Source organism: Crocodylus siamensis, chromosome 2, assembly GCF_052110815.1.
Source record: "Crocodylus siamensis isolate JL-2025a chromosome 2, ASM5211081v1, whole genome shotgun sequence".
Lineage (NCBI taxonomy): Eukaryota > Metazoa > Chordata > Crocodylia > Crocodylidae > Crocodylus > Crocodylus siamensis.
Genome location: NC_143396.1, coordinates 171980713 through 172031541, shown reverse-complemented (window position 1 = coordinate 172031541; position 50829 = coordinate 171980713). Strand labels below are relative to the sequence as shown.

The following is a 50829-nucleotide window of genomic DNA, read 5'->3' as shown; positions in this document are numbered from 1 at the left end:
GTGTTGCATTGTTCCTGTCATATCTGGTATGCTGGGGCCCACCCTGGTTGTGGCCTTTTTGGCATTATTGTAACATAAATATTAACCATAAGGTACAAAATGCAAACCATTTCAGGACGATGTTGAAGCCTAAGTGCTTTGCATGGGATGCCTTGAGGCCAGCAGGGAAGGCGCTCCATAACTACACAGATGATGTTTCTTCAGTCATTCTCCCCTCCGCTTATAGCTTTCCACAGCTGAGCTGTTTTTTTTCTTTTTTTTCCTGTTATCGTATTACCACCTGCAAAGAATACAGCTTAAGCTATGTGCAGCAGCCCTCATTCTAAGGAGGAGGGGAATATTGGTTTTAACATTACACTGGCTTCTTCCAAACTGAGGATTTCAGGTCTTCCTTACCTCAGATTGTCTATGACATTTGCAGCCTCTGCATCATCTTGCCTGTACTCATATCTCAGTTCAGGCCAGAGGAGTGATGACAGTCTTTTATATCGCATGTTATATCTGTTTGATTGGATATAATTTGACTCCTTGGAACATGTCATGTGTTGCTTCTCTTAGTGACGCTTGTCACTTGTAAAGTCTTTGGCAAGTATGCTGTCCAGAGGAATCTTGTGAGGAAGTTAGAGGCCCGTCTGCAATACAAAGAAACTTCCCTTGCTTTAGTCATCTTTCCATAAGCTGATAAATGAAATCAGCCCTACTTCCCTAATGATATTTCTACATGCCACCTTATGACATGGACGTGGGAGCAGACAGGGTGAAAGGGAATTTCTAGGCAGTGCTCGGGGCAGGGACAAAAGCCTCCTGGAGCAGCTGCTACCACTGCAATTCTGCTTACCAGTGATTTGTATAATGAGTAGGATGTGGTTTTTCCTGACAGCAGCTGCATATTAAACAGGGCTGACTCAGCTTGCAGCCTGGGTTGACCACAGCTCTGTGCCAGTCCTCACCTCACTAAAAGTTTCCTTGTAATTATAGACATTAACCTTGCTTTTTACCACCTAGCTGTCCATCTACTGGGGAACTGCAAGAAAATTAGGGTTTACCAGCCACCATGACCAGACAAGAAGCTGATTATACAAAAGCAAAGTGATAGTCCAACAGAAGGAAGAACAGACCTTGCCTCCTGATAAGAAAACTGAAGCCAGCCAACATGTTAATAATCTTGCATGCATAATGAAAGAAGGGAAACTCAGAGTCAAAAACCCCATGAACCTCTCATTTTGGAGACCTTCAGTTATATTTTGTTCAGACTACAATTTCAGTGTGTCTGCTATGCGTTGAATCAATTCTTTGGGCAATTACAAGCTATTACAAACTACGTGAAAATCCTAGCATGGTTGCAAGTCACTGCTTGGGATGTATCTAGGGATAGAAGAGCAGGGTGTGCACAAAGGTCTTGTTCTAAAAGTATGTTAAAGTAAAAAAAAAAAAAAAAAGACAGAGGAATTTAAGAGAGTTCCTAGCATGCTGTGACTGTCTGCATCCAATCTCATCAGCTTTTTTTCTAAAGGCCACCATTCACTGCACTTTAGCAGTAGCTGTTCCTGGGATCCAACTCTTTGTTCTACAGAAGTCAGTAACGAAACCTCTGTTGATTTCAGTAGGGATAGGATTATGGGGACCTCCTTTCAGAAAGGAATGCAAATTGTACTACAGCAATACAGAGCAAGGACTCTTTCCTGATTGTATATTGTAAACTTTCCTAGTTTAGTCACTTCGTCCATGGACGGTTCAGTTATGCCTTCATGGGGCAAGGAACAGAGTGGATCACCTGGCTGTTATGAGAATTTAAATGCCAGAAGTAAAAAGTCATGGCCTAGGTTTTAAAAAAATGACTCAGGATTTGGGGAAGCCTCTATTTTGGGTTGCTTAACCTGAGACATTTTTCAGGTTGCTCAGAGAAGAGGTGCATAACGTGTTTTGAATATCAGGGTTTTTATGATATTTCAAACAGCAAGCATAAGTTGAGACACCCCAAATCACTAATCACTTTTTAAAATTAGTATTGGTGTTTTTACTTGGTTAGTTAAGGGTTTTTGCTTGTTTTTTGTGGGGTTTCTTTTTTTTTTTTTTTTTTGGTGAGGGGATGGTTTGGTTGCAGAGATATTTTGGTGGAGGGCCTAACAGAAATCCCAAGGATGAAAATTATGTCTCCAGTGTCAGTTGTGTACACCTGTCCCTCTGTAAAAATACAGTGCCATGGCTGTTTATGCACAAAATGCTTGAATGAACAACAGCCTCGCTTTCCCTTGGGCATTGTTAAATATTTCTGTGGGTGGGTCTACACATGCAATTAATGCACACAAATAAACTCTGGAGCTTATTGCTCCAGAGTTTTTTGCTCCCGTGTGTGCAGTTTGAACGTGTATCTGCATATTGCTCCAGAGTTTATTCATGTGCAGCACATGGAGCCCAGTAGGAGCAGCCCAAGCTGGCAGGGGACCCTGGGGGTCAAAGTGCCAGCTCATGACTGCTCTGACCAGGCTCCACAGACAGCAGAGGGGCTGACCGAGGCATGAGGATGCTTCAATATAGGGGTTGCCTGCTGGCTAGCCCCACCCTGAAGTACCCTGTGCCCCAGCCAGCCAGGGCAACATCCACATGTGTGCTGCTGCACATAAACCCTCTGCAGCAGGGTAGTACTTGTAAAATGTAAGTACTACCCTGCTGTGGAGTTTATTAGTTTCATGCACCCTAATAGGGGTGCACATGTAGATACCAAGAGATTTACTGTGCAGTTAATTAGTGATCTGCACAGTAATGTAAATGTGCCGTGTGATGCTGCAAAAAAGAGTTTGGCCAACAGAGAATCAGAAACCAGCCTGAACTGCTGCCTCCTCTACAGTAAATTTGAGGAAAATCCCTCCAGCTCTCTTTTCTTCCACACCCAGAAAATAACCAAACCACTGAGTATATGTAATTGTCACATTTTGTCTCATGAAATGGGTTAAGAAAGAGAACCGTACCGGGGAGTTCTCTGGCAGTTGCTATAAGAAACACTTCCTGCTACAGAGAACTTGTCTCATGGCTTTATAATTGTGATGTATAACCTAAGCTGTGGTTCTCAACTTTTTTGGACTCAAGGCACCCCCCAGAAAATGCCAACTCGTAGTTTTCATTATTTTTTGACTATGGAAACTCAGAACGCTAGAAAGATCACAACAGGTCAGAATATATTTAACTCTACAGATTCCTATAGTATTTACCCGAATCCAAATGAATTTGAATTTAAAACATCCCCCCAGTTGTTAGATTTTATTCATGGAAAGTGATGAGTTGTTTATCATTTTCCATGTACAGAATCTAAATACTGGGGATCAACTTAAACTCATCCCTCCCCCCAGCACTGCAGTGGGAGACAAGCTGCCAGATGTCCACCCCTTGTCCCCACTGTCTGCTGCCCTTGCCCCTTCCCCACTGTACTTGTGCCTGCCCTCTTGTCACTTTTTCCCCCCTGCCCCTTGCCTCCACAATGCTGCCACCCCTGCTGCTTGGCCCCTGCCTCCCTACTGCCAGCTGCCCCATCTCTTGCCCCTACTGTGCCTGTCCCTGCCTCCTGCTCCCTATCTTTGGTACCTGCCCCCAACTGGCCACTTGCCCCGCTCTTTGCTGCTTACCTGCTGCAGTGGCTCTGGCTCCAGGGCAGTCAGTGGCAATGGCCCTGGACCTGGCTCAGCCCAGCCAGGCAGAAGTAATAGTGGCAGCTCCAAACCCAGCTGGGTCAGGGCCAGAGCTGAAGGTAAGTGCTGAGGGAGGTGGCAAGTGGCCAGGGCGGGATAGATGGCTGGGCAGGCAAGCTGCATGCTGTGTCTCCCTTGCATGCCCCTACTCCCATCATGTGCCCCCCTTCCCTCCCACTGCATGATTTCCCCTGGACTCTCCCTGCTGTTTACCTCCACCCCTGCCACACAAGCCACCCTGGCTCAGGGCAGACAGCTGCTGAGGCAGTGGTTTGCCCTAACCTGGCTACAGAGCCAGGGCTACAGCAGCCACCTGCCCCAGCCTGGTGCCTAAATTGAAGATTAGGCTTTTTTCTCCATGGGCCACATCCACATAAGTACGGATATTTCTTTCCCTGGGTACAAGTAGCAGCAGCACAGCTTGTGCCACTGTAAGCTGGGCATGGGGAATGCCCATGCCACATGCCCTCTGGCTCACAGCAGGTTTCCCTGGGTGGGGTAGGGAAGGATGAGGCCAGCAACTGTGCTGACCCCAGCAGTCTTACCTGGGGTTCTGGGGGCCTTGGAGCTGCAGCTGTGGTGCTCTTGCCGCTGGGATCCTGGCCAGCAGCCGGAGTGTTAATTAGTCAACTGCACAATAATGTAGATGTGCCCTGTGTGATGCTGCAAAAACCAGTCTAGCCCACAGAGGATCAGAAACTAGCCTGAATTGCTGCCTCCTCTACAGTAAATTTCAGGAAAATCCCTCCAGCTCTCTTTTCTTCTACACTTGGAAAATAACCAGACCACTGAGTATATGTAATTGCCTCATTTTGTCTCACGAAATGAGTTCAGGTGGCGAGAACAAGACAGCTTAAAATAAATTTGTTCAAGGTCACTTTGAGTGCATTTAGTGGCTGTACACCAGTTAGATCCGGTTTAGGACAAAGCATAGCTGAAATAAGCATAGCTGAAATAAGTGATTCAAAATAGGCATTTCTACCTACCGACAAGCAGGGTACCCTTTATTATTATATCAAACAGTTCATATTAATTAGGAAATAACCTATGAGTTAGATTTCTGTATTCGTTAAGCTTATTTAGCAAGATTTTTTAAGTTGGTTCAGGTAAATTGAGTATATAAATCCAAGTTCACTTTAGAATTTTGCTCTTCATCCTTGAACTCTGGTTCTTGCTGAAGTCCCCATCTGCAGGAAATTATTGCTTCTTTAAAACTTAGTCTTTGAAACCTGGGTAAGAAGTCCCTTTTTTTTAAAAGGTTGGCCACCGGTTGGAGGCTTTAGGACTTAGTGAATCTGATTTCTATCAAACATAGATTCATAGATTGTAAGGCCAGAAGGGACCTCAGAAGAGCATCAAGTCCAGCCCCCTGCACCAAGCAGGAAAGACAACTGGAGTCAGGTGACCCCAGCAAGGTCCAGTCTCCTCTTAAAGATTTCTAGGATAGGTGATTGTACCACCTCTGGAGGAAGCTTATTCCAGTCTGGACACCCTGACTGTGAAGTTTTTCCTAATGTTGAGCCTGAATCAATCTTCTAGGAGTTTATGGCCATTACTCATGGTTTTCCCCTCAGGTGCCCTGGTGAACAGTTGTTCACCAAGCCCTTGGTGTAGTCTCTTGATATAGCACTAAGCTGCTACCAAGTCCCCTCTCGGCCTTCTCTTTTTCAGGCTGAAGAGTCCTAGGTCCCTCAGCCTTTCCTCATTTGGCTTGCCATGCAAATCTCTGATCATACAGGTGGCCCTTCTCTGGACTCTCTCAAGCTTTACCACATCCTTGTTAAAGTGCGTTGCTCAGAACTGGATGCAGTACTTCAGCTGCAGTCTCACCCGTGCTGAGTAGAGCAGAAGAATCACCTCCTTGGTTTTGCTGGTGATGCATCAATTGATGCATGCCAGAGTATTGTTTGCCCTGCTGGCTACAGCGCACACTGCTGGCTCATATTCATACTGTGGTCTATTATTACCCCCAGGTCCCTTTCTTTTGTGGTGCGGGTCAGTTGTTCATTCCCAGATGGAGCACTTTGCATTTCTCAACCTTGAACTTCATCTGGTTCCGACCTGCCCAACTTGCTAGCCTGTGTCTAGGTCCACCTGTATCTGTAGCCTATCTTCAAGCATGACCATGCTTCCCCATAACTTGGTGTCATCGCAAACTGGGCCAGCGAGCTGTTTACTCCCACATCCAAATCATTGATAAAGATGTTGAAAAGTACTGACCCCTGTGGGACTGCCAGTACTGCTTGCCCTTCTCACCAGGACAACGCAGATCTGTTCACTTTCTGGGCCCTACCCTGCAACCAGCGTCATACCCACCTAAGTGTCTCACAGTTATGCCCACAATCCACCAGGTTTGTCAGGAGAACATTGTGGGGTACCAGATCAAAGGCTTTTTGGAAGTCAAGGTACACAGTGATAACCTCCTCTCTCTTATTCAGGTGGCAAGTTATCTGATTGTAAAAAGAGATGAGGTTGGTAAGGCAAGACATGCCCACAACAGAGCCATGCTTGTTGTCCTACAGAATCTTACCTTCTGCAAGCCAATCCCACATAGACTCTTCAGTGAATTTTTCCAGGATTTTCCCTGGAATAGAAGTTCAGCTAACTGGCCTATAGTTACCCAGGTTTTCTCTACTTCCAAAGTAGTAATTCAGGAGTTCACTTTTCTCCTGAGTGCCAGTAATCAGCTGTCCTGAGTTGTTGAGCAATGGCCCTACACTCTGATTTGTTTTCCTCCTGTTCCCTATGTACCTAAAGAAGGACTTCTTGTTGTCCTTGATTCCCATTGCTAATTTAAGTTCAGTCACTACCTTAGCCTTTCTCATTTGTTCCCTATAAGTATGTGCCATTGTTGTATAGTTCTCCAAGCTTCCATTGCTTGCACGCCTCTTTATTCTTTCTTAGGAGGACTGAGATTTCCCTATTTAGACAAGAGGGCTTCCTAGCCCTGCTGGTACCTTTCCATCACATGGGGATGGACTTCCTTTGTGCTTCAGAGATCATGTCGTTAAGAAACGACCACTCTTCATGCACTCCTTTCATCTTCAGTCCCTGGTCCCACAGTGGTACCCCTACTACTAGACATGAAGAAGTCTCCAATTTGTTTAGGTAGGCATTTTATTTATAATCATTTGCTTGATATGCTTCATCTGTACTGTTTGGTCATTTATATGTTTTCTGTATTTCATTGTTAAACTTGCTATTCAAATTTAATTACATTTATTTTTTGAGTACTTAATTTTAGTGAGACAGGCTCCTCAAACTTACCTTGGTTTGCAGAACACCTCGTGGGAGGGTGGGAGTCAATATATTAGAGCTATTTTTCTTCATTCAGTGGAACTGATATTTAGACGGAAGGGTATTTATTCTTTAGGCTGGTGTGTAGCTATCAACTCCATGGATAAGCTTCTTTCCAAAGAATATGCCTTCTACCCATGGGGTGGCCGCATTTAGAAACAAACAATCCCTACCACCCATAGGTTTAATGATACATTATCTGTAACAGCTGATCTGCAATGCTGTTGCATTGACTGTTAAGATACAATCATAATGATAAACTATAATTACAGCAATAAATATACATAGACTGGAAGACTGCTTGGCTCAACAGCTAAGTAATGAAATATTGGGGCCCATGTCCTATTCCACTTTAGACAGGTATGTAGCATTTCTGCAGCTAACTTTAATTGTGCAAGCACAATTTTGAGCCATTTGTGCAGATACTTAAGTCCTACTCCCTGCTGTGCATGCTCAGGATGCCTTTCAACCCTCACATTCTCAAGTGGCCCTGTTCCAACGGGGTAGATGTGTAAATTCTCAGCAAGTTTCAGAAATAGCATACTTAGTGGGTGATGCTGCTGGAAAAAGAGAACCTTTCTATCTTTTAACTCAGTAGGGGGGGGCCAACCTTTTTTCACAGGTGCACCACAAATTAGCCAAACATCCTCCTCAAGTGTTACTCTGATCCCTTCTCCCTACTTGATCTGTTGTTCTGCTTGCTGCTCCCTGCCGTATCTGCCACCATGCTGCCTGTCCCCTCCCCAGTCTCTATGTCATATACAGGGTTTGTCTGTACCATTTGTGGCACCTACAGTGCAGGTTGGTCACTGCATTAGCCCAATAACCTGCCATTTAGGCCACTTGCCAAGAGAACGGAGACCCAGGTTCTAGGCCTGCTCACCCTCACTGAAGATTTGCATCTGCGTCTCCTGCTTTCCAGCAAGTTGCTCTAACCATCAGATCATGGGTTAGTTAGACACTGCCAAGTGTATTCTCCAGCCCTCTTGTTGAAGTTGGCAGACAAGGCAGCCAAGAGGGAAAATACCCAGGAAAAGAGCAAGTTAGAGCAGTGGTCTCAACCTTTTTAGACTCATGGCACTTCTCAGAAAATGCTAGCTCTTAGTTTTCACTTGTTTCTTGACTACAGAAAAATAGTAGATCGATTTTTCTTTTGCAAAGACCACAAAAGGACAGAATGCTTTTAACACTATGGTTTCCTATTTGAAATCTCTGGATTTACGATGTGAATCAAGTTTGCATGGTGAACAGTGGTAACATTGTGTGGCACTCTGTGGCACTCCTGAAAGGATCTCAAGTCACCTCAGGATGCCGTGGCACCCTGGTTGAGAATCACTGAGTTAGAGGGAGTGTAACTTAGTGAGATGAACTCTTTTAACCTATCTTTAATGGCATTTCTATATGTGCTTGTAATAACAATTGGAAAGACAGCAGTGGAATAGCTTCTGCCCTGCTGAGGGAAAGGAACAGGGACCAAGGCCAGTATCCAGGACCCCCTCCCTTCCAGGGCACTGCCCTTATCACTGAACCACACTGTCTAGCTTGCTTTCCTCCCATATCCTATTGCTTGCCTGTCCACAGGGCCAATTTCAAGAGGAGAACTAGAGGATAGGTTGGACAATGTCTCTGGTGAGGGAGGCCTAGGACCGTGGACCTCATTCCCTGAGGAAGTGCTCTAGCTACTGGGTTTTTGGATTGAAATGTGGGAAAGGTCCTTCTCAATCTTTTTTTGTGACTTACACCTCTTCCTAAGGAAGGAGTAAAGTTTAAAATGCACACCAGTTATTCAAAATGCCACTTAAGCTACGTCCACACGAGCAGGAGTGTGCATTTGCAGCAGCACAAATAGTGGCACAAATTTGTGCCACTAGTTTGTGCCATAGTGCACACCCCTGCCTATGCACTTTGCAGTGACACACATTGGCTGGCAGGCAGCCCCCACACAGAGGCACCCTGTGCCCCAGCCAGCTGTTGAGTGGCATGTGGAGATGGGGAAGCCAGCAGCTCTGGGCTGCCTTTTCCCATCTTTGTGGGCTCGAGACCCACACTAGGACACAGTGTGTGTCAAGACAGGGGAGAAGGCAACCCAGGGCTGCCTGCTCCACTTCTACATGCCTCAATGTGGGGGCTCTGCTGCAGACCTTCTCACACTGAGGCACTGTCCCAGCCAGCTGTGGAGCAGTTGGCTGAGGTGCAGTGTTCTTCAAGACAGGGGAGCAGGCAGTCCTGGGCTCACTGCTCCCCCATCTCCACGTTTGTCCTGGCACATACTATTCTGACATTTTCTTGTTTGGTTGGGGGGGGTTAGCAATTTTTGCCCCAGCACTGCATATTAGCAGCACTGCACAGTTTAATGCGCAAACTTCTTTGTGGCATCACAAATGTGCCTGCACATCTAGATCTGGCTTTATAGGCTAACTTAAGTGCATAAATGCTTTTTCCCCATCCTAAGGTGGAGTTGGATTTTGACCTTTGTGTTTTACAGAGCTGCTGTGTCATCCTGTTTGGATCTTCTGCAGGGTAGTAATGAATATCTGTTTCCAGCTGTGGGTCATTCAGTGATCTGTGCAAAATGTGGAGGTCTCTATTAATTTCCTGATAGATGTACATGGGAGAAGCAGGCATAAGTTTAAACCTACTGTTTATTCTTCAAAGAAATTCTCAAAACAAAAGCCTATATTTTAAAAGCTGTTTTTTATTGTTAACATTTGTCCTTTTCAGTTAAAGTTACGTTGCCTTTTAATGAAACTGTAAATGATAACAATGTGTTGTAGAAGGAGTTAGTAATAGGAAAAAGTTGATAAGTTTTATCTTGGTGTAGGTGGGAAAGCAGGCATGGGGGTTGTTGACTTTAGCTGTTTTCTTCTCTATCTTTCCAGCATTTGAGGAAAACATTACTTAAACGGACAGAGTGAGCTTAATTTGCACTAAACAATGTTTTTTGGGGATGGGGGAGGGGGATTTTTCTTGTGTTTAAATAACTGTGGCAGTATGAAGATGAAAAATATATTAAAAAAAAAATGAACTTTTTACAGAGGATAATGACATGATACCACAGCAACTGCAGTGTATAGTCAGCTAAGAAAAAACACTTAAAATCTGATTAAATGCAATGCTTGCAACTTTGGCAACTCTACAGGTCAATTTAAAAAACATGGAACATCATCTAGCACTAAATGTCACTGTAAGTTAATAAGAAGCTTTCAAATGCGGAATGTTGAGGTCAACATGGAAATTATACTAATTTGATGAATTTGCTACCCTGAAGCTATATAAGTCAAGGAAACACCACTATCGTATGATTAATGTGATGGTTATAGAAGACCACATCTCTAATCAATTATGGAATAAAATCTTTTTTTTTTTCCTTGAGAACTCCAAATTGAAAAAAATAAGTGGTATATGTGAAAAATGTACATATGTAGTAATCTATGCTGGGTGTTTAGTATCAAATCTCCATGCAAAAATGTCTTGAGAGACAAGTTAATGTTACCGAGCTAATTTAAAAAATATATATTTTTATTTCCAAAATATTTTTCTTTGCAGTCTTTATGATACAGTCTTTAGTTGTACAGAAAATTAAAAACCTTTTTACATGAGATTTTGGCTGGTTTTGGTGTCTCTGTGTTGGGGGGCATTTTGGGGAATCTGTAGTGAAAAGTTAGCTGATAGTCCCATTCCCTTTTAAACACAATTCCCTTGTAACTTCCTCGCAATAATAATATTTTGTTTTGCAAATGAAGATTCCAGCAACTAGAAACCCTATTTGTCCAGCTGTGTAAACCTGGATTTCCCCTAATGTGGAAAGCTGGCATGTTGAATAAATGGCTAAAGAAATTGCATAATATGCTTCTCTAAAAAAAAAATCTACACATGAGATCAGCATGGGGTACAGCTTTCATCAGGATCTCATTTATAGGAAACACAATTCCCTAGATGTTTTTCATAAATGACTTTCAAATGGATATCAAGATTAGTTTCAAGTTTCCACAGTCACATGACTGAAGTGCGAGCCAAGTTGGGGTTTACTTTTCTGTTTACTTGGTGTCTGTGAACTGAACTGCCTTGGTTGTTATTGAGCAGATTGAATTTATTTTTTCAACTGGAACTACAAAACTTTGCAAAACTTCGGGCTTTTTCTGTAACACTGTCTCTGTATGTCATAAGCACAATGTTTGAGGACAGTGTAGGTTTCTACCCCTGACTAGATGTATTGCTCCAATCTCAGACTTTATACATTATTTGAGCCAGCTTGTGGATTAGAAAACTATTTTAGAGACAGAAAAAAAAATCATAACTGAAAGGAGAATTGAAGTAGCTGTGGGTGTGTCACATTTCATAAAGAAGTGGTTTTGATGGGGATAACTTTATCAGAACCAGAATGAATCCAGCCTCAGCTCTTGCTCGGCAAGCTTCCCCAGACTTGCCACGTTCTGAGAGACAGTAACCCCTTTGCAGCCCTGTTATCTAAGAAAGCATGACCCCGAACAGGGGGTGAAGTGCATCTTTTGTAACATTCATTTGTCCTCTTGTTCTGTTAGCGATCTGAGATATCTAACATTTATGTATAGCTTGCAATTATTCACTGAATATTCTTAACAATGTCTTACCTTCAAAATGGGCCCATATTGTATTCTGGCATGGGTCCCCAAGCTGCAGTGAGTTCTGCTCAGCCACTTGGATCCATCCCAGTGGAACTACAGGAGTTGGGCCATACTGAGTTTTGGACCTGTGCCATATGTGAAATACTACATTGCTCCCTGCTACATTGGATAAGCCTACGCTTTAGATCCAGTTTTCATGTTTATAAGTTCAACATTCAAATTCTGTTAGTATTCTCCAATATTTAATTACAGTTCACTCCTTCAGTCAACTTTCCTGCCCCCAAATTCTTTACAGCCATATTTGAAAAGACTAAGCACAAAATAAAATTAAAAAGGCACAATCAAATTGAATTGAATCACATTACAAAATTGACTTAATATACATGGACACTTTTTAACAGTATTTTCCTAAGCCCTGGCTTATGCATTCACGATATAGCTGTTTGCACACTTTTTGCTGTCTTAACTTGCTTAATTTTGTTCTGAGCCAAAAGGGTGGGGCTCCCTTTTTACATAACCTTACATTCCAGGATCCCAAACCTGTACACAAGTACTTTGTGCATGTCCTTTTACAGCAGTGACATAACTGGGAAGGGCAGGGAGGCCCTGGCTTGGGGAATAGAAGTAATGGCCCCTGGCACTGACTTGTGGGTGGGGGGAACAGTTACTGCCAGGAGCTATGAGTTCCAGATCGTGATCCCAGTAGCGAACAGAAGTTGTTGGTTCTCCTTTGCCCCAGACACCCTATTTCATCCCTATGCTGTTTTGCTAGTTTTCCTTACTTCTTGAAGAGACAAGCAGCCTGAGGTGTTTATAGAAAGGCAACAGCAACTTTGTACCGGATACCAGTAAATCTTGATCTTGCTTAGTCTTAGGACATCATAACACTTTGCATTCTCAAGCACAAATTATCAGAGGACTTCAAAGTGTTTAGCGCACACAAAATCCCTCCAGCCCTGATTTGAGGAATGTAAGTATTATTGTCCCTAAAACTCCTGATACCCTGGCCTGTGATCTAACCACTGAATTACACTCCCTCCTGTGCATAATGGCTGAACTGTATATAACATGGGAGCTGGTTCCATTTTTTTCCATGGGCTCTTGTCCAACGGTAAACAGGGACTGCCTTCAACAATCTGGAGCATGCGTAGGCAGATAATACATTTATTTCTGCCCACGGGCAGTATGAAGAATTATTCTATCTCAGGGCAACAATTCAGTCAACAGTAATAGCAACAGCAGCAGCTCAGAGCCTATATGGATACAAATCTAGGGTGCACTGGCTTCACATTAGCAGGGTTGCTGTGTTATTGTGAGGTTTTTATAAGTAAAGGGGTTGTTACTGATTGCCTAGAAGGAGTAAGTTTGGACTGTAGTGTTCTTTTCTTTGAGCACTGACTAAAGCCCAACAAAACCATGCCAAGAATGAAAAAAAAATATATGGAAACTGTAATTGTGAGCAGTTTCATGTATATAACTATGAACAGTAATCAACTGGAAGAGAAAATAATTAAACCCCTGGAAACAATAGTCTTGGACAGTGGTTTTCAACCATTTTTCATCAGCTTTGCTTTCATTTCATTTGCCTAAACTATTTTGAATGGAGGTACAGATCCCTTTGGAGATTTTGAACGGAGGTGCAGACCCCTTAGAATTGTCAGTGTGGGTATTCGCTTACTTTTGATTGATCATAGTCATCTTTCGCAGACCCCTTAGATATAGTCTGCGGACTGCCAGGGGTCCATGGACCACAGGTTGAAAACCCCTGGTCCAGGAAATTATTGTACAAAGCACCATCAAGACTTCAGGAAATGTTTATGAAGCATGGATACACAGGAAATATGAAATACAGATCAGGTGGTTTATAGCAGGACTGTACTTTTATAGCCAGAAGTTTTAAGGAAAAGAAAGTGAAGTTAATGTGACACAGACCACCATTTCTAAAACAAAACTGGGCAAACCCAAATGAAAAATACAATCCTACACAAGCATGGGAGAATAATTCTAAAGGCATAGCCAAAAGAAGAATCTTAAGTACTTCAAGCTGAACTTCTACTGAAACTATGAACATGAAATTGTCACACATGATGAATTCTGGATAAAGGACACTATTGTAAAACCAGACACTAATGTTGGAAATGTGCAGCATACTCCACTATGGTCACATGGATATAAAGCATAAGGGCAGGGCCTGAAATGTCTGGTTCTAGGTAGGCATGAACACTATAATAGAAAGTAAAATATATGAGTGTGCAACTTACAACCTGCATAAGCAGAGTTCGAAAGAGCCAATTTATTTATTTAGCTAATGCAAATCTGGGTATCCCAATAGCCTTCGCTAAAAGAGCTGATGAAACTACATGGAATCAGAACGCGTGGTAGAGGTGATATCTTTTAAAAAATATTTAATTGCAAGCTTTCGGCAATTAAGGATTTTTTTTTTTTGCAAAAATCTGGTTGGTCTAATAAAAGGTATCACCTTTACCACGAGTTCTGATTCCTTTTGCCTCCAGACCCACATGGTTACAACCTGGATACCTGATAAATGAAACTGCATGACACTCCTTAGCCCAAGGACTATTTGAATCAAATGTAAAGATTACCTTTCATTAGTGAACTACAATTCAATTGTTTTTAAACAGAGGTGTTGCACAATACTTCAAGTAACAAGGCAAGAATGTGTTGTAAACACTAAGAGGTGCCAAAAAGTAAATAAAATGACTCACAGTTTACCAGTGATTGAGATGGCATTTCTTGCCTACACAAGGGGTTAGCAGAAATCAGTTCAAATAGCACAGAACTTGATTAAGAATGAAATCTTTGCAGGCTGAGTATTGTTAGAATATACTACAACACAATTTGAAATGATCTGTCACAGTCGCCAATGTTCAGGCTTATCAGGGACAGAGAAACAATAACCAGCATCCAGCAAGCTTCTTGAGTCAAGCATAGTAAGTCGGAAGTAATTGCAAAAAGGAGCAATATACCAGAAAACTAGAACATGAAGAATACTAAGAAAAGAATGGCAAAGAGCCATCTTATTTATAAGTTGGGGGAATGTAAGGTGTGTGGGGAAGCATGGCCAGCAACTGCCAAAGCAACTGATCATGTTATTATCTCCTACCTACGTCTCATGGTCAGTCCTAGAGGAGGGTCTGAAGACAAATACATACCACCGAAGTTTACAATCACTGACAATACCAAATAAGCAAAGCTGTCAACTCTTGTCCTTTTGTCTGGATTCCTGTGATATTTGGTGTATTTCTTGAAGTCCTAGCTTCTAAAATCACAGGTTTATGTGGTGACCTCAGCTTTCAATTGAAAGAGGAAGCTCCTAGCCTTCATGGTTAGGTTTGTGACCCAAGTGCATGCAAACAGCTCAGTAACCAGGCAACAATTCAAAGAACACAATGTTTATTTATCAAAGAAAAAAGAAAAGAAAATCATGGTTTTTGAATTCTTGGGGTTTAGTAGTCCTGAATGAGACAAAATATTCATCTTCACAAAGGGTGCAAATTTTCTACCTTTTTATCTAAGTTTTCATCCTTGACTTCCTATTTTATTTTTAAATGGCCATGTTAATTTTTTATTCTTATTTTAACTTCATTCATGCTTTTATTTGCATTCAATTTCAATTAAAAGGGTATGTACTCCATTAGCTGTGGAGACAATGGATGCTGATACCTCTCATGTATATAACCCTAATGCAGATCAGTGATTAAAGCCAGGAATATGTTCTGTTTCTTACTAGGCTTCTTTAGTGTCATGTCTTCCTACATCATTGCCCTGCTACAACTTGCTGTTCACTTCTTCAAGTAGTCATAAAATGAAATTCTAGGCCCTAATGCTAATCCTAGTAACAACTTGGATGAGTTGCAGTATCTTAAAATTACATTTGTTCCTGCTGTTTGTAAGACTTACCAGGAACTTTGCCCTTTACATGATGGTTACTCATTTTCCTGTAAATAGCACCCAGGTCAATAGGTTTTTCACACTGTTCTTTTCCAGTTTAAAATAGTTCACTCTAGTTGTGTGATCTCCATGAAATCTCTGCCTATTGTGATATCAAACCTGAATAGGCGATCATTGTTACCCAATAATGTAACATTCATTTCCTTTGTAAGTCCTCTCATCTTCAAAACAAGCTGCTTGAAAAATGACTGATAAGTGGGTTGTGATTATGAAGAAACTTTTTTTTCTAGAATACCTTGTTAGGTAGTTGGGTTGTTTAATATTGGAGTAATTAAAGCCACTTAGTTTTAATTCTCCTTGAACAACAGTAACACTAACTTAATTTCTTTCAGGTCCTTTAGGCAAAATTGTGTTGTTTACTACTCTGGGACTAATGATATTATGGGAGTGGTAAAGAGGTAAATAAGGGCTGCATTTGCCTATATTTTACCATCTGGAAGTTTTGGGTCATTCTGGCTTTTTGGATTGTTTTTTACGCAAGGAAATTCAGTTGTGAAACCAGCAACCTCACTTGCGATACCAATGCCCCTCTGCTTCACAGAAGGAAACCAGATCTGAGCACTGACAGACCCCATTTCAGGATAAAGCACTACCATGTTTCCTTATTTCTATTTGTAGCCAGCCCTCCATAAAGCCAGGGAGAGCCACAGAAGCCACAATGGCAAGCAACTCTTTACTCAAAGCGTTTGCAGAGCTCTGTGTGATCTTCCGCAGGGGAGACACTGCAGAATGGCTTGTCCCAGAGCGCCACGGGCATGGGTGCGCCCTCTGCCACAACATGCTGCCATGAAAGTGAAAAGTCTCGGTGAGGTGGTTACGATCCTGTCCTAAATTGTGCACGTGTAGCTGCTCTTTTTAGTGGACTAATTAAGAACAACTCCACTCTGGTTTCCTAGGCCCTACATCACATTGAAAGCTGAATGGAGACCCCCAAAGGCTCAGGGGCAGTGGGTTTGGTACAGGAGGAGACCTGCCTTGGCGTGTCCACAGCCAGGGTGATCATGCTGGGGGTGGGGGGGTTACACGCACCAGTAGCATGATTGTGTATGTATATGTGCATGTGTGTGCGGGTACAAACGGCATGGGACAGTAGCATGGTTGTGTGTGTATTACAAGGGACCCTGGCCAGCAGCATAGTTGTGTATGTGCATGTGTGTGGGGTACACGTGGCACGGGACAGTGGCATGGTTGTGTTTGTATTTATGGGTGTGGGATATAAGGGACTTGGGCCCTCAGCATACTTATGCATGTGTGTATGTGCATCGCAAGGGACCCTGGCCGGTGGCATGGTTGTGTATGTAGATGTGTGCGTGGGGTACAAGGGACCCAGGCCAGCAACATGGTTGTGCATGTGGGTGTTACAAGGGACTCCCGCCAGTGGCATGGTTTTGTATGTGTATGTGTATGTGTATGTGTATGTGTGTGGGGGGGGGTAAAATGGACATGAGCCAGTGGCATGGTGTTGTGTGTGTGCGTGTGTGGCAGAGGGGCGTATAAGGGACCCAGCCCAGCTACATGATTGTGCATGTGCGTTGCAAGGGACCGTGACCAGCTGCATGGTTGTGCGCATGTGCAAGCGTGTGACGTACAACGAACCTGGGCCTACTGCACGGTTGTGCACATGGTTGCGCTTGTGCGGTGCACCGGTCGCGGGCCAGCAGCCTGGGTGTGGGCGTGCGCGCCTGGCGGAGGGAGGGGCAGCGCCGCCCCGCCCCGCCCCTCAGGGGCAACCGCCGCCTAGCGTCCGGGCAGGGAGGGGCGGGGCAAACAGCAGCGCGCGGCCGCCTGCTGAGTCACACCGTGACAGCCCACCGCGACTTAACAGGCAACACACTACCCTCACACCCCGCGCCGGGGTAGAGGGCGCGGCCACTGACGTAACCCACGCGCCGAGGCCCCACCCACGTTGTGACGCACCGCGGCCTATAAAAGCGGCTGCCGCAGGGGGCTGCGCTCAGAAGGCATAGCCAGTTTGCGCCGCTTGTAGCTCAATCCAGGGCAGCATCGCGCCAGCCCAGCGGGGGCGGTTCCTGCTTCAACAGTGTTTGGACGGAACCAGCCGCCGCTTCTGCCCGCTCCGACCCTCCTCGCCGTAGCCGCAGCCCCGCCACTGCCATCGCCATGGCCACATCACCCTCTCAGGTGCGGCAGAACTACCACCAGGACTGCGAGGCAGCCGTCAACCGGCAGATCAACCTGGAGCTCTACGCCTCCTACGTGTACCTCAGCATGGTGAGCGCCCATCCTCGCCCTCGGGCTGTATCAAACCCCTCCGCGAGTGGGGGGGGGGGCATACCATCTCAGTACCGCGGCTGCGACGGCACATACTACCTCAGTGCTGGTGGGGGGGAGGACCAAGTCGGAGGCTGGGGTGGGGCGGGGGTTGTACCAAGTCGGTGCCCGGAGGGGGGGCGGGAATGGTGGCGCAGTTGGTGCTGCCCGGCATGCGGGGCCTTGCAGGGGCTGTTATCGCGAGGCCCAGCTGCACCTGGCACCCGATAGCGGGCGGCGCCGCCCACCTCCCTCGTCCCTGGGGCAGCCCGCAGCTGTGCCTGTTGTGGCTGCTGCTGGGTACTGGGGGCACAGCCCTGCTTCTCCCCGGGTGGTGGGTCCCTTGCACTTAGTGCAGCACTTCCCCTGGGGCTGGTGGGCACCAACTGCAGTGTTCCAGCTGGGCTCTGGCTTATGGGTAACAAGGCCCGGGCGGTGCTTGGAGTCCTGGTGTGGAAGAGCAGGGGTGCATCCTTGTGCCAGCTGCAGGTATCAGGGCTTGTTCAGAGCGGGATTCTCTGCTACGGCCCCTCCCCTAAGCTCCTGACTTACCAAGCATGTTCCCTGCGGTGCAGCCATGCGTAGTGCCTTGGTTGGCAGACATCTCTCCCAGCATGTGCAGGGGCGTGCCTTGTATTTAGCCTTCTAAAGCTAGACTCAACAAAGCAACACTGGCCCCAGAACTGTCAAAATCACCTGCTTCACCAGTGTTTGGAGTAGCATTGCTCTCTGGACTAGACAACTAGTCTGATCATTGATGTTGTGTGGGTGGGTAAGATGGGAAGCATGAACTGTCTCCCTGCTGCAGTTGGTCTTCCAGTGTCTTATTGGGAGAGGCTGAGGCATCCTTGGCTTGTTTAGTCTGGAGAAGACTGAGAGGGGATTGAGTAGCCTCAGACTACTTGCAGGGAGGTTGAAGCTAAACCAGTAGTTCTCAACTTCCCCTCCCCCCCCAAATTTGTGACCCCCTAAAAAAAAATGCAATGGTGGTACAGGCCCCTTTTGAACTGTAAGTGTGGGTATTTGTATGCTTTTGATTGATCATAATCATTTTTTTGCAGCTCCCTTAGACAAGTTTGCAAACCCCCAGGTGTCCATGGATCATGGAGCTGAAAACCACTGAGCTAGACTGTTCCCAGTGGAGACTGTTGCTCCCTGTTCCATCATCTGCCACAAGTTGCATCAAGGGAAGTTTAGGTTAGATATTAGGAAAAGCTTTCTCACCAGGAGGGCAGTAAAGCACTAGCAGTAAAGCACTACAACAGGCTACCCAGAGAGGTTGTGGACTCTCCATCCTTGGAGACTTTTAAAACCCGGCTAGACAAAGCCTTGGCTGGGATGATCTAGTTGAGGATGGTCCTGCTTTGAGAAGGGGTTGGACTAGATGTGACCTTCTGTGGTCCCATCCAACCCTAGTTTTCTATGATTCTATAATTTGTGAAGTGTTGCTCAGGTGAAGAATACCCTTTTCAATCTTGGAAATCTAAGCTATGATTATGTCTAGACTTTGGTCACAGCATGAGAGAGAGGCATAGCGAGCTACTTAATATCTAGTATTGAGTAGTAGAATAGCTGAGCTTGTGGTGGGGGCTGTCCCACCAATCTTGAGAGGATAGTTAATAGCCATTGTCAGTTGGTTAAATGGCAAACTACTGCAAGCTCTCCTACCAGTAAACTCTCGCCATCATGCCAGCTGCTTCTCTGTTGGTCTAGCTACTGTATAGTGAGGGCAATACTGAGAATATCTGGGTTTGTAGCAGTTGCTCCTTATAGCTGTAAGACTTGTCCGTCAAAGTCTTGACTATAATATCTTAATTTTGTTTTCAGTCTTACTATTTTGACCGTGATGATGTGGCTCTGAAAAACTTTGCCAAGTATTTCCTGCACCAGTCACACGAAGAGCGCGGACACGCTGAGAAACTAATGAAACTGCAGAATCAGCGGGGTGGTCGCATCTTCCTGCATGACATCAAGGTGAGCAGCATTGCAAATGCACCTCAAGGACACAGAGGTTGGCTGCAGGTCCAGTGTACTCTGTCTTTTAAAGCTAGGCCCAGGCTGGAAGGGGAGGAGTTTCTAAGTCGGTGCAGACTGTCATGACAGTAAGTGAGGGACTGGTGAACAATACTGACCTGATGGCTGCTCTAGTGCTGGTATGCATTGTAAAGAAAGGATGAGATGTTTAGTGCAACTCCAGCTCTACATACACAAGCAGCTGTCTAAATCTTTCTGCCAGTTTGTTTTGTGATGTTTACACAGGGGCATTCCCTCAGCCCGGCTTGAACATCACATCACTGCGACACAAAGCACATTTTAGATCCATGGTTACCATGGAAATTATGATGGTGGTTCTAATGGCATGCTGTGCCTTCACCACAGGATCCCGTAGGAGTAGATGAGCTGGTACTGAACAGACCGTCAACCACTATAGATAATCAACCTGAGCCATGTGTTGTGATGCTAACACGCTGCAATGTTCTTGTCATTTTTGCTTTGACATTAGATACTTCCACAATAAGGAAGAACTTGGAACAAGAGAATACTGCTAGAAAAAGCAGGTGGATAGTTTTCTATCCATCTTATTTTCATGCATTTCCCTTTAGTCCCTTCTCCCTGCCCTGTATTTTTTCCACCACAGTGGGAACCAACCTTCTTAGACAGGCAGGGTGTGGGACATATCTACTGTATTCCATTTTGATCCCATTCCTTTGTCTTATCTGCTGCTTTCTGCTTCTTGACTTATCTGCCACTGTGCTGCCAGTGCCCCTCCCCAATATGCAGTGTACTACACAGAAGCTGTTTATGCCACTTGTGGCATACACGCTACGGCTAGACCATCCCTTCTGTACCACATGCTCTTAAATTGGGCTGTTTGAGTATATGTTCTTAGGTCTTTTTGAGAACAGCATTAACTTCTTCTGAACTTCACTGGTTCCTAAATTTAAATGTGGGAGCCAGATTCCCAGCTCAATCTCCAGAACAGGTTCTGGGTAGTCATCTCTTCCTTTTTATACTCATTCTGGAGTTACTCTTGACTCAGATCAGTGACTTCTAGTTGAAGACCCTGTAACACTTAGGATGCTGGTGAGTCTTCCCTCATAACACTTCATTCAATCTTGCTCTTCTAGCCTATGTTCCTTGTCCAAGTGTTGACATTTCAACATGTCAAGTGTTGAGGTTTCTATGTTCAGAGAGTCCATCAGTACCTGAAGAAGGAAGAATAAAACCACTGACTCTTCCAGTAAAGCTGATGGAGCTGTCCAGATCTTATTAGTCCTTCCCATTGGAATATCAGCACTTCCTAAAAGGATAGCTTTTGGTACGGTGATCTGACTTTTTTAAAAGGTGATGAATACTAATGAATACTTAAAAACAAGCAAAACAACACCCTCCACCCCCGCAAAAAACCCTGGATAGATGACTATTTGTAGTGACAAAGCGGTCTCTATGGAGTATGTGCTGGAATATGGTGGTCTATTCTTAAGAAGCACATGGATTCTCAAGTGTCTTTCCACGCAAGAACTATCAACTCTTACTGTGTTCTAATGTGGCTTTTAAACTTCAAAAGTAACTTTCAAGCTGAGATCCTATCAAATCAGGGTTTCAGCATGACAAATCAATCTTTGTTCTTAGTCTCATTGACCTACTGCTCCTGTATTTGGTCTCTAGAAGATAAGTTGTGGTCTTGTGTTTTCCTCATAGAAACCAGACCGTGATGATTGGGAAAATGGATTGACAGCAATGGAGTGTGCCTTGCATCTGGAAAAGAACGTGAACCAGTCACTCTTGGAGCTGCACAAGCTGGCAACTGAGAAGAATGACCCTCATGTAAGTGGAAGTTGAAGCATGGGTAGAAAGTGATGATGCTTTTTAAAAAATGTCTGCAAGGGTACAGTCGTGCACAGACTTTGGCCCCATGGCCTGGTATCTCAAGAAAGTAGTGAGTACCTTACTACTTTGCCAGGTCGTGGCATAAAAATTTTGGGAACCCCTGCCCAAGGCAAACTAACCCAGCAGTCGCAGCTGACCGCAGCTGAACTTTCCAGCTGGCAGACGGATAAGGACACCCCCCACTCCCTGGGTGGGAAGTGGGGTGGGCCAAACTCTGTGCTGCCACAGCTGCTGCACCCAGCTTGGGTGCAGTTTTGCTGGTCCGCAGCCACTTCCAGGCTGGCATCTGACCCACTGTAGGCTGGCACCAGGCTGCAGCCCAGGGACTGAGAACCCCTGGCCTAGAGTTAACATAATGCAGCTACTCACCCCCTGGAGAAATGTTGATTTAGATGGTGGGGTCGGGGGAGGTCACTGTGGACAAATGCACGGTGTATACATACAGATTGTGCAGGACTGCCATGCAGTGCCACACCTGATACAACCCTTCATTCAAGTAATGTATTGAGTTAACTGACTTGTTCTAGAGCTGAGAACATACCCTTGACTGCCCATCTGGAATGGGTAAGCTTAGTTCTAATCAATAGCTTGTTTGATATTTGTGGGCAGTTTTGTTTTTTATCCTTATCTGAAGCAGAAAGCTGCTTCTAAGAAGCTTCCTGTTCTTCATGGTGTGTTAAGGTCTGGGGCTTCAATCTCCTGCTAGCACTGTGGTTTCTTAAAATATCTGTGACTCCTGACTTGACCTGCTTGTTCAGGCAGACTCATCAAGAAATGGAGTGTTTTCCAAGAGTTGGAACCAGGACTTGAGTGGGAATGGATAGAAGTGTTGCGTGGATTTGATGCAGGCACATAAACAAATAACTTTCTGGAGTTGTATTTCTAGAAATTCAAAGAGTAATAAGATTGGAGAAGGAATGAATAAAGACTCAAATGTACTTAGTTTACCTAACTAACAAAAGGCAGTTTAAAATGGCTTTTGTAGTTTAAAGGTAAAAATACCAAAGACTAAGCATTACAATGCTATACAAAGGGAGACTCAAAAATAATAGGACACTAACATCATTTTCAGCAGTACTGAAAGACTGGATGGAATTGCAGTATGGGTCCTAAAAATGGGGGTAGGCCTTGATAAGTTGGAGAACAAAGCTTCTCGAAGTTTTTGTTATGCTAAAAGCACTAAAGGCTTCTCCCCCTTCTGATAATTGGGCATAATCCTGTTGCAAGAGGACTTTGATTTGGTCACTCTTCATGGCTCTTTGTAAGGGGAAAGGCTTCTTTCCTCCTCCTTCCCCCCCCCCCGCCTTTTTCTTTTAACTGAGAAATCCTAGAACTGCAGAGTTTGACCTTTGTTGAGGTAAGTGGTCTTTTCCCCCGATGGAGGAATAACTTTTCACTTTTTCCCTTTCAGTTGTGTGACTTCATTGAGACCCACTACTTGGATGAGCAAGTGAAGTCTATCAAAGAGCTCGGTGACCATGTGACCAACCTCCGGAAGATGGGGGCACCAAAGTATGGGATGGCAGAGTACCTCTTTGACAAGCACACTCTGGGGGACAGTGACAACGAGAGCTGAAGCCTCAACTTCAGTCACCCCGTGGGTTTTAGTAGGACTCTTATCTTGCTGCTCAGCAGTGCATGCATCTTTTTTTTTTCTTTTATTTAGATAACCTTCTCATACTCTGTACTGAAAATCACTCTGTTTTCTTGTGTTGTGTAACACCTTGCAATACAATAAAGTGACTTGGTTCCAGTCTGTTTCAATTGCGTTACAGTGGCAGAGATTCTTGCTCTGGGAGGTTTTGAGAACATATGGGCACTCCAAGGTCAGGGACACATCTGCTGGGGATTGAGGTAGGGGAGTGTTAGTTGTAGGAGCACGTCTTGGAAATGACTTGGCTCACAAAGGAATTTAGGAATGTGCCTCTGAATGTACCTGTCCCTGTGACTGAGCAAGGCATTTTATGTTCTGGACCAGGAGAATATGCTGCAGGGGTTACTTGAGCGTTGTTGCTATGTTTGCCGTAGTAATACAGGGCAACAAATACTAAAGCATCCTGCTGAAGTGAAACAAGATTTATACTACTGTGAGAGTCAAATGTGTGCATGCTTTTGCACCTATTTTACAGACTTGCCTGAAGTCCTGAGATTTTAAGGAACTTGTTCCTGGGGTAAATGGCATAGGGGAAAATGACTCCATTTCTATTAATTAAAAGCCCATGGCATGAACAGTAGGGAATATTTGCATCTTACTGGAACAGGAAAACCTCTTTCCCTTACAACACAATCTCTGGCATAGCCTCATAGAGCTGTAAATCGTATCAGTCCATACTAATGAATGGTAAGGCTGATGTTTGGCAACCACTGGTCCTGCTGGATCGTGGTCTATGGATGGGAAGTCACCCAGACCAATGCATATGCCTAGGCAGGAGTACTTGGAGAAGGCTGCCTAGACTTTTCATCACCTCCACTTAGGCCACTGAGACTATCTACAGGCCAGACTGAGTCCAGATGTTTGGTGCCTCCATGGCTGTATTTGTGTAAGTGTCTGGGAACTGAAACTAGGTCTATATGCCAGGCAAGGATTCTACCACTGAACCACAGGGGACTACTAAGGTTAGCATAACCTTGAGACTATAGAAGAGAAAGCACAGCTATCCTCTGAAGCTGCCTATTGGACAGGGAATACATTGTCCTGTAACACTAGACTTCAAAATAAAACTTTAATGAGTGTTCTGGAAAATTGGTTTATAGGTACTTTCTAGAAAGATCATCAGTTCACGGGTCTAAGTGCTGAAGATCTGGGAAACCAGATGAGTATGCTAATTTTAGATGCTAGGTTTCTTCCTTTTACTGGGGGTATGTGGTAGAGGGGTGATAGTGGGGATAAAACAAACATGAAATGAAAAATCTACTATGACAGACTTGTGAGTTGCAAGAGTTAATAATAGGCTATAGAGTTCAGTCAGTTGCTAACCTTCCAAGACTTCCTGCCCTGCTGCATCTGTGTCCATTTGCTGTGGTCTGTTTGGTTTGCTGCTCATGTCTCTGAACAAGAATGAGAAAATGAAACACCTGCAGCTTTTACTTCTTTTTGTCAGGTTGCACGCTGGAATATGTAACTCATTCATATGCCAAGTTCCCCACTCCCCCATTTTTTAATAGTTATCCTCCAAGTATCTCTAGTTGCCACCTCAAATGCTAACACAATGACTCAGTAGTTGTATAGGGATGAATAGTGAATGAGTAAAAATTTTGGAAAGAAGAAATGGTTGCACTCTGCAGTCAATGTCACAGCCCTTTCTGTTCTCTGTTCAGCTGCTATTCTGCTTAATCCCCCTTTTTTATTTGAATCCCAAAGTCATAAACTACCTTCAGTTTTGCTAATGCATCTTAAATTCATATTGCAAATAATATGCCTCTGACTATTGAAATATTTTTTTTCTCTTAAAATTTATCATGTTTCATTACAATTGCATGTACCCCCTTAAAGGCTGTTTCTGCATCTGGTCTTTTGACAGGCACTAGTAAGACTGAATTGTGTTGTGGGTTTTATAATGCAGTGAATGTTTGCAGGTGCACTTAGCAAATATATTAGTTTTAATCCTCACATGCTCACATTCTTCACAGGTGGATGCCATATCAATTATTCTTCATTCCTAGGGGCTTGCTATTTATGAAAAATGTAATTTTTAAAAAAAATCACACTTAGAATCATAGCAGGATTTTCTTGTGCTGTTAGTACTGATGTTCTGGGAATAGTTCTCATTAGCTGTACTGCAGTAGGGCGAGTGCTGGTGAGTCTAGTCCTGGGGGTTCAGTCTGTCATTTGGGTACTGAAGCTCTTTGCCAGTGTATGGTATGGTTCTGTACTTTTTCTGTATAAACCTGTAATGATGTTGAGCACCAATATAGCTGGATGTAAAGGCAATTCAAATTGTCAGCAGAGGAGGTATTTCAGCAGTTAGAATGAGCTGGTTTGCTCTCTGCTGTTAGCTGTACCTCTCTGCTTTCTCTTCATCAGAAACGTTCTCCCCAGTTTCCATTATCACTTCCATCAGACCCACAAAGTCACCATCTGCTAAAGAAATGCCGGAGTCATTAGGGGAGGGGCTTTCCACACTCTTCTGCTCCTTGGGGTATTGAGCACTTGCACTTTCACTTGTTATATCTCTTGTAGTCCCAGGCAACTCCCCGGAAGCCTGGTCTGGGGCACTAGGTGCATCATCTGAGCTTGGGACTGAAATAGTGCCAGTATTTCCGATGGATGATCTCTCAAGCATAGGGGAGGTCATTGGTGTGAAAGAAAAGCAAAGGGGGCTATTACCATTGGGTGTGTGAAAGGAGCTGGGGTGATCTGAGTTTGGGGTGCCAACTGGTGCCATGTTCTCCAGAGTCAGCCAGGGATGTCGGCAGCCTTTCACGCTCTTCAGGCTCTTGAAGCCATCCTGCTTTTCCCAGTCTGGAGATTCTGCTATGAAAGGAAATTGGGGGCTTTCTGATGTGGTCAACTGAACTGGACTCCTAATAGGGCCAGCCTCTTTATTTTTGCTGTTCAGATTGTTCCTTTCTTCTTCTACTGTCACCACCAGAGAGTCCCAGGCTCTGCCTCGCTCTGTTGGCCAAACAAAAGTTTCCTTAACTCCAGAACCAAGGGAACTTTGGCTTCTGTCCATGTCACTAGCTCTTGAAGGTGAAGGGTTGGCAAAATTGTCTCTCAGAGAAGCTGAGCATGCAGCAATGCTGGAGAGAGCAGGGGGCTTCTTGCGGCCTGGTCGTCTGGAGGGAAAGATCATTGGGATAGAGCTGATGGGTGTTTGTGGAGCACTGTAGAATCCAGGTCTCTCGAAGAAGGGGGTTGAAATGAAGGCCTCAAACTCTCTCAGTTTCCTGTCTTCGTCCCACTGGTCATGAGAGCTGGAACTTGGATGGGAGAAGTCTCCCCTGTGCTGACTGGCACTGTGGGGGCTTCCATGTTTGCCAACATCTTGGTAAAAATAATGAGGGAAGGGAGATGTGGGGTCATTCCTCCTGCGTAGTAGGTTCATTGGGGAAGAGGACCTAGAGAAACTGGGTGAGCGGACACCTAGGAAGCGGCCCAGATGGCCCAGCAGTGGGGTAGAGTGGTTTGCCTCTTCATTCTCTTTAATTTGCTCCAGTGGCTGGAATTCCATCTCTTCTTTCTGCATGCTGGGGGAAGCAAAACAGGCTGCTATACACAGTAATTCACTGAGAATGCAATATAGGGTTTTCCTCTCATGGGGTGGGGGCAGAATACCAAGTAGGGGTCAGTTAAGATCTGGGGCTGGGAGGCAAACTTGGGGAAACTTTATCCCCTCCACTATGCTACCATAAAATGCAATAGCAGGACCTTGAACTGGGAATCTCAGGCTACAGACAGGAAGAGGGGTCATTGCACACAACAGGAGGTAGAACATGACCACAAGTGCTTCGTGACTGAGAATGGTGAACGTTTCTCTCTGGGCAATACAGATGCAGTCTCTTATTGTGATTCCACACGAAAGTGAGGATCTGAAAGCACTGTCATCCAAAGGAAAGGAAATCTACTACTCTTGTACTGCACTGCCTTGTGTAAAGTCCAGTGTGTACCTGGATGCCACTGGTCATTTCACTTAGTGGCCTTTAGCTTCACTCACCTGATGTTAAAGGTTGAGCCAAGGAATGATGGCCGCTTGTACTCAGCGGTGGCTGTGGTGTAAGGTGGCTGAGGGTCAGAATCATTCCAGTATAGGTCCTTCTCCAAAATGGGAAGATCCTGGTGCATTTCATCCACAGCCAGAAGGGAGACCTGTAATGGGGGTGATGGGAGTGTCAGACTCAAGGGGAGTAATGTTGTAATTGTTCATGGCTTATCACTGACAACAAAGGGAACTTGCACGCTGCCCCAAAGAGCTCAGTCTGATATGGCAAAGGAGTAGGGTAGGAATGTAACATGAGAGCAAAGTGGATAAGCACTGGGTTTGATACGTGGATTGAGAGTTGCCAGTTTGTTTTCTTATGATGTCATAGATTTACAGAGAAATAGGGCTGGAAGAGTTGGTCCTCCAGAGGTTATCTAGTCCATCCCTTTGCCTGAGGCAGAATCATCCTTATCCAAACCACTGTATAAAAATCCATAATCTAAACCCTTCATAAAACTACCACTCTGATGCAACACAAGACATAACACCCTAACCTGCTATAGGTAAAGCACGGGGACCACGGTAGCCAACATCCTGGCTCTATAGGCAGTCATTAACGTACACCTAAGAGATCCATTGCTACAGAGGAATGCAAAAACCCCCACAGTCCATATTAATCTGATCATGGGGTGCAAAGGGACAAGACCTAGCCAGGAACCTCCAGCATTAAGTCCCAGCAGGAGCACTGGCACACCCCAGTCAAAATCCTCAGCTGTGGCTGCAGCCAACATACAATGCCCCTGAGAAAGGCTTAAAAATATCCTGACGCATGTAGCAGAAAGCAGGGGAGGGGGCAACCAGCAAAGTCCCCAAGCATGGGAAATACCCATAGTAGAACATAGACATGGCTACACCTATATCATCCACTACCAGTGGCTGTCCAACCTCTTGAATACTTCCAGTGATGGAGAGTCCACAACTTCCCTTGGCAGTCTATTCTACTGCCTTAATGTTCTAACAATATTTTTCTCCTAATATCCAATATAAACCTACTTTATTACAGCATCAAGCCATTGACCCTACTCCCTTCAGCAAAAGAGAAAAGAAGAAACCCAGGCCTCAAGACCTGCTGTCTTTGTCACCCTTGCATGATGGAAGAGTGACAGGGAGGAGATGCTACATGGACAGCGCACCCATGGCCTCCCTCCTGGTGTCTGGAAACCTCCTGAGCTGCCAGGTGCTGCCCTCATCTCTCTAAAAGCTGTGTTGTGTGGGACATCAGGTCCCGTAGTTACCTGCAGGTTCCTGTCAATGAGCCAGTTGGTTTCAAAGTCATCGTCATCTTCTCCAAATGGGTTGATGAGCTGCTCAGCCACCTATGCAGTGACAACAATGGCAAGGGTCATTGATGAGGCTTGGATTCCCCTCCCTGAGAGGGGACCCATGGGTTTACTGGGCCCCAGAACTAGGGCTGGGCTGAACCTTGGAAATAAATGGCTATGTATTTAAACTGACATTACTGTTTCGAATCAGCAGTGTTGTGGGAGTTAAAAAGGATGTGTTAATAGTCCAGCAACTGCTAGGGGAATTTATGGTAAGGTATACATTTGCTTTTTACTCTGTTCTGCCTAACAGCCTTACAGCTAAGTCTCTCTCATCGGTCACTGCAGTCTCTGGATTCAGACTTAGGGGTGGCCACAAGGCAATGCTGTGCAAAGCCAGTGCAGTCAATGCTTCAGACCACCCTCCAGATGTGCCAGCAGAGCTTCCTGCCACAGACCATCCCAAGCTGGAGCAATGGTCCACTGCTGCAGACTACTCCCAATCTGAACTAAGGAAGCTCCCTGTCCCAGACCAGCTCCCTGTCCCAGACCAGCTCCCTGTCCCAGCTGCTCAGGCCCAGCTAGTTTAGGGGCTGAAGCTAAGATTTTTTTGCAGGGGGAGGAGCACTCAGACACAGGGGAGACTTCAGCATTGTCCCCAGCCTCAGCTGGCCTACAGAGAGCAAGTTACGCACTGGCACTCGAATGGGGGCTGTTTCACAGCAGCTTGGAGCTATGGTCATTAAATCCAGTGCGCGACCCTCAAGGCAGTTTGAGAAACTTCTGCCTGGGACTGGGAATCAATTCCAGGCTTCCCAGGAAGAAAGAAGTGTTTTTGCGGGTCAGACTGCATGTCCTTAGACTTACCTTTAACCAGCCAGCATAGAAGAAGAACTGCAAGAGAGTGAAGACAGGCACAAAAAGATCCAGCTCATGGCCAGGATAGGCCTTGGCTGGGTCCAGGAACTGCCGGCCAATCAGACAGGCCAGGAAGAAGCTATAAACAGCCACTGTGACCACCTGTGGGGATGGAGGCAGCAGAAAACAAGTAGAGGCAGGCATAAGTTCCCAGCTTGCTTCTCCCCAATTCCTTTTGACCTTACCAGCCTTCTGACCTCACCAACCTTTGAGCTGAGGAGCTCTTCAGAACTGCTCGCCCAGTAGCCTTGCTAGGGTTAGTGTTTACAAAGGACAGTGTCTCTATGCACAGAGCTGCCTTTCTGCTGAGGTTTTCATATGTAACCCCCACTCCTTCCTCATGTACCTTGAATTTAATCTCAGTGCTGTTTCTTAAATGAGCATATAACTACAGGGGAGAGATAAATCAGGGACAGTCGTGCAAGTGCTTTGCTCCTCCCTGGCAAGGATCACAAAGCACATAGGAAAAGAAGTCTCAGAATACCCTGAGAAGGGCAGGTGAGGAAGCTGAGGCATGCAACTGCTGAATGCCCTCCCCACAGTTGCACAGCAAAGCCGCTGGCTGTCTGACAACTGTTTCCCTACAGAGCAATAGGTTTAGAAAACAAGACTTTGTAGGGTCAAATGAGCCCACCACTACAGGCTGCCCCCCCAGATCCTTGGACTTCTGCTTCTGGTCATTAGCTGAAGCCAATGGAAACCAGTATAGACCAGCTGAAAGAGTCCCTTAAAATTCCCAGTTTGGACATAGAGAATGCCTGTAGTGTTGTAAACCCTGAACATTCATCAAATCATGAGCAAGTCTCCCCAAAACTGTGATCTTGGCACAAAAAACATGAGATAAAATAAGACAACTTCAAAAAAATCCATTTTCCCTCTTGGAAATAATCTTGAAATAATATTGAAAGACTAATAAATAGTCTTTTTTCCAAGCTTTTCCCTGTTACCATGAGGACTGGGGCTTTTTTTCTTTTGTGTAATTAAAATAGCAGCTGCCATGCAGAACCCAGAAGCAGGGCTTTCAGGGAAGCACCAAATGCCATGAGGCTTATAAGTGGGCAGCACAGCACCTGCCACCTCTCTGTGGCCTGTGGTGCCAAGGATGCCATATAACATGCACCCTGCTTGGGATGGCAGTGCCCTGCAGTATAAAGAAGGACATCTAACGTGATACACCCAGTGCAAGGAGAGCAGGACCTTGGGTCAGGGATTATGGCTACGGCTACCTGTTGGAACTCCCTTTGCAGGAGGATGGAAGCAAAGAGAGCTGCTTCCATGGTAAATGTTGAGACTCCCCCATGGATAGACTCATCCTCCCAGAGCTAGTAACCTTCCCCCCAGCTAGGCAACCCAGTTCAGTGCAAGCTCAGCAAAGCAGACTTAGTCCACATTGTATCTTGGCTTCCAAGGACCCACCGCTAACTTGCTCCTGGCCTTGTGCCATCATTAGCTGAATCTCCACACACTGCTCTGTGCAGAAGGCTGTGACAGTGTTCAAGGACACCTAGGCAACCCCTGGGCAGAATGCTGGGAGGAGCTGGCTCTGCTAGTGCAAGGCACACGGTGCAGGTGAGCATGAGAAGGGGTGACCCAGTGTTGTCTCACATGATGTGACCACCTAAGACACAGTTGTGACTGTGTGACTGACATTCTCTTGTCTTGGCCCCTGGTTTCCAGGAGGCTCTGTTTTGCTTGGGCTCCTAATATATTCCTCCTTTATTGTCACCTAGTTCCTTGTTTCACATCAGCAGTGAGCATTACCTGAGTAACTGGACTGTACAAGACAAAGGAGGGGACTCCTGCCACAGTGTCTATCCTGGGCCTGAGGCCAGGAAGCTCTTGAATGGTTAAAAGGCCTAGTGTGTCTTACTCAGATAAACAGCTCTCCCTGCCACAGGGAACATAGGAGGCACCTCCCAGTTCAACCCATGCTGAATTCTCCAGCAGCTTGAGAGCAGCGTTCTCATTGTCAGCATAGTTAGGAGGGAAGAGCCTGGTTCACTTACAACCTGAGGAAACAGGCTTTGGAGTGCATATATGTAGAGGTGTGCACATGTACATGAACATATAAAGTACATTTGTGTGTACTGTGTGTGGGGACACATTGGTTAACCAGAAAAGAACATGTGCACTTGTGCTTATGTGTGTATTGCATGCCAGGTATATGAGGAACAGAAGGGGTTGTGGGTGTGTGTATGTGTGCATGCACGTTGGATGGATGTTTATGCTGAAATACACAAGCGCTTCAGCTGTATATGTGGGGCTGCCTATTTGGAGATCTATATGGTTGTGTGTGGTTCTGTGTGTATATATGGCCATTTGACATCAACTTCACTGGGCCAGCCACACCACCTGGATGTCTGACTCCAGACGCCTGAATCAAGTTTTATTGTCCCAGCTCACCCAAGGCATATGCTCAAGAGGAGAGCAGAAAAAGCACTTCAAGGATGTCCTCAGGGCCAGTTTGAAAAAAATACAGCATTGACATCAACTCATGGGAGACTATTGCCCAGGACTGCCCCAAATGGAGGAAAAGTAGGTTGGAAGGATCTCAGTACTTGGAAACCTTATGACGACAACAGAAGATGGAAAAGTGGAAGCTGCAGAAACAGTGTGTCGTGAATCAAGAAGCTGGAGCCACCCACTCAGCATGGAAACATGTGCCCAAGTTGCAACAGAGTTTTTTGATCCCAGATCAGCTTTGTCAGCCATCTTTGGACCCGCAGATAAGACACTCATGGAAGACAATCCAATCATTCTTGACTGAGGGATTCCCAAAGAAGATGTGTGGGAATGTGTGTGGGGATGGTAATGTGGAGATATGAATGTGAGTATTTAGGTGGGTATGTTGGAATCCATGTATGGGTGCACAAGGAATGTGCACCTAGGAGTCCATCCATAAATATTTCTATTTGTCACGGGATGTCTATTTGGGGTTCATGTTAAGATATGTATGTATGGGTGTATATGTGATATATAGAGAAGTCTATATGCCTGTGGGGTATGTACTCTGGAGTCTGTGCATAGGTATGGGGGATTCCTGTATGTGTCAAAGAGTCTGGCCGGTTCCTCAGCATGTCAGTTCTCTGGTTTTAGTCATTTCCCACAAAACTGTGGGGCAGAAAGGCAGGATCAGAACAGTGAATACACTGAGTGCATGCTCTCACCTGAGTGTAGACCAGGGGGATGCTGATCCAGTCATATCCGTAGAGCCTTCCACACTGGCTTCGCAAAGTATTTAGTTCCTGACAAGTAAGAAACAATAGAAAAGGACTGGGCCATTTACCATAGATCTTGTTTCCCTTCCCAGAGCAGTCACGTCATATTAGCCCACCCCATGTACTTTTCACCCTGTACTGTTCCTCTCAGAGGATCTTAACCATGCCCAAACACATCTCCCAAGTACAGGGGGGAAGTAATTTGATTTTTTTAGTCCTGGGCATCCATCATTTCCATCATCACAGTAGAGAAACAGTGGGATATCAGGCTTGTCCTAGAGGAAGACATTGTCTCCTGGCGATGGGACAGGGACTCATGGCTTAATTCTCCCCTCATACTGGTACAGATCTGAAGTGGCTTCCCTTGGGTCAGTGGAGCTACATCATTGTGAAGCAACAGAAGTGAGAGGAAAGCCACATCTCTTCATTGCTATGTGCCTGGGCTCCCTCATGCCCCTGCTGAACTAGCTAACCATACAAAGCCCTGGAAAATCCTTTACCTCCATCCACGCCATATCTCCTCAGGGGGAGAGGGATTTGGTTTCCTGCCATTCATTGGCACACAGGAGTGGATGCATAATGGGATGTGATAGGCTCTTTTTAGGCTCTTCCATAAGCCCCATTTCACCCTGACCAGCAGCGATACCCTTAGCTGCACACAGGAAGGAGGACAGGGCTGCTTGCTCTCAGATCCCTGCACTCGCTCTTTCCAGGACTCACATTGAGGATGCCCTGGAGGAGCATGTTGTCCCGGATCCTGCCCTCATTCCGCGCCTTCACAGCCAGGTTTGAGAACCACACGCATGGGATCCAAAACTTGTTGTGGGGGGAATGCAGGCTCTCAAACTTCTTGTGTTCCTCTGGTGTCATAAGGCCTATGTGGGCAAGAAGAGATGTGAATGAGTGGGAGAGCAAGGACAACAGGAAGCCATAGCCCCTCCTCCTCAATGGCACATGAAGAAAAACCCAGGCTCTTGTGAGAAGGAAGCCAGGGGTGTGCACCCTAAAATACAAGCAAAGCAAATTGTTGTTCTGGGACCCACACTTGAGAGAAGGTCTCACGGTGTCAAGGAAGTTCTGCAATTCCTAGGCCTGCCTGATCCCTGCCAGGATAGTTATGGCAGTTAAGGTGTCTTGCTATGCCTCTGGAGGCAGGAGTTCAAGACCTGCTCTCAATTTATGCCATAGACTACCTCCAGTTGACCTAGCTATAGGGATCATAGAATCATAGCAAATTAGGGTTAGAAGGGACCTCAGGAGGTCATCTAGTCCAACCTCCAGCTCAAGGCAGGACCATCTCCAACTAGATCATCCCAGCCAGGGTTTTGTCTAACTGGGTCTTAAAAACCTCCATGGATGGAGATTCCACCACCTTTCTTTTCAGACTGCATACCTTGCTTTTCAGACTGGGGATTCAAAGAGAGAGAGTGTGGTGTTAGCCACATCACCTTCTTGTGTGCCTTTGGCTATACAAACTGTGTGCTTTAACCACATTAGCCTGCTGACTCTTTGCCTTTGACCTACCCAGTACAGGAGGAGGTGCTGCCCATGGGTTAGGGCAGGCTTGTCCAATTTCTAAGCAGCTGAGGGCTGTATGCTGCATGAACTCCACTAGTGGGGCCACAGGCATCTCTGGTTCCACAGCAATATGTGGGCTTCCTAATCCCCACACTCTGAGCTCCCAGGCCCTCGCCTCCCCTCACATTACAGGCTGCATCATACCATACTGTCCCACTGGGGCAGGTGAAGAAGAAGCCAGACAGGGGAGTGTGAGCCCAGACCCCAGCCATCACAACAGTAAGAGCATGGAGAGAAGTGGCCACTGGGTGGGAGCCCAGAGGCCACAAGTTAATCCCTGCCAGTTGGACAGCCCTGGGTTAGGGTATTTCCAGCCTGAATATGTTTAAGGACTGGGTATTTTGTGAAGTCCTTCTCTGAGGTCTGCCCTTGGCAAGGTGGGAAAGCTTGTGTACTTCAGTGATCCTGAGACGTCTGCAAGCAGGACAGGACCAAGACGCAGGACTGGCTGAAAAGTTGTTTGCAGGCCCTCGAGGCTTAGAGCCTCTCCTTGTAAAAAAAAAATTCTAGACACACTAGGTTGCAAACAGCACTATGGACATGAATGACAGAGCCTTTTTATACAGTATGCAACACCTGGTGGTGCATGAAGGATTCAGATTTTACCAGGTGTTTAGAGCAGAGGATCAGGACAATAGCAAGGCCAGTGCTGTGAAATTACAGCATTCTCCTGAGTAGCTTACAATTACTCTGTTTACCCAGTGAAGGTGGTCTAGGTCTCAGGTACATACAGAGCTCTCCCAGGCAGTGTAAATCCTGAAGCCTGGGGTGCTTCTCCCTTTCTCTGTCCCAGGGATGGCTCTCAATGATGCTCTGAAAAAAGATATTTTTTAATTGGAAGGCTTGGGGGACAATGCTAGATAAATGGGTTATTCACATCAAGCAAGCATGCTCTTTGACGAGCAAAAAAAAGAGGGCATTCTACCCACGAGTGCCTCCAAAAACAATGCTGCACAAATACTGTACACAACTAAACACTCACAATGAGAAGCATTGTAATCTCCTTTGGGGAAACTGCAGATGGAAAATAAAAATGGGGCACTGAGAAGTGCTGACTTGCTTAAGGTAACATAGTTGGTATGAGAGATGGTTTTGACACAGCTGCATCACTTCCTTTCTGATCCTCAGCACACCCCCTCTCTATTGGTCCCATTCAGTTTAAATCAAAATACTCAAACTGACCTTAAAAAGAGATGAAACTAATGACCACATCACTGTTTCCTGGGGTTTTCTATACCCAAGCTGCCATCAGAACTCCCCTTACTATTAGCTGCTCCATGTTAAAATGAAACTTTATATTCAAGGTCCTCACTGTCGGATTGACAAAAGAAATCCATATATAATACACTTGCCTAGAGCAGAGGTAGGGAACCCCTGGCATTCATGTCACAGCACAGCACGCAAAGGCATTTTGCTTTGGCATGTACATCTCAGGGAAGGGGCTGGGACTGTGCTGCCACAACAAAGGTCAGGCCCCTCACGGCTCCCCCTCTTTCCACCCTTGGCATACCAACCTCTTACAAGTCAAGGTTGAGGGTATTTTTGGTACTCTGCCCAAAAATCTTGCCAATCCCTTGTGTATAGGAAAGGAGGTGGAAAATGTAGGCAGTTTACTGAAAAGCACTGACTTTCAGTGGCCACTAGATAGCACCAACACCTGAGAAACAAGTCTGGAATGAGCTGAAGCTGCCTTTGAGCCTTACTAGTATGGAAGTTAGCAGGTCAAAATTCTGATCTGTCTTTCTGTATTTCTTCCATTCTTCATTTAATGTGTATTTTCTTTCTGACAGCATCTACATCGCTAGCTGCCAGTCTACCATCTCTGCAAGAGTAATGCCCCCTCTTCCCCCTCCCCACCAATGCATAAATATGTGCAATAGTTACTCTGACTTCCAGTAAAATGCACCACACTGCAGGTGTGCATTTAAGTCCTATTGTTCAGCCTCTGGCTGGTTTTGTTGACCCCTTGCATTGTGGTTCCCTTCATCTTCTCAGCAAAGCTCAGAATTCATGAGCAAGTATCCACTAACAGAATTTGGGCAACATGGCCATTGGATGTTTAGCCACTGACTTAAGTGGGTGCAAGAATGAGGGTGATCCAGTGCCCCTTGGCAACCTTACAGTAACGAACCAGAGCTCGCTGCTATGAATATATCAGGAATCCTGCAATGATAAGTTAGTATACTCTTGTCCTGTGGAATTAATCTGTGTGAACCCCACCAGCTGTACAATGACAAATGTGTGTGTAAAAAGGGAAAAATGAATTGTGCTTAGAAAAGAGATTTCATACCTAGGCCCCCAAATGGTTAGCAGTTCAACTTCTTGTGGAGGGCAAGCAGGTTGTTTTGGGTTTCACTAACCACTCACCCAACCCTGACTTTTTGAGTCACAGGCGTTCTAGTGAGCATCTTCATTTGTTTTATGAGCCACACAGTCATTTTTCACACACTTCAGTCAGCTGCACTCCCAAGACTATGGTCTGTCCTCTGGATGATGACACCAGAAGGAAGCTGCTGGTACCTACCTGCTCTCACGATATGTTCCATACTTGGGAAGCGCTTGTAGACAGCAGTGCTGACAGAGCGGAGAATCAGCACACTGCACAGGTTGCTGTAGCGCATCATTGTACGCCGCAGGAGGCGTCCATACTCATCCTGTCCATCCACGTTACAGGAGACCAAGTTCATGATGCGGTCAGGCCAAGGGATGCTCTCATACTGTGCCCACCAGCGAGATACCACTAGGGTCACGTAGAAACCTGGAGTGGAATTGGCCAAGTTAGCCCATCCAGATGTCCACCTGACATGGCAGAGTTAGGGGGAGAAATCTATTTGTCTACATAAGCATGAGAGGCTTCATTGCAAGGATCTTGTCAGGCATGTTCAGTGGCAGGCAGAAAGGGGCCTTTCTCTTAGGAATCTTCCAACAGGGTGGGTGCTGCTGGCATTCAGAGTCTAGGTCTCCTGCCCTCGAGCAAAGCCCTAAATATCTCTAGCATACAAAGAAAAAATGCTGTCTGCTGGGAACACCTGTGTCATGTTTCACAGAAGTGATCAGAGAGGGAGCACCCTCTTTGGAGGCCTTTCTAAAAGAAGGACAGGGGAACTCCTGCCCCACCATCCCAGTATCCTACAGAACAGTGTCAGGGGAGTAAGAGAAAGCATCCCTTCATTCTCCCAGCCCTGTGTTTCTAAGTGAAGCTCCTTACCCAGTACGAAGGACACAGGGATCAGCTCAGCGTAGTTGTTGCAATACAGAGCCAGCTTCTCAAACATCAGCCTTTGGCTTTCATTCAGGATCAGCCTGAAAAGGGGACACAGGGGCACAGTTCTGGTTGTAAGCTGTGCAGAAGACTGCCCTCTTTGGCCCTGCCTGTGTGGGAGTCTCCTGAGTAAAGCAAACCTGGGTCTTTCCAAGGGAAACATGCTCCTGATCAAACAAGGAAATGTCACTGTAGGTGACACCACATGATGCCATCCTGTCCAGGACACCTGCCAAAAGAAATCACCCAGCTCAGGACTTTTTTTTGTGGCAAATGAGCAATTGTCTGGTTTGATGGGCAGTATGTAAATATCTCACTTAGGAGAGCCTTGCTGTTTGATGTTAGAGAAGTGCTGCTGAGCTGGGTTGAGCACTACCATGAGGTTAAAATCATCCAAAACCTCTGTTGCAGCATTTCCCATTCAAATGGGATGGCATTCCCATACAGTCTCTAATGATGGCAAGGTGGACAGGTACATCTTCTGTGTACATCAGAGCTGTTTTCTGGGCTCAGAGACACACCTTCACTTAAGTTATAAGAGCTCACTGACTTTCCACATAAGAAAGAGAGATGTCCCCCTCCCTCTAAAGACTCCATGACAAACCAGTAGGCAGCAGAAAGCTGGGCAGAGACCAGCTGCAGAAGAACAAGCAGCCAGGGAACAACAGTAGGAGAGAAATGCAGTAAGGGAGAAAGCAGTGGCTGCAGCTCAGTAGTTTAATCCACAACCAGTGCCATAATGAGGGGGGCGAGTGGGGCAACCATCCTGGACGCTGAAGTGAAGGGGTGCCAACAGACACTGCCCGGATGGGGCGGCACATGGGACTGAGCCATGAGCTACTCATTTGGAGGGGCATGAGGACAGGGGAAGGACAGCTCCTGCTGCTGCATGCACTCCTGGGCAATCATGGGGGGGCATGTGCCCCCCGAATCTCTGTGCGGGGCAAGAGCGGGCTGTTGCTGCAGGTTGCCCCAGGCACCAAACTTCATTGCTATGGCACTGGCCACAACACCTGAGGGCAGGTTGAGTACTGTGTTAATTAGAAACCTCTGTTCAAGGGCAAGGCCATGGGACTCAAAAGAGGTGGATCCCAGTGTAGAAAACACCTGGCACCTCAACCAGGTTGCTCAGTCTGGCCCTGACTCCCACTGGGAGCAGAACTCCTGCTGGCCTGGGCTGTAACAGAAGGGAGTGGCAAAGAGCCAGCAGCCAAAGGGTGGGAGGTGGCTGGGACCCAGAGAGACTCAGAAGGGGTTTATCAATAACTGGCAGAGAACTGGGTTTGGCTGATAGAGGTGGTAAGGAAACCACAGGAGTGCCCAAGAAGCACCCAGCACATAGCCCAGGAAGGGTCAGGGACCACAGGGGGTTGGCACAGAGAGTGCAAGCAGCCTTGCAGGGATCCAAGACTCCAGGTGCTGGGACAATGTGTGAAATGGGGCCAAGGGCCCAGAGAACAAGACATAGAGAGGCTGAGAAGGATGAAAGCCTTGAGCCTAGTGTTATCAACAATGAAGTGCTAAGTCTGAGAAAGTTTGAACAAGTGGAAGCCTGCAGCCAGAATTTGGCCTGAGGCCTTTACAAAAAATGTGGACAATGTAAAACCTGCAAGGCATAGGAAGGGCTGTAAGGGAGCATGGAGACCATAATTTTATCCTATAAAACCATTAGGCCAGAGGGGTCTGGTCCCCACATAGAGAGCTAGTATCAATAGAAGTTGGAGCCCTGCAGGGAGAGCTGGTGTTGAGGGGGGTCAGAGCCCCAGTGTGATTGAAGGCAAGGGGTTCAGAGCCCGAAGGCCAACAGGCAGTACATGATGGGGTCAGAGCCCCAAATCAGCCAGGTCAATTGGAGCCCAAGGAGGACAGAATATAGAAAAAGAGCACCCAGAGCTCACCAGGCTTTGAAGGCAGCCTCCCCTTTGTATTATTTCCATCAAAGTGTGGCAGGTGAAACAGCAGGGTGAGACCCTGAGAGGCTAGTCAGAGCAGGGCAGGACTAAGGCTTCCACCAGGGGGCATTATGGCCACCCTTGAGGCCCATCCTGCTACAGTCCCAATACCCAGTGTCAGGGCCTCTGATTGCACATGCCTTGCTTGGGTGGGCTGAACACCTGAGCTACCACACCTGTCACTGATCCCTGATTAAAGTAACTGCCCCAGTTCTCTGCAGCTGGATTGGCTGCCAAAAGCACCACTCACCCCTTGTAAACACACCTACAGCATCAGGCTGCAAGCATGCCTTGACAAAGCCTCAGTCTATTCTAGCAAGCCTTGCATTTATTGTTCTCTCTGGTTCTCCTGACTTCTGATCCCAGCTTTGTCTCTCCTGACCCTGATCTTTGATCTCCCCTGAAGCTCGGTGCTGGCTCTGCTCTCTCTAGTTTCCCTCGTATCCTGACTCAGCTTGGCTTCCTTGACCCTGATATCAGATTCTGCCTGGAACCTGGCACCAACTCTCTGACCCCTGGCTCCTGACCTCAGCTTATGTCTCAGACTATGTCTCTTGGATCTCCCCTTCCAGCTCCTGTGGACCTGGGTCCCACACTCCCTGCTCCACCAAACCAGGCCGCAACCTGTTGATCTAGTAATTTGTACCCCCATCCTCTGACATCCTAGTTGTCCCGCCTATATCCCAACTGAACCCTCACACCCAGATTCAGGGAAACCACCCTGCTGGGGGATGGGGTAGCCCCTGTGTATGTATAGCCTGTTTGTTTACATGCATGGATCCAGGAACTGCTCTTCTGGGGATGATTATTCACTGTCCCACCAAGGAGTAACCACCCTTCTTCTGTGAAAATGGTCATCTCATGTATGTTTCACTAGGAACTGGGAGAAAACTCTACCCCCACTGACTTGGAAGAGCCATTAGATGGTAAACCGGGGCAGGCAATTATTTTGGGTGGAGGGCCGCCTACTGAGTTTCAGTAAGCTGTTGAGGGCCTCATGGGTAGCCCCACCCCTTGACAGGTGTCGTTTCCTCTCTTGAAATCTATGTGGATCCAGGAAGCAGGTCTCCCCTCTTGTGTAATCTGATACTGCTTCATACAGCCAGGATATATTTTAAAAGTTTCTTGCTCCGTTCCTTTTTGCCCATATAATTATTTTTTATTCTACACAGCCCAGTCAGCCATGGTAATGACAGGCAGAATCAGGAAAGATATCTGAAGGCCTGGGTGAAAGATGAAGCTTACCTGTAAATGAGACTGATGGTGAAGTAGAGAGTGATGAAGATGAGGAATTCACAGTAGAGGAGTTTGTAGATACTCCCTTTCCATTGGAGCAGGAGCTGCGAGAAAGTGCCCAGGCGGGCATTAGCCACACGATTTGTGTATGTCACTGTCATCACAGATCCTGTTAGAAACAGAATAGACACAAGCTCAGATTATCAGGCAGTTTACCAAGGGGATGGAGGCAGGGGCAGGCCTGGAGGGCTACAGCAAATCCTTCAGATGGTGGATCTGAGTGAGCTAATAATGAATTTCTGTGCATTACGGGGATGCTATTGAGAAAGGGACACTTGGGAGAACAGCTCCTATCCCAACCATTGAGTGCCTTACAGTGAATTTAAGCACTCACATATGATTACTTTCCACTCAACATGAGTCCCTGAAAATCCACTAATGTATCCCTTTTGCAACATATTATCATCTTGGTATTAGACCTAGTTGCAAAAAAGCAGTGAGGAGGAGGCCCCCACTTTTGCTATGAACAGTTTTTTTCTGGGACTTGAGCAGGGTGGAAAAGAATTGGGCTTAACTGCCTTAGTCTGCTTAGATGACTCTAGAAGTCCAACCCAGTAGAGAACAGATAGTAGCTCTAGCTCTCTGATCTAACTATCTAGCTGTCTGTCTATGCTTTTGTGATCTTAGTGTTTATACCATGCCCAAGGGCTCAGTACTTGAATGCCTGTGGCACCTCTGGATCTTCCATTTCAGGAAGGATGAACCTTGCTAAAAAAATCAAAGCAAACAAACAAACAAAAAAATGCAATTTTTCATATTTCTTTTCAAAGGAATCCTCAAATGTCCTTACAATGCGTGCAAGAATTCTGGATCGGGTGGGTCTTGTATGATAGATCTCTAGCTAGCAACCTAACCCGTAAGTGAGAACTATAGCAGAGCGTAGAGTCCGGCCATATTTGTGATGCCTGATAAAGAGAAGAGAGAATGTTGGTGATGAGGAGGAGAATGATCATCATGTGTCCAAGTCTTACTGAAAGGAGTGCTCAGGCCCTTTCCTCTGTGAAATCCCTGGCATTTGTAAAGAGCTTCTCTCCACAGTTACCAGCACAACCCAGTTTGCCACAAAGACGGGAAGGGATTTGCCAGCTTTATCTTTCCATCCCTCCTTTTCCAGGTCCTTACTGATGACTCAGAAAGCTTGGCTGGACCTACACATGAAATTTAAATGACCAAATTAAAATAACAGTGTATCTTGCACAAGAATGCAAGATCGTGCCTGAGACCATGCAAAATAAACCAGTCCCAACTGATTTCATCTCCTGTGCTAGTTGCAAATGTAACTAATGTTTTATTATGTGAAACTATTCATAAATAACGGCATATCCCTACGTGACTGTATACTCCTTGTTGACACATCCTTCCTCAATTAAGGCATATTTCTCAGAACAGGCATTCAGTGTCTGTCTGAGGTTTTGCAAATGTCTCCATAGACCATCACCGGTGCAGACTATTTTGAGTTCTGCCTCATTGTTAAAACAACTACCCAAGACAGTGTCCTGTGATCAATGCCCTAAGCTATTGCATTCAGTCAATGAAGATCCATCCCATTTGACTAAAGTGTAACCTCCAGACTGATCAAAAGCTTGGAAAAACAAGTTTCACAACTAGACGACCCAAAACAGGATCCAAGCAGTTAGCAATTGTAATGTGGTGGTCCCTCTCTACCTGCTTTGTTTGGACTTTAATCGACTATCTATCGAGAAGGAATGCTTTGAAGCTATACAATAAACAGTATAAGAATGAAACAGAGTTGCCAGGAAAGTGTGCAATCCAGGAGAGAAAGTGAAATCACTGCAGCATTGTAACCTGCACCCAGCTGATCACTCCCGGTGATCACTCCTGGTGATCAGGCATGGATCCATGGCCAGTGAAGGCTGCAAAGACTGAGTCGCTTCCTGCCTGCATTGGTGAGGGGACACTCCTGCAGCTAACATATACTAGGACTTTTGTGATAGTTCATTTACTGAATACTGGGAAGGAGTCTTTTCTGTCATTTAGTTTTATAGCTTGTGTGTGGTATAGTTATTAGATCCTCTCTGTCATTAATCAAATAAGGTGTTGTGTCAATCCAACTGAACTAGGTTTGAATCCTGGTTTTTCCTGCAGCACCTGACTGGGAGCACTGACTCACATCAACAGACCTCAAAGCAGTCTCCTCTGCGTAATTTCATTGTTCAGCTACTAAGTGGCTTGGGCTGGGCTTAAACTGTCATCTAGAAGTGAAGGGCTTCACAATTTATTCCCTGCTCTGTGCAGGTACTCTGTGAGGATCCCTGAGAGAGGAGACAGAACTAACTTAAAATCTTTGCAGATGGGAACAAGACTGAGAGAAAAAACTGCACCTCCTGGTTGGGCTGAGGCAGAGTGCCCAAGGCACTGGCCCAGCGCATGGACGACTGACAGCTCCTGGCAGAGGGAATAATATCTTAACACAGACTCCAAAGAAGAAGGTGCAGAGACCCGTGGACATGATTTATGGAAGAGAAGGTAGGATAAAGGGAAGAGAAAGGAGATGGGGAGAGAAGTGAGAAAGAAAGGGGAAAAAAGGTGGCTATGAAGGACGAGAGAAACATTGATAAGAGATGAAGAATGTTGAGTAAAAAGTGGGGAAGCTGGAGACTCACTCAAACAAGTGAGAGCAGGAAAGTAGAGGAGGGAAAGGGAAGGTGAGAGAGCGAGGATGAGGGAAAGGGAAATGTGGGAGGGGGACTGTGTTTAAATTAGGCTTGGGCTCCTTTCCAGGACTTAATGGTGATAGATTAAACACAGCAGAGAACAGCAAAGCATGTTGATCCTTGGAAGCAGATTCCCACTCACAGACAAGAGCTCTTCTTGAATTGTAGTCCTTTGATGGCAGGGGAAACACCATGTATCTGGATCTAAGAAGGCAGCTCTCCTTAAGCCCTCTTGGGGATAACTGTTCTTTGGCATGGTTTAGTACCTGCTGAGGTGGTGGGGCTTAAAGCCCATTTTATGGAAATGGGAGGCCCCTCCCTAGCTTGCTCCTGCAGCCACATGGCTGCAAGCAGGCGAAACTTGGGAACATTCAAACCTCAAGCCTCCAGGCTCGGGCCTGTATGTAGGATGCCTGCCTAAAGCCTTTGGAAATATCTGAAGCCCCTAGTGGGGATGGAGGATATTTGCTGGTTGTAAGACCACTTAGGGTTCTGGACTGACTCAGGGATTTGGACTTGATTTGGCTGATTTGGCTGGGAACACAAAACATTTCTTAAAAAAAAATTGTAGTTCTTTAATGAAAACAAGTGGGGGTGAGGATGATAAGAGATGAAGAATGAGGCAAGGTGTGACAGTGAAGGAAGAAACCACCCCCATCATCTTCCCTATCCTACTTCATGCATGTCAGCTGTTGAAAGAGTCCTTCTCCTTCAGCATGACTGGTCCTATGGGAACATGTAAGGGTTGAAACACAGGGGCAGTATAAGTTGCCAGTGGTTAATGTCTCCTTCTTCCGCAAATTTCCTCAACTCTTTGGGTGACAGACACCTCCTTCAAAGGCCTGACCATTTTTGATCTTCCAATGCCAGTGCTTCACAGCTTTCTGGTATTTGTGTTACTTACTGTTCAGTTCACTGTCTTTTTTTTTTGTTTGCTGGGGGTGGTTTCATGACCTTTGTGGAGTAAAGTATGAAGCAGAGGAGAACTGGACTGCTACCCTCAGCGTAGGGCCTAGGATATCAGTCTGTCCACTGGCTTTAAAAAAATAAAGGATCAGCCCCTGAATAAGCACAGGCAGTGCTGAGCTATCCTTTCAGCCCAAAGTGCACTCCTTGCTGCTACTTGTCAGAAAACTTTCACTGGTACTAAGAACCAGAAGAACTCAACTATAATCCATTTAAGTCAGTGGAATGACTCCCCTTCATTTCAATGGGCTCTGGATCGGGGCTCTAGAAATTCAGGAAAAAATTAGAACAATTAATATACAGGGGAGAAAAAAGGACATTCCTCCAAGTGTCACTTGTGAAGAGCAGTGCCTGCAGTGTCACAACATCAGTTCTCTTAACGCTGCGTTTGGGTACAGGAAGAAGGTGCACATCAATATTATGGAGGACAGCACTTGCTGCAGTACAGAGCCCCTTGTGCCATGAAGTGAGGGAGGAAGAACTAGGTCATTAAAGGTAGCACCAACATCTAGCACCAACATGTCCCTGGAGCCATGATGAGGAGTTGGAGGACAGAGTATATCCCAGCTTGAGGGCAAATATGTCCAACCATGCCATAGCGTACAAAGACTGGGGAGTACTTTACAGCTTGTAGCTCATTTGCTGAGTGTCACCTCTTTTTCTATCTATGAATTACATGTGAGCTGGCTGTGACGTTCTAGAATTTCCTTGCTATTCAAATAAGAATAAGGTAAGAAGAACATCCTGCAACTGAAAGTTTGTCTAACTCTATCTCAACTATGCAGTCGGTTCAAAAACAGGTATCACCCGAAGGCATCCTTACCTTTGCCATTCAAATAATTCAGTGAATTACATCCAGAAAGCACTCTCAGTTCATGAGCAGCTTGCTGGCAACGTTGATGATCAAAATTCATCCTTAGTTAATTAGACTGCACATATGTAATATATACAAGCTCCTGGCGCCAGAAATTTATTAAGAATATTTAGGGTAAACATATTCAAAACTTGCTGCCCATCAGTTTAGTTTAAAGCTGTCTCTTTTTGCAAACAGGAACCTTGTTCATAGTTTATTCCTAGCAAGTAACCTCAGAAAGGGCAAGGACAGATACAAGCAAAACAATGTCTTTTACTAATCCAGAAGGAGGCTCCTGGACATTTTTTGACTTATTTGTCCAGCACTTGCATGTGACAGACTTCCTTAGGCTCTGTCTGGGTGTTGCATCCAGGTTATGATATACAGTGTTTCAGACAGCATAGTGCCCCCTAATGTCATGCTTGAGCACTGGAGGACAGAACATGCCTGGAACACGAAGGATGTCCAACTCCAGCATCATCTCTCTAACAGTAGATTTCACATCACAATAATCTGAAATCAATTATACTGGGAGATAAAATATATTCAGGGCAGTGAAGGAAGTCCTTCCAGTTTTTTCTAATGCAGTGATGCTGTCTAGTGGCTCGGTTTAGAGCACAGCCTTTAGTGTGAATAATGCTCGATAATTTATTATTAATCATAAGTTACATCACCTTAAACATAGTGTACAGAAGTAGCCATTCAGTCATTGTCTGACAGAATAATGCAAGTTATACAGGTAGAAGGGTGATACTTTTTTTTCAGAATAATGAATAGCTATCCAAATCTGTAAGTACTAGCTTTTTCCACACCTAAATTTATTAGCTTCAGTGCATGAGCGTATGCATACACACATGCACATATATATATTCTTGTATACGCTGGCAATGGGCAAAATCCTATGCCACCAGTTACATGTCTAAGTGGTCTTAGGTATCTGGTGTGATTCTATCACACCCTATTTGAGTCCTGAAAATCCATTCATGCAAATGTAATGCTCACTGATCTGTGTGATTTTGTCTTAGGGCTAAGTTGATACCCAGTTAATATATTTTTGAGAGATTTGAGCAGGGCAGAATAGGATGATCTGTAGGTAAAAGAGGATCTTGCCCAATGCATAAGCTTGTTCAGGATTTCCCTGCACTGCACGTATGTGGGAAAGCATGAATCTAAATGCCAGCATCTTCAACTAATCTCCTCAGCAGAGGACCTGGAAAACTATAAAGTCTGCCTTGCTGCCTGCTCCAACAACCAGCCCTTCCTTCCTACAAGGACCACATGTATAATAACCTACATTAGTAACATTCTCATAACTGTTACTGCTTCAGTTAAAACATTGTCTTGCACTTTAATAACAATTCCCTAAATCTCACCCTGTGTGGTTTTACTAGGCACCCGCACAACCAAGGCTTTAGCCAGCCATGTGGTTGGCTCCTAGTTTTTAAATACTGATTGTATGTGTTAAATCTTTGTATAGTTTTCTATATGGAGTATTGGATTTGGAAGGGCAATTTCTAAAGTTCAACTATAGTTGAACTGGCACACATGTAAGGCATATGTCAGAAATGTATGCATACTCACGTAGCTATCTTGGGGGGAGCTTACAAAATATTGGCTAGAATGTCTGTGTTCTGCATCTTGAAAGCACCCAGGGAGACTCTTCATCACATAACTCAAATGCAGAATAAATTTTTACCAAACATGGAAACTTCAGCTCTTTCCCATGTAAATAATGGACGTTTCCCACTTCCATTCAATTCCTCTGTTACAGGCACAGGATACGGGGCATTTTCCAGTGCCTTTTCCCTTGGCTAAAAAGAAGTTATGGCAGTTTCTCGAATATCCTGCCTATTATTCTGGAAATGCCACAGGATGTAACCAGGTAGCTGGCTCTCTTCTGGGGGCGAGAAGAGTTGGGGATGTGATATGAAGTAGCTTCACCAGGGTTGGGATTGGCATATTAGGATCACTTCCTACATTGACTGCATAGGCAGATACCTGGGCATCTGACTAAAAAAGAAAGGTAGTGTTAGAGTGATGCTGTAGCTGTGCTTGCCTTTCTCCTCGGATCTGAAGAATGCTTTGCATTCAAAAGCTTGTCTAACTCTATTCCAGCTATACAGCTGGTTCAATAAATCATATCACACCCCAAAATCCTTGTCTCTAAATAAGCAAGGTAAATTTTCCCCAGTGCTTGAAGAAGGGTGCTTGTGCCCGAAAGCCTGCAAAAAGCATTTTTCCAGCTATTTAGTTGGTCTAATAAAAGATATCACAGCTACCCAAAGAACCTTGCCTGCCCTTTCCCCCACATATTCACTCCTGACTACTCACTCAATCAGTCTGGTCATTCCACTTAAAATAACAATCTCACCTGCACGCCAACTGATATGAACTAGCTCCAATAGACCATGCACGGACAGTCCAGAGCAATCATAAGTTCATCACAGACAGACAGATGTAGGGCACACAACAGATACATGCAGAATTGCCACAAATGCTGTATTCAGATAGACAAGACTGGCAGTCCAGAGGAAATCTTTTAGCCCTGGTGATAAAGCCCACACCCCTGGCTGCAGGTACTTACAGACACTAGCTCCTGGACTGCACTGCAGACTTAGGAAGTTTGGTCTTGCATGTGTTCTGGCCGGGTTCTCTGTGGCACACACCACCTCCTTCGCCTCACCGCTCCCTCGGCTCATGGGGGATTGAACTTGATGAAGATCCAGGGCTCTAAGGAGCCTGAAACTCCCTTGGGAGCTGTAGCTGGTCACTTGATGCCTTAATCTCACTCCCATTACAAAAGAGACTCTTGTCTTTTGCCCTGTTCCCTTCTAATCTTCTGAGTAAGCCTTGTGTGTTTATAGAGGTGGTTGGAGGAGGGGGAGGCAGGGCTGGCTGCCTGGCGGGCTGCTGCTGCTAACTCCTGGCACAAGAGGAGAAGCATTTCCCTCTTAATTCTTTCCTGTTTGGCTCCTTTCTGTTTGTCACGGTTTCTCAAAAACCCTGGAGATTAATCACAGAAGGAATTTTCTACAAATGCCGTAAAATGACTCTCCCTGGGACCCTCAAGGCTTCTGCTCCCCTGGGGTTTCATGGCTCTTTGCTTTTCTGGTTCCATCTCACAACTGCTCATTCAGGGTTGTCTTCAGTGGGTTCTTATTCCCCTTTCCTTCATCCATGTTCCTTCTCAACCCCCTCCCTGCTTCATCTCATCCTCTGCCCCTGGCTGACCCTGTTTGCTCAATGATCTACAGTCACCATGCTGGTAATGTCCAATCTACCATTTAGCCCCCATCTCTTCCTCTTTGTTTAGTCTTTCTTCTCCATCTTGCCCCTCCAGCAGCTCTTTCCACCATTACCTTGACCTCTATGTGGTACAGTGAACTTCTCACTATTGTTCCTAAAGCTCTCCATTCTCCCTGTCTTCTTTATTTCCCTTAATAACTGCTCCTGGCCTCCTTTCCCCAGTTTGCAATCCCAGTGGCACTCTCAGCTCTTTGTGTCTTTTCCCATACCTTAAAATATAGCACGCTGATGCCATATCCAGCTGGCCCTGTTGCTTCTTTAACATCTCTAAACACTGTCTTTATCCCAACCACTCATTTCTTCATCCATTCCTGAGTCAGCTCAAACTTTGTCCAGTGCAGTCCTCTCCCCTCTGCTCATCCTAGAGCTTATCTTGCTGCCCCTTTCTCCCTCTGGTGTAAACACAATTCTGGAGCTAAAATTATTTTTCAATTTGAATTTGATCACACACAAGTCCTTGCCCTATGTGCCCTCTTGCCTTCCATAGCAAATTCAAGCTTTCTACCTGTACCTTCAAAATCTTGCACAACTTCTCCCCCTGCTGGCATCTCACCTCACCTCCCCACCTGCCCTCTGCCCAGTGATTTTCTGGGACTTTCTCCTTGTTTCTAAGCTGTCTTTTATGTATGAGTTCACCTCCGTCTCTTTCCTCAAGCCTGTCTAAAAAAAACTTCTTTTGCTTGAAACCTTTCTACAGGGGTCCCCCGTTGACATCCCCATTAACCTTTGTGAGCTTGTCCCACCATACACATCTCTTACTATTTCTGCAGCATTTGAATTGCTATCTGTGTCTGAAATGTGCTGTCTCAGACTGATTTGGGTGGCAAGCTCTCAGGTAGAAGGACCATGTTTCCTTAGATGCAGGGCCCTGCACATTCCATAGTCACTGAGTACATCTCTGTGGTACTGTGCCCTGATCTCTTTTTGTGGCTGCACCTATGGGGAAAGGACTATTGGGGTGAATATGTCTTAGTGGCATCTGTTAACCATGTACTTTTAGAAGTTTTTTCTAGGTCGGACATTAGAAAGAATTTCTTCACAGTTAGGGTTGCCAGAATCTAGACTTGGCTTCCAAGGGAGGTGGTGCTCTCCCCTACCCTAGGGGTCTTTAAGAGGAGGCTAGACAAGCACCTAGCTGGCATCGTCTGACCCCAGTGCTCTTTCCTGCCAAAGGCAGGGGGTCAGACTCGATGACCTACTGAGGTCCGTTCCCACCCTAACGTTTATGAATCTATGTAATGAAGTTCCCTCAGTAAGGGAGTCATCATCATTTCCTCCTTGTGTGAAAAAACAAACGGAGCGTCAAGGAAGGAAGGCTGCACTGTCTCAAGGAAGGAAGACTCTGTGATAATAAGGGCCTGGAATTGATAGTCCAGGAGGTCCCTTCCTGTCTGATATTCCCTCTGTGCAACGGACAGCAGGGGAGAAAATCCACGCTCAGACAGAAATGCCTCTGAAAACTGGCCAGTGTGGCATCCATGTTGTTCTCTCAGGAAAGGGTTTATGAACAAAAGATAATTCCAAGCTCCAGAAGCACTGTGGCTTCATGAACAGGGAGCCTGACCCAGATCTTTAAATGTATGTCTGCTTGAGCTTAAGTGGTGGGGGCTGACCTTTTTGGCAAGTGTACCACAGCTTAAGCCCCCCCATCCTCCCGAGGGCCACTCCAATCTCCTTCGCCTGCTCAAATTGCTGCTGTGCTTTTTTCTCCCTTCCCTGTGCTCCCTGCCCAATCTGCTGCTCTGCTTTCTGCTCTCTGTTGTATCCTCCACTGTGCTGCCTGCTCCCTCCCTAATCAGCTGCATGCTGCAAAGGGAGATGGCTTGTGCCACTAGTGGCACGGGTGACACAGGTTGCCCACCCCTGAACTAAAGGACTATTCCTCTAATGGGCAGAGGTAGTATATTCATAAAACCTTTATGGATCCTGGAAGCTAGGAGATCAGTGACAATCTTCTAGCAAGGATTATGTGTGCAGTCATGAAAAGGCCCCCTTCTTTATATTTGCCAGTAGAGAAGAAAACCAAGCTTCAACATAAAATCTTCATGGAAAAATAGCTGCCTGTGATAACTCATTTCCCTGTGTGCAGTTCTCACAGCCCGTTCCCAGAGGGTCCTGAGAGG

General features: G+C 45.7%; 2 protein-coding genes across 2 annotated transcripts; one reads left to right on the top strand and one right to left on the bottom strand.

Moving 5' to 3' along the window:
* The first annotated feature begins 17491 nt into the window (after window positions 1-17491).
* FTH1 (ferritin heavy chain 1) lies at window positions 17492-23482 on the top strand. The gene is made up of 4 exons (XM_090032304.1): window positions 17492-17788; window positions 19655-19801; window positions 21530-21655; window positions 23130-23482. The coding sequence occupies exons 1-4, from the start codon at window positions 17678-17680 to the stop codon at window positions 23292-23294; spliced, it is 549 nt and encodes a 182-aa protein (XP_089888430.1). The 5' UTR covers window positions 17492-17677; the 3' UTR covers window positions 23295-23482.
* A 116-nt stretch (window positions 23483-23598) lies between these two features.
* Window positions 23599-48234, bottom strand: BEST1 (bestrophin 1). The gene is made up of 10 exons (XM_090032303.1): window positions 47985-48234; window positions 40856-41015; window positions 37605-37699; window positions 36921-37154; window positions 33539-33693; window positions 32768-32845; window positions 29550-29702; window positions 28656-28736; window positions 27376-27527; window positions 23599-26908 (listed from the first exon to the last, which is right to left on the bottom strand). Exons 2-10 carry the CDS (start codon window positions 41005-41007, stop codon window positions 25711-25713), a joined length of 2298 nt encoding a protein of 765 aa, XP_089888429.1. The 5' UTR covers window positions 41008-41015; window positions 47985-48234; the 3' UTR covers window positions 23599-25710.
* Window positions 48235-50829: the final 2595 nt, after the last annotated feature.

What these genes read in the sequence shown, in the direction of transcription:
- BEST1 (XM_090032303.1), bottom strand. Translation starts at nt 41,007, where the DNA reads ATGACAGTGACATACACAAATCGTGTGGCTAATGCCCGCCTGGGCACT. An exon ending in TCCTCCAGGGCATCCTCAAT is followed by an intron (nt 32,846 to 33,538) that starts GTGAGTCCTGGA and finishes CTTACTTGTCAG; the next exon opens with GAACTAAATACTTTGCGAAG. An exon ending in TCCCCCTGGTCTACACTCAG is followed by an intron (nt 29,703 to 32,767) that starts GTGAGAGCATGC and finishes CCATCCCCACAG; the next exon opens with GTGGTCACAGTGGCTGTTTA.
- FTH1 (XM_090032304.1), top strand. Translation starts at nt 17,678, where the DNA reads ATGGCCACATCACCCTCTCAGGTGCGGCAGAACTACCACCAGGACTGC. An exon ending in CCTACGTGTACCTCAGCATG is followed by an intron (nt 17,789 to 19,654) that starts GTGAGCGCCCAT and finishes TTTTGTTTTCAG; the next exon opens with TCTTACTATTTTGACCGTGA. An exon ending in TCTTCCTGCATGACATCAAG is followed by an intron (nt 19,802 to 21,529) that starts GTGAGCAGCATT and finishes TTTTCCTCATAG; the next exon opens with AAACCAGACCGTGATGATTG.